At 40.8% G+C, this 72089-nt stretch overlaps 2 protein-coding genes across 5 annotated transcripts in view; both read right to left on the reverse strand.

Annotated features, from left to right (window-relative positions):
- Nucleotides 1-14379: 14379 nt before the first annotated feature.
- On the reverse strand, nt 14380-47885 carry tbx4 (T-box transcription factor 4). 2 transcript variants are annotated; one of them, XM_026193507.1, is made up of 9 exons: nt 47812-47885; nt 41639-41784; nt 41385-41479; nt 31499-31618; nt 29947-30094; nt 21973-22125; nt 17074-17162; nt 16701-16936; nt 14380-16612 (listed from the first exon to the last, which is right to left on the reverse strand). In XM_026193507.1, exons 2-9 carry the CDS (start codon nt 41780-41782, stop codon nt 15957-15959), a joined length of 1641 nt encoding a protein of 546 aa, XP_026049292.1. In that variant the 5' UTR covers nt 41783-41784; nt 47812-47885; the 3' UTR covers nt 14380-15956. The 2 variants fall into 2 exon arrangements, with proteins under 2 accessions (XP_026049292.1, XP_026049291.1); XM_026193506.1 differs by lacking the exon at nt 47812-47885 and adding an exon at nt 45389-45606.
- Nucleotides 47886-66563: 18678 nt separating this feature from the next.
- tbx2b (T-box transcription factor 2b) overlaps nt 66564-72089 on the reverse strand; it is a 15497-nt gene continuing 9971 nt past the window's right edge. For 2 of the 3 annotated variants that reach the window (XM_026193358.1, XM_026193359.1), the window contains exons 4-8: nt 71524-71676; nt 70233-70309; nt 69832-70001; nt 68345-68928; nt 66564-67923 (exon numbers count right to left, since the gene is read on the reverse strand). In XM_026193358.1, the coding sequence (XP_026049143.1) occupies nt 67474-67923; nt 68345-68928; nt 69832-70001; nt 70233-70309; nt 71524-71676 (1434 nt within the window). In that variant the 3' untranslated portion in view covers nt 66564-67473. The remainder of the gene's footprint in view (nt 67924-68344; nt 68929-69831; nt 70002-70232; nt 70310-71523; nt 71677-72089) is intronic. The other variant, XM_026193360.1, reaches the window with a different exon arrangement.

A 72089-nucleotide genomic window follows, 5' to 3' on the forward strand; every position in this document is an offset into this window, starting at 1 on the left:
TTTCCTACTTTTCCTGAGGAGACCCTCCTGATTAAGTTGTGGATAGAGCTGTAGCCGCCAAGGCTTCAGCGTTGGGCTTGTGTTGCTAGGTTTTACCCTGTTGTCTATTGTGTCAGCAGCAATAAAGAGACATCTGTTTCTTAAGCTAATTCTGCTCATTTGCTGTCCCAATAAAGCTCCCTAAAGTGAGTGGCTTACTGAAAGATAAGGCATCACCATTGTTCAGTTCATCTTGTCACTTTTGTTTTGCCAGTCTGTCCAAACAGTTTTAATGTTACTGAAATTAGGGGCGAGAAAAAATGATGAAAGAAAGTGATGAGGCGGTCAAGGGTCCCAGGCTGAGACGCCATCTATAATGAAACAAGCAGAGCATTTCTGGGCTTAAACAAACAGCGGCGTCCTCGGGGATGAGCCATTCAAAACACCACCTAGCAGGAAAAAGAACTGGTCACAGCCGATCTGTAGAATATGGCTCCGTGTGAGCCTGGGGTTGTTCTAAACCATTTACTGTTATGGCACTGCTTTAGCTTGCCACATAAACATGCGGAGATAGATTGCAGCCAGACTGGTGTGTTTTGCTTGGGGTGCCACTAGGTGAAGAGAAGCCACGAAGAGTTTATTTTGAAAAATGCCAACGCAGATGACATCAGCACAGCTCCTTACTAAGACTCATAACTTCTGACTGCTCTGCTTGGGTTTTTGCTTTCTAGCCACAGGGGATGCTTGCTCGGATGACCAAAGGGATTGCTGATGATTCGCAGTCATGCACAGTTTGACACTGTATGTGATTTATTTTATTCTCTTTACCTGCACCGAAGCACCGTCACAGGGAAATGCTGTACAATTTCAGCTGCTACAGACACTCAGTCACACTGTTTATTAGTATTAGTATTGATTCCAGTTCACAGAGGCTATAGTTTTTAGAGCTCCTGTATTGTAAAGTCTAGGAGTTTAACCTCACTGATGATTAAAATGTACATTTTGTGACCTATTTTTGTTGGTTTAACTTACTGTAGTTCAGTTTTATACTTTCACTTCACATTCATATTTAAGATTGTGTGTAGAGTTCTGATTTCTATTTTCTCTACAGTATTTAAGTGCAGCAGACACGGGCACACCAACTGAGCTTGAAAGTGTTAAATTATGTTAAATTCAGTCTGGATGGGTCTTAAAAGTCATGTTACAGCAGCAGTTTTATTTCAAAATACTGCATAATGAATTTTGAAAACTGTTTAGACTGACTTCGTATGGATCCAAAACCTTTACAAAGTTTCCCCAAACATTTTATTTGTCCTTCAAAATCGTGAAAGGTTTGGCCAACGATAGAGATTTTGACTATATCGCTCTATCGCGACAGACATGATGTCATCAAGCTGCGTCTGTTTTGGTCGAAAGCATCGCAGCGGCTACAACCATTATCATCTGCAAATTATGGCGGGCGACAGTCATAGCAAAGAGATGAAGCACTTTTGAAATATGGGGAAAGCCAAAAACTGCGCTTCCTCCACTTCCGTAACATTGATTCATTAATGTTGAATTCTCTCGCAGCTGCTCTGTTCCCATGTTGTTGCAGTATATTAATAACTAACCTCATATTGTGGATGAATAATGTCAGTTGTTCTCCTGACTGAAGTTTGGCCCGTGTACAGCATCCTGCTATGCGATTGCATTTGTCCCTGACCACCAGAATCCCTCACGTTAACTTTTATCGAGTGGAAAAAAAGTTGGCGTTCATCCTCCAGCTTCACTGTGCTAATGTTATGCTAACATAGCTGTGTCGCTAGCAATCACGTAGCACAACATTATACACCAGGTAGTCCAACTTCAGTAACCCTACAAACGTCACTGCTGTTTAGTTTCTGTCTTCATTTATGTTGGAAGTGGTAGCAGAGCTGTACGTTTGAATTAGTTTCAAAAATATCTCAGTCAGAACATGGTACTGCTGGATCTAAGTGCTGCGTTTGACACTGTGCATCACTGCATTTTATTGGATAGGCTTGAACATTTTATTGGAATTACAGGAAATGTTTTATCATGGCTGAGATCTTACCTGCTTGGGAGGTCTCAGACTGTTAGTTTTAAAAATGATCTCTCTGAGACCTGTGCAGTGAGGCATGGGGTTCCTCAGGGCTCCGTACTTGGACCATTGCTGTTTTCTATGTAGCTGCTGCCTCTTGGTGTTCTTTTACGTTCTTTTAATGTAACCTTTCATTGTTACGCTGATGACCTGCAGCTTTATGTTCCTTTAACCATTGGAAATTGTGCTGAAGTCTCTAAACTAGAATGTTGTCTATCTGCAATTAAGGGCTGGTTATCGGATAATTTCTTGCTCCTAAATACTGATAAGACAGAGTTGATGGTCATTGGGCCACACAAATTTCAGCACTTGTCCCAAAATTTCAGCTTGAAAATTGATGACAGTGTCATAAATTGCAGGAACAAGGTAAAAACCTTGGGCGTGTGGTTTGACATGGTGCTCTCCTTTGAATCTCATGTAAAAGAGATAACAAAGACCGCCTTTTATCATTTGAGGAACATAGCCAGACAAGTTTTGTCAAGCGACACTGCAGAGGTTCTTGGCCATGCATTTGTGTCTTCCTGCATTGATTATTGCAATGCTCTTCTTTCTGGCCTACCAAAGAAAAGTTTCAGAGGTCTACAGATGGTGCAAAATGCAGCTGCTCGCATTTTAACAAGAACTTGGAAATTTGAGCACATTACCCCTGTACTGAGATCTCTGCATTGGCTACCTTGTCAGCTTCGAGCAGATTTTAAGGTCCTGCTGCTCACCTACAAGGCTTTAAATGGACTGGCACCTTTATACCTCTCCGACCTTTTACATCTTTATGTTCCATCTCGTGCTCTACGATCTCAGGACTCTGGCCTTCTAAAAGTTCCTAGAGCCAGAAAAAAGACAATTGGAGAGCTTTTTCTTTTCATGCCCCGTTTCTGTGGAACAACCTCCCTCAAGATATTCGGCAGGCTGCTCTGTGGAGGTTTTTAAAACTAAGCTGAAGACACATTTGTTCACCTTATCCTATATGTCTTAATTCTATGGCTTTTAGTTTTTACATTTTTATTGTTTTTAACTTGTATTGTGTCTCTTACCTGTATTGCTATGTATCGCTTTTATTTTATTTATCCCTTTAGTTGTACAGCACTTTGTTTGAAAGCGCTTTATAAATAAAGTCATTACTATTATTATTATTAATTAAAAGATACAAACGTGAAAGCGACCTCTCTCCTTTGTCTCAGACAGTATTCGGTCATTAAGCTTCTCACCTGTTTGTGTCTCTTCTTAGATTACTGCCATCTTGTGGCCATAACTGGCTATTGTAGCTGGAAACGCGCTTGCCTTGGATCCCTTTGGAAACTGTAGTGTGACTCAATGTCACAGGCCTGCCCGTCTCCCATTAACAATCACTTGAGCTTGTCAAGCTGAGAGGCCAGCAGCTTTTTCTGGTTGTTTCCGCATGCACGTAGCGGATAACCCTCCTGTCTTTGACGGAAGACTGATGGGAGATTAGTGTGGTAGACAAGCTGCCGCTGGCTCTGCTTTCACTGCTCTGAGATCAGCTGTGGGCTTCGGGTAGAGTGGCTTTCTGTAAAAGTCACTGCACACCACTGAGTTATGTTATACTTTAACTTACAAGTTACAGGAAAAATGCTACCTAGGCTTTTTTTGTTCTTATATTTAACTCTCTGCTCTGATAGATTTGACAAAATGATCAAATGTTGTTTTTTTCTGGATTATTAGAAATATCACAAATCACAAATTTCCTTGAAATATTGTGACATAATTTTGAGGCTATATTGGGCATCCTTACTGGATACAAATCAAGTAGTTTGTATTTTTTTTCCACGTAGACACACACTGCGATCTACCCTGTGTTACTTTTTTTGCTGTCTTGACCAGGGTCAGTTTATTCCTGGCTCAGCTGCAGGGCTTGTATTATAATAATAATAAATAATAATCACATTAAGACAATGCTCTTGCAAATTTGAGTTGAACCAGTGTCTTTATGTTGAAGGAGTTAATTCAGTACACTGTGAAACATAAAGTGCTCCACAGGTAACAAAGAGTGTCCGAGCTTCTTAAGGTTTATTTATTCATGTTTTGTGCCAAGCCAGGGTCCATTCGAGAGCCATCGGTAGGTTTTGTAGGTTTGCAAAAAAAGAAATATTAAAACCAGTACATTTTTTAGGTTCTACTTCCTGCTCTGACTAAACAGATTTGTTTCGTTAAACTTGCTGCTTTGGACAGAAGACATTGATAATATGATGTCATAAAGGTGTCAGCTCCTCAGCATACAACCCAAACGTAAGAAACAAAGTAAACACGTGTCATCTGAAGAAAAACATGGCCCTTACACTCTCACCTAGCGAGGGCACACTTTGACACATACAACAGCAAGACAAACGCACGCAGGTGCAACGAGAGTAAGCTGCAGAGCAAACAAGGGAGTGGAGCCTAAACCTTAAAAACATTCTCAGGCTGAAGCGCCCATGGGTGTCGGAGAGAGCTGTACCTCTCACCTTTTCAATAGTGTTTGCGCACATGTTTGCCTGCCAGTCTGTGTGTGTGTATGTTTACCCATAAGCATGGATAAAAGTATAGTGTTTGCCTTCTTAGTCTGCTTGACAGCTGTCTCTTAGCTAAAGCTCTCTCCAGTCTTGGCCTTTCAGTGTTGCCGAGTGTGAATGGAAAAAAATAAGCTTTGAAAGGAGAGGCAACGTGAGAGAACTCATTAATTTGCAGTCAGCCTTTGTGTTGGACGACGTTGAGAAATGCGCCGTCATTGATCACTGTCCTAATAATTTTCCTGCAGTTGGTCAATAATTGCTTTACACAAATGTAACAACGGTTGTTGAATGCTCACACAACACGCTAATTTGGCTGCTTGATAATGTCAAGTCCTTATTAATATTAAAATAACACTGATGATATTTATCCATCTGACACACTGCAGTAGTTGCAGTTTGTAATGCAGTTGCTGCTGGGGCCTCTTTGGCCACATGAGCTTCGGTTTCTCCTTTTCAATCAGAGCTGCCATTATCAGAATTTTTATTGCTCACTTATCCCCCACTATTTTTTTTCTTTGTTAAAGAAGGGTCCACCCAGCTTCCTCTGGCTACAGGCTGGCCTTGTGGCCCAAACTGCACCTGCAATTGTGGAGAATTTGGAAGTCGGTTAAATGTCACGTTCCAATAAGTAACAAAACTGCCCGTTTCTCTTTGGAACATCAGTATATCAGAGTCTGTCACAATCTGCTGATTAGATGACGTGCTCACAGGGTGTCCAAAAATGAGCGATAAACCAGAAGAAAGAAACTACAGGACGGCTATTTAAAAAAACAAAATACTAAACATGGATATCAGTGTCTGCCTCGGGAGATCATTCTGACATTTTCCTCCATAGAAGTAAAAATGTCAGCCTGATTAGGAATTAAAGAAAATGTCATGGGGTCACCAGAATGGTTGGAAACATCCTCTGGGGACAAAGAGCATCCATGCAAGATTTCACAGCAGCACGGCAAATCGTTGTGGTTATCCCCGTTGTCATCTCTCAGCCCAGGCAGACAGTTATCTGTATGGATGCACAGAGTGGCCTGGGCCTCAGGGACTCTGCAATCAAAATGGTGTTTGACCCCTCCTTCTCTCTCCCACCCATTCTCTGCCTTCCGGTTTCTCTCTGGCATACAGCGCAGGGCCCATCCTTCTGCTGCAGCAGACACGCTGGCTTGTTAATTTCCTGATTGTGTAATTATATCAGGATGTTGTTTGTGCTATCAGAGATGTTGCTAGTCATTGTTTGGGCTGTGTGTGTTTGTGTGAGATGAGTGTCCATGATAGCAAAAGCATGGAGCCAAGGTTTGCTATCTGAGCCATCAGAGATAGCGGCCTCTACACTCTGTGACTTCTTCACGTAACAGCTCCTTGTTTTGGACAACTGAGACACACGGTGTCAGGAAAAGCTCAAGCAGTCGAAACGCTTCATCTTTGGCTCAAAGCTCATGAGACGGTGCGTTTGTGGCCTGAGCAGATGTCTTTTGAACCCAAGATGAGGACAGAGATCCTAAACTGTAATTGCGCATGTTTAGAGTTCATTCGACGAGGAGAGGCTGGCAGGAAGAAGGCGGCGGAAGGGGAGGTGTCGTCCTCTCACATCAGACATGATGCTCTGGGGCCAGCCGGAGAGGAGGTGCAAATGAGTTTAGGTCACAACGCAAAAAGGACTGCGAGATGGCTGTGATTAGTTCCAATGTTGCCGTCCACCCTTCCTGGCCTTGGTGATGATAATCACTCTACTTGTTTTGCCTACTTCGTGATAGAGGCCAAGGGCTACACGACAGGACTCTAAACAAACTCTTGAGCTGATAAAAGGCAGGCAGTCAGTTTACACAAGTGAGACTACTCACGCTCTAGCTAATACTGTTCTTTAATGGCCCCATGCTCTTCCACTGCACGTTCCTGTCCAGCTCCTCTTTCATTTTTTTCCTGTGGACACACAAAAAACATACAACATATTTCCCGGTTTCACTGGAAGTGACCAAACCACAAGTCATATTGTGACTTCGTACATTTTTGGGTGCACATCACAATCCTTCACTCCAGGTGATATAATCTTGATCTCACTTAAGTTGTTCATGCTGCCCAGTGGCAACAGTGGCAATTTTGAATGTGCACAAATATTGCATTTTGCAGTTTTGTCTAACCTTTTTGCAGCATCTGATCATTGCTCGCCCACACACCAAGAACTGCATATTCCTTCCGACACGATGACCTTGATGCATGTAAGCATGTGTCCTGTAAATGTTCCCTTCCAACAACCACTGTCAGAATCCTTCCTGGACCTGTTTTGGAACACATGCAGATTTCAATCCAGGATAATAGGATCACCCTTTAAATACCCTTTGAAACAGCTATACTAACAGGATGTGTGACCTACTCTTGAGCATTCTCCACCATCAACCTGGCTGGACTGCGTTAAGTAGACACCTGATTTGATGGTCGAGCTTTGTCAGATCGTCCCAGCATAAGCCCAGAGGGGATGAGCCACAAATCACCTGCTAAGACTCTTTGGAGTCAGAGCTGAGGACCTTAATCCCCAAGTTTACCTCTCTTACCTGTGCTTAGGCCTCTTACTATGCGCTCACTTTGCAGGACACAGGGCTCTGTCCTGGAAAGGCTGGCTGAAAATCCGACACCTGCTGTAAGGACACCTGGTGTCCAGATTTACTAAGACTGTGCTACAACAGGAAGGCCTGTACTTTACACCTTCAGTTGCCTAACCTAACAGCAATTTTTGTGTGCGTTGGTAAGTCATTAAGAAATCAAAATGTGACATACACAAGCACCTGCAAGCACATTAATTACAGGATTAAATACTTTCGAGTTATTTGACAACTTAGTGCTCTTTCATCTGATTAAGATTGGACAATGAAAACTGGTGTCTGCTGTTAATCTGCTGTTTTAAAAGGACTGGCTACAGTTCACAGTGTTTTAACTATACAAATGAGTATTCGACCAATGAGAGTAGGCTTTCCTTCTTTCTGTCACAGCATGTTTGGGAAATTGCATAACCCTTTGACACGATGAACACAAAATCTTATCAAAAATACGTGCAGTTGTGTGCCGGTGTGACTGTGTTATGGAGTTGCGTTCCAAAATGCTCGAACATTCCAAGTAAAGTAGAAATTTACACTTTGTAAAGGCATCGCACGCTTTTCCCATCAGCGGTTCCAGGAAAGTGGCGTGCCACCGCATTGTCGAGGTTCCACGTGTACATTATTATTACAGTGCACAACTAGCCAAAAAGTTATGCATTCATTTTTAATGTACGCACTCCTTCTCAGCCAGTTTGTGCAGTTGGTAAGAATTAAGCATAAAACATCTCAAGACCCTGATTAACAGCGATATGAGGTTAATGGGGGGCAGGGGGGCAAACTCAATTTCTTTTGTGGAGCAAACGATGTGTAATCTCCAGAGAAAAGTGTCCTCTGTATTCAGCTGGACAAGGAGATGTCTGTGGGAATGTTTCAGAATGAAATACTTTTGCAAAAATACTATATGTGCCATGTCAGGTCTGGATGGAGCAAGTCGGTGTCGAAAGTAAGTAAACCAAGAAGAAGAAGAATATCAAAGAGGCTGCTTCTCACAAATATAAGGCCGATAAAGCTACGAAACTTTATTTATAGGTCAATAGACTTACATAGACAAATCCTTTCAAACTACTAGATGTTCCATTGTTCAACTGAGGAAACAGGGTTCACCAATAGCTGCTGTGCTTTTTTGACCCAGTCGTGAGCTCCACCTATGTAAGAGCGTGCAAAATGACGAACTTAGTGCCTTATTCCTGTCAACCAGCCTTTCTTTAGGTACTTAATCACCTTCAGGAGGATTGCTCCTCCCTTGGCTAACCTGCCCATGAGACGCATGCTATCCCCGGTAAACCGTACTTATCAAAGTAAATACTTGATCCGGACCAGGCTGGCAGCTAAACATGAAGCAGTAAGGAGCTTCTGAGTATTGTGATTACAGACTAAATGGAGGACAATCATCTTAGTGGCATGGGCGTGACCTCTGTGCCCTATGAAAATGACGCATTGCACATAAGATATAAGTGCATGGAGGTGGTGACAGAGTTTTCAAAACTGCACAAAATTATAAAGACACAATGTTTTCTAAAGCAGTTGTGTTTATTAAGATGATCGCATAAAAGAGTCGTATTGTTCCCAAAATGTGACGTGACAGAAAAAAAGAAGCATATCCTTTGAACACTCAAACACGAACCTTGTTTGTGACCTGCTCGTCCATTCAGGAATGCAGTGTGTTGGTATGCATTTGGGGCAGTCGGCAAAGAATATAATACACTTTTTTTTTGTGAATACATCATTCAAAATGAATAAATCATGTTTAAAAATACCTTATGAAATGAATTCCACTTGCTTTCTAGCACTCGGTTAGTCTCTTAAAGAAAAATGTCACACTCCAATTCAGATGTTTGAGTGGCCTGAAATTCCTCCCTATTTGAGATAACACATTTCATCCAGTAGAGGGTATAGGTGCTCCAAGAGGAGCACTGCCACCAGGGGTTGCTGCCTTATTGGATACCACTGTCTTGCAATTCCACATGCCTTCGTAATCTGTTTGTACATTGTGTGTCTTCCCAAGAGACGAGCAGGGACAACTGGCACTTTGTGTGTCGTTTTTCTCTCCCTTGTTAACAGTTATACTGTTTTGTAAGAAAAAAAGCAGAAGTAAGAATAAGAAAGTTTCCTCTACCACCTTCATGCACTTTAAATTGACCTGGTAATCTGCAGTGCATCTGGTTGGGTTGGAAAGGTTTTTCCATTGTCAGGATGCCTTCCTAGAAAGTCAGGCATGAAATATGCTCCAACTTGAGGTGAAAGAGGGTTGACTTAATTAAAAGGCATTATTAGGGATCCAAAGGTTAAGTCTTAATGGAGATCTAGGCATGCTCATGGTTTAGCTGTCTTTATTACCAATCGAAAGATTTTCAAGAAGATTTTTATCAGGATTCAGCATTTTAGCACCGTGTTTCCAAATCAGATCAGAAATCAGATCGGGCAGAAGGAAGCGTGTTTACATTTTTTATTTGTTTTAAATTCTGCCTACTCGTTTTTTCAATTTTGGAAGCAGACTAACAGGATATTTGTAAAAACCACAAAAACCAGAGCTTAATAATAATAATAATAATTTATACCTGAATGTTGGAACAAATAACGGAGAAGATATTGTAGCCACTTTAGAATCTGTAAAAATCAAACAAAGTCATACTAAAAACTAAACCTAAGGTAGATACACATGCTGGAGAACAAAAACAAATAGTAAGAATAATGAGGAGCTGGGAAACATTGATGCTAAAGGAATATGCACTCGTATTATGACTGGGAAACCAATGGTAAGTTTAATGTTAAGACCTTTAAAATACTATGAACACACACAAAGGTGCGGTGGTACATGTTCCATTCCAAATATCAGAACTTCTTACCCGATCTCTAAGTGTGATCCAGGAACCAGGGAGAAACTCATTTTGGCCCTTCTGTTTACTACACAAAACTCAAAACTAAGTAAAATTTCATTACTGCTGATGGCACATCAAGTTACCTGTCAGTCTCTTGTTTGACCAATAATTAGAAATAATACTTTACAATTATTGGTCAAACGGAACCATGGTCTCAGTAGTTGCCGACTCATCGTAGCTGCCTTACAGCGAACTGTAGACCACCCCGAAGTTCATGGTCTAGACTATATAAAGTGTATAAAAGTGTAAAGCAATGTATAACATTTTCACTGCTATAAGTCCTTAGTTTGCATTAATCGCAGTCTGCGGGTCTCAGTTTCTTACTCCTCCCAACTGAACTGCACAAACCTAGCTAGGCTGTTAAAAGTTTTAGCCAGCTAAGAGATGAAACATGTTACATTTAGACTGCACCCTATAACGCCCGTGACTGGCTAGCATGTTTCTACAATTGTAAAAAGTACATTTTGCACTCACTGTATTTTAACATATTTGAATAATATCAACACTTTGCTGTTAATCAGGAAATGAAAAATGGATAAGACCTATTCACGGCTATTTAAATATTTTGCCAGTGTTAGTGTAATGAATCTAGCATTGGACTCTCCAGTTCTTAATGAATAAACTGTCATACAAAGTGAGAATGTAATAATATAATCGTGATTTTTAGGCCACTCAAACATAACGTCAGCTAGCATAATGTTAGCTTATAACGAGGTCTTGGTGTTGTTTAGCTGTCTTTTGTCAGTTGTCTGGAGATGGGAGGGTTGCATGTCTAGTCTGTTGACAAAAAGAACATTGGGAATAAATAAGCATATTTATGCATATTTTCATGTGCCAGAGCCCTGACTTCAGTTCAGGAGATGTACCTGACACAAGAAGGAAGAGGATTATATGGTGCTGGTGGCGTTGTCTCTTTCCTCTGCCTTTTTTGCTTCTTTGATGAAAGGGATCCGCTCTCAGAGGATGAAACATATATGTTCGTATCTTTAATCTGAAGGTGCAGGCATGAGTTTCAAATTCCCCAACCTCTGCATACGTGGCCAGTGTGCAGCCCGTGTCAGTTGGAAGGCAGATGTGCTTGTGTATTCAGATTGAGTTGGGGGAACATGGCGGCTTGTACAAACCACAAATCTGCTCTTATGTATTTTTAATGGATTAAATCTAAATTCATGAAACTGCATCATTTTGCAGGAAGATTTAATTACGTACAGTTGTGGGTACAGTTTCCTTTCTTTCTATTAAATAACATAAAGAATAATATTTTACTCTAAATTGAGCCAGTACAACTTTTTATTAATGTTAACCCTCAAAATTATTTATAAAAAATGTATAATGGCTGCTCCCATACAGGTCCACACTTGCCCTTCTTGCCAAAAAATCCGCTCATTTTCTGTCAGCAGCAAGTCCATCTGTGCTTTTTCTTTTAAAATTCTTTTGTTTGAGCATTTCTTTGAACGTGGTCAGTAAGTATTCTCAGTTTGCTTCATGTTGAGTCCTTAGACTTATTCACAAGAGGTCGACGAACATTTGGAGAGCACTGTTGCTCCAAACCTTTGCTAATTTATGACTGCACTTGGAGGATATGCAGCCTGGCTTTCATTGTGTTGCAATCTGCAGTGTTTCATTTGTATTACGCCACAAAAGTACACATTATTTGCATGCCTTAGCTTGGCATGGACTGTGATAGTAATTCTTGTTTTGTTTCACATTTCAGTTGCTTTAAAAGCACCGAAAGCTGAAACACAACATGACCTGGACTACTTTGTACGTCATTTCTAAAGAACGCGAGTTTCCGATTCGAAATGTTTTTGTCCCGTGTAAAAAGTAAATAATGCTGTCTACGTGTCTAATCCCAGAATTTATGTTAATGATAATTAGTTTTTACAGACGCTTTTATCCGAAGCCACTTTGAAATGCTGGAATCTTGTTTTATACAGGAGATTTAGCTTTGGTTTATATTGCTGCCAACCAGCTGAATGTTTGATCAAGGGACGCAAACAGTTTAATGTCCCCCTACCAGAGCTTTGAACCTAGCCTGTGTCCTTTTGGCCCAGTCCTCAAACCTCCCACTCTTCTAAGCATTGCCCACTGTGGGTAATCTGTGTGTAAGCGTTGTGCTCTTCTGGCCTCCTGTATGCGATTAATCATTTTTATGAAGGAGTAAAACAAAGACAACTTAAAACACCTTAGCATGTTCATTATCCTGCACTCAGCTAATGCACAGTGTCACCCTGTGCTTGTGACGCACGAATGGTAATCTGGTAGGAAGCTAAATGAGAACACCCCTGGACTGGCTCTATTCTTTGTATGGCAGATCTCTCTGCATGTGGATCGAATCAGAATTATCCACTAATTGACTATTTACAGGGCCCCAGAAAACCCCTAATGGACTTGATATTAAATCCCCCTTAGATATTTAAAGTGTCTTTTTGGAGGGGCTTGCCGAAAAACCAAGCCTTTCCTTTTTTACAAGAGGGCCAAGCTAAGCCCATCAGTGTGCTGAACGGGCCAGCCAAGCCCAGGCGGCTGTTAGATGGGATTATGGGACGACAGTAGAGAAGGGCAGTGCGACGTAGGGGAGAGGGGAGCGGATCTCCCCTCAATGACTTCCAGATGGACTGCAAGTCCCAGCTTCTCTGGCTGGAGATACATACTGGGCTTAGTTAACTTCTGCTCCATAAGGGGCTTAAACGTGGCTTCTTTATAATGAGATTGACTAAGGTTTTATGTGGAAACAGATAACATAAATTTCAATATGCCTGTCCTGCCTTGAAATGCACTATTAAAGCCTCTACTAAAAAACTATTAAGTGGAGTCACTGATCTTTGGTGTGACCTTCCATCGCTTTGTTGTTTTTGTTAAATGTAATTGACTTTAAGGGTTTGTAGGCCGAGATACAGTCATTAACTATTGCTTCTGCTCAATGTTATAGAAGCTCAAGTCGGTCAAGACTAGAATTGTTTTGTCTACTTACTTCAATGGGAAAAACTGTATAAGTGAAAATAATAGGGCCAGAAATTATATTTCACCAATACTTGTGAAAATAACAGATGAATAAGCATCAATTACAACTGAAAATCTGAAGCTGTGCTGCAAACAGATAAAGCAAAGTGCATACATAATCTATAGTAGTCACAATTAGTAAAAACACTGGTACGGCCCTCTGGGATCACCCTGGCTGAATGAAGTTTGCTCTGAGAGCTACAGGAATGTCGGATTACTATTATCAGACAACTTACAGCTCAACATTTCAAGATAGCTGGCTGATGATTTGTTGATTGGAGTGTGAGCGCTCTATGATGAGAACATCCTTCATGTGAACTACATCAGCAGCTGAGAAAGAGATCGAGAAAGAGGTGCTGACAAGAACCAGGACCTGGCCATCAGCATAACTCATGATCTAACGAGAGCTGCATGTGAGGCAAAGCAGTGCCCTCCACGCTGATACACGCATCCTGCTGTCTCTACATTCCTTTCAACAGATTGACTTTTGATTGCAGGACACTTTGACATTTACTGATTATTACCCAAGTGGACACTTGTACTATAAGTACATATTTTGGTTTCGGTTAGACAATGCCGCAAGTGTCAAGTAGTGGTCTTTATGTTTTATAAATCAGTGGCGTTCAGTGTCAAACCAGTGAGAATTTTCTGGCCCAAAAGGTATAAAAACACTTTTGAGGTTCTTAAAATGAAATCAAGCTGAAGCTGCTCAAAAGCCTTTTAGCAACAAGCTTGTGTACAGAGGAGGGTTTCACTTAAACACCAAGCTTGACATGTTATACCGCAGCCATAGAGTATAGTGCATATTGTGAAAGGGTTTTTTGCAACATCAAAATCTCTAAACTGCAACCAAGATTATCAAACTACTTTGATTTAATGTCTCTTTAAAAATCTCAATGATGTTGAGCAGAATGAGTATTTAAAAGTTTTCAAATCTTTGCTATTTTTCTTTGAGCTCTGCATGTTTGCATGTGAGGAGTGAAAAAGGCCAATAACAGTAAAACTTGGACACTCTGCATCAGTCAAACCACAACCAACACAATGAATTATGCCCAACGCCAACATTTTTCAAATGTCAAATATTTGCTCAGTGAAATTTTGATTGACTCATCGTCATAGACCATAAACTGTCGTTAGGCAGCAAAATCATCTGGAATGCTATTTATGGGACTTGGCATTATTTATCATCAGCTTTTAATAGCTTTAAATATAAATTCTGAACATTTTTCCTCATAATAATAAGGAAATTGTAATGAAATGTCATTTAGTGTCTTTAAGTAATTATGTCAGACAGTTAGATTCATGAAAATGTTTATTTATCACATGTGCAAAAATGTCCAAATATTCAAAAATGTTATATTGAATTTACATGAAATAAAAGGACAATGTACAAACCTATATCATTTCGTACAAAGAAGCTTTCGTTGGCAATACAAGTTCCGATTTTTACTGAATGCAGTTCTACTGAGGACGTCCTGTTCCTTGTCCGCTCAGGCTGTTTTATGTTGTGCAGGGATTTTTTTCCTAGTAAGTAATCTGGGAGTCGGACTGGCGAGGCGCTGTCTTTTCTAGTACTCGTGCTGGCTTAACAACAGCTCTTTAAGCTCCCATCTGGTTCCTCCTGAGCACTCTTTGCTGTTCAGTGTGATTTCGAGTCTTCACTTTGGAGCCAAACGTTGACGACCCACCACAGTGCCGTGGCTGAATCTTATACTCGCAACATTTTTTCTTAAGTGCCAGTATCACACGACAAACAAGCTGTAGAAACGTACATATTAACAATTGCCATCATGGTGGATTGTGGTACAGCTTTCACTTCATTTATGTATGTACAACAACATGGGGAAAGATTGTCTTGCTAGCTTTCTAATGCCAGTGCACATGAGTTTATGACGTGAACTTGGATTTATCTTCCTTGTATTTTGATCAGTCTTATTTTACACTGGGTTTAATGCATTCTTGCTCTGCAGATAAAAGTGTAACAACTCTATTTTTGGCACATGTGCATAATTAAAACTCAAAACTAAAGAATAAAATTGCCCATTGTCATTTCTTTTGGTGAGCCAATCCCATGTACACCAATCTGCTGCTATAAGAAATACCGATCGACTCATCGTCACCCAACATGGAATGGACTGTTTGTCAAAATGAGAACAAAGTGCATGTTGGTGTAGTTCAAGTGTTCAACACACTGAAATCTCCACGATGAAGCAAAAAGCCAGAGGTGTACTCGAGATGACAGCACAGCTTTGACTCGATCGAGGTCACACACTTGAAGTTGTGCTACAATATGTACTTCTGTCTATCTAGCATTTGATTGGCTCGTGGTATACACAAAGACATACCACAGAAGTCATTAAAAAGACAGATTTGGGACATGACCAGATTGTTTTTGGGGTCTTTTTATGCATTTTATTGACATTAATTTTAAAAAAGCAATTACCAGCGACCGTTCTTTATTTTGGGACTGAAAAGCACTCGTGTCTCTCAGACTAAACAGGGCAGCTGTTAACTTCTGTTTATTTAATTTTCTTTGTCCTCCTGCTAAGTGTTTTTCTGCTAATGCTACCTTGATAGGACAAGACACTGACAACCGTAACACTTTTTGTACCCGTAGCGATGCCTCTGACATACCTCAAGTGTCATTGAAACCAATGATTTGCATTTGAGTGTGACCGAACCGCCCCACTCCACCTGATCACTGGCTTATAGCACATCTGACTAAGTAAAGAGCAGGTCTGTCACTGTTTGCCACCTACAGCATTGGATGGAATATTGATTCAGTATGAACACGTGGGTGTAAAGCAACATGACTGTAGTTCATTAGCATTGCTTGGCACTGACACCCCACAGTGGGATTCTGGAAACCTTCATATGAGAAAACTGATGTCTCCAGTGACTGACATTAGCTGTCAGTCCAGTTACTCCCTGTGCTACTCAGCCCAACTTGGTACTGATAAGCCTGCTCCCGGATGGATATTGTACCCTGTGTTGAATAGCTGGAGAAATCTCGGTGAGGTAGGAGTGGCGATCCTGGTTTCCTGTGGTACAGAGGTGGATGACCTGAACTATCTCTGGATCCCGGGAAAGATGGAGAGCTTGATGAAGAAGAGGTTGAAGGTGGTATCACAGGCAGACCTCGCTGGACTGCGGCCGAGTTGTAGACGCCCAAGTCAGCTTGTGGTCGTGACACCACCGATGATGCCGGGTGTGGCACCACAGGCGCGACCGTGGCTGAGTTGGTGAAGTGAGCAGTAAAAGGCTGGTAGGGTACGCCTTCCATGCCGTAGCGAGGGTACGGCTGCACTGTAGCCCACATATTACAATTAATTGAAGGAGAGTTGGTTAGGTCATCTGCGTCTGCCGCCCCGGATCCAGACTCTGTTTCCATACCGCCATACATACACGCCTCTCTAGAAGTGATTGCCTCAGTGCGATATGGATGAGAGAGTAAGGGTGATTCATAAGAAGGAGGCGACCGAAAGTAATGCTCATCTGAGACTGCAGTTGATGTCTCCAGGTATGACCGTTTACATCCGAGCTCCAAGTGTCGCCCGTTATCTGCAACGTTGTTACAAAGAAAACTGCAGTTAATGGCAATTGCAGCCAATGGCGTCTGTGATGTTGCACACTTATCAGCAGAACATACCTCTGTGTTTGAAGCAGTGATAAAGAAGATTGGGATCTCTGCTTTGTGGGAAGTGAGTAGAAATGGGATCTTGGGAGTCTGGGTTAGACAAAGGAACCCCAGTATCATACTGGTAAGAGGACAGTACTTGAGGATGCCCCGCGAGAACTCCTGCTCCAAGTTTCCCCGCTAGGTGACTGTGCGTTGAAATGAGCCTTTGGCGAACCATGTTCTTTGAAATCACGGGATACTCTTTCCTGTAGGTGAGTAGAAGTGATAGAGTAGAAGTATATTTAGTTTGCCGTGTATACATACCCTCACTGACAGTTATAGTGTCCTAAATGGATTTATGAGATCAGCTTTACTTTCCTGGTTCCTTTTTCTGTAAACATACCCTTGAAGTCTTGAGACACGCAGATCTCCTTCTTCACTGCCTCGGAATCCTTTAGCAAATGGATTGTTTTCTATTTTCAGCTGAGTGATCTAGGAAAATGAGACCTTAATAAAGCTGTTATTCTGAAAAAGTCCCTGCTGATACTGGGCAAGAGCTTTTATAGTTACATTTCCATTTCATCAGTCTATAACTGTGAGCTCTGACCAAAACGGTCTGACTCTACCCTTTAAAAGCAAAAAGACTTCACATTATGTTTTCATACTTTAATTAGAATTAATTAATTGATAAAATGATTAATAATTCTAATCAATTTGTCTTAAAAACTCCCTGGAAAGCAAAATGCTGAAGCAAGAGTAGTGACAGGCAGGGCTGGACTGGCCATCGGGCATTTGCCCGGTGGGCCGCTCGTGATTTTTCATTTTTATGGGCCGATGGGGTTTTATTTCTTTTCTTTTTTTAACAGTATAAATGAATGGTGGTGGATTGGCCAGTTGGTCATGATCGACTCTGGGCTGGACAATTACAGCCGAGGAGGTCAAAGGAAAACAAAGGAACGCGATTTGTCCCGTACTACTTCAGCTAGAAAGTTGATCGGCTGATCGGCTTTTTTCTCTGCGCCGGAAAGAGGAAACCAGCACAGGTCACGCTAAACAACAGCAGCACGTTTAAGCTTGATCAGCTGTTGTTAGAATTTATTTAATATTAATTTCTAGTATCAGCTGATGTTTGCTGGAGCCACAGCTGTAAAAGCTGCTGGTCATGATGTCGGTTTGTATATCTGGTGAGAGGGAAACATGAAGATGAAACCAGGAGATGTTCTTACTGAATCATCAGAGCTGTGATGGAGAAACAGGTTTACCTTTTAGGTGACATGAATGAGTTGAAGGGAAGTTATGAACTGTTTCTGATTGACAAATAACACCAGGATCCTTTTTTATGTAGCTGACAGCTGGTAACTGTGCAGGGGCGGGTCTAGCAAAGTGTTGCCAGGGGGGCATGTAGGGCATTAACAGGGAGAGGGGGGCACAAAGAAATACTTTTCTTTCTTATTCTCATTTAAAATATCTCGCTTTTATTAAATAATCATCTGAATCTTACAACCAAAGTTTTCATCTGATGTAAAATGTATAGAAATCAATTATTGTGTTCAGTAAATATTAAGTCTAATATACCCTAGTAAGTTATAGTATTCTTCCCTTTGGGAAGGTACCATCTGTGCAGTTTGCAATTCTGTTGAAGAAAGATGTTGAATCTATTTAATTACTGTAGAAAAATAATAGATTTCTGTGCATTTGTTTGATACGTGCATTAAGGCAAGGCAAGGCAAATTTATTTGTATAGCACAATTCAACAACAAGGTGATTCAAAGTGCTTTACAGAGACATTAGAAACAAGAACAAATAAAAAGCATGATTTAAAATTGATTAAAACAAGCAAACAAACAAACAAACAAACTAACTAACTAAACACACACATTTCACACCTGTTCGCGCGATCTGAACCCTTATCGTAAGGGGAGCTACCAGTCCTTCTGTGGACGAGCTACTTTCTATTTTAAATTCCCTGAATTTAAAATACTCTCTAGACCCAGTCTAGACCCAGCTGGGGAGCTACCCAGAGCTCTAATCCCACTTAACAAACAAACAAACAAACAAACAAAACAGTATATAAAATCAAAACAGATAAAATCAGAACAGTAGATAAAATCAGTAGTTAGTTAAAATGTAAGTTTTGAAATTTAAGCTTAAAGTGTGGATTTGGTGCTTTATTCAAATGCAGCTGAGAACAGGTGAGTCTTCAACCTGGATTTAAATAAACTGAGTGTTTCAGCTGATCTGAGGCTTTCTGGGAGTTTGTTCCAGATATAAGGAGCATAAAAGCTGAATGCAGCTTCTCCGTGTCTGGTTCTGACTCTGGGAACTGATAAAAGACCGGATCCAGATGACCTGAGGGATCTGGAAGGTTCATACTGGGTCAGGAGGTCACTGATGTATTTCGGTCCTAAACCATTCAGAGCTTTATAGGCCAGCATCAGAACTTTAAAGTCTATCCTCTGACGGACAGGCAGCCAGTGTAAAGACCTCAGAGCTGGACTGATGTGGTCCACTGTTTTGGTCTTAGTGAGGACTCGAGCAGCAGAGTTCTGAATGAGCTGTAGTTGTCTGACTGATTTTTTAGGTAGACCTGTAAAGATGCTGTTACAGTAATCAAGCCTACTAAAGATGAATGCATGGACTAGTTTTTCCAGGTCCTGTTGAGACATCAGATCTTTTATCCTTGAAATATTCTTGAGGTGATAGTAAGCTGACTTTGTTATTGTCTTAATGTGTTTTTCTAAGTTTAGGTCTGCATCCATCACTACACCCAAATTTCTCGCCTGGTTTGTGGTTTTTAGATGTATAGATTGAAGTTCTCTGGTGACCTGTAATCGTTTTTCTTTGGCGCCAAAGACTATTACCTCAGTTTGTTTTTGTTTAGTTGGAGAAAATTGTGGCACAACCAGTCATTGATTTCCTCAATGCATTTACCAAGAGCCTGTACAGGGCCTTGGTCTCCTGGTGACATTGTGATATATATTTGTGTGTCATCTGCATAGCTGTGGTAGTTTATTTTGTTGTTCTTTATAATTAAAATCGGTTTTGTCAATTAAGCATCTTGAGGCAGAGGGTGGGGGAGTGGTTCCCTACTTTTCTTTCTTTTCTTTTTTTGCTGGGAGTATTAGTGAGGTATATGTAATTATAAATTAGGTTGTTTTTTATTTTTGCTAAGTACTGTTTAGAATACCAGAATAGGGAGGATGGTGTAGGTTTAAGTTTATTATAAAGGCTTTATGGCTTTTCCTATAATACCTGGTGGGCCGGTCACTAGTCAAAATGCCCGGGCTGATTTTTTGTCCCAGGTGACAGGGACTAGACAGAGATAACATATTTCTCCCATATTGGCTTCTCTTCACTGGCTAAATTCTTCTCATCACGTATAAGGTCTTGAATGATCAGGTCTCATCTTATCTAAAAACCTCATAGTATCTTATAACTATAATAGTCAGAGCACTCTCAGACTGCTGATTTACTCGTGGTTGCTGGTGCATTTAGAATGTAGAATAGGAGGCAGGTAGGTGTGTTCACACCTTGCTCCATACTCTACACCCCTCTGGTACTGTAGCTGTAAACAAACATTGCTTAGCACAGCAACTATCTGGCATTTTGGCTAAATTAAACTCAAAGAAGTTCAGGGGAAAGCTGGATGGCAGTGCTGTTTTGCCCTCCAGGTGGGTGTGTCCCCACAGATTGGTCTAGGCCGTTGGGAGTCCCCCCCCCCCCCCCCCCCCCCAGTCTGATTTTACAGACGACTCCTTCCTTCGTCCTGTTCTTCTCACTGTCACCAAAAGAGTTTTAAAAATATGATCTTCTCAAACTATAAAGAAAAGGAAAATATTTAAATTAAGTGTCTCTATTTAAAAAAAAAATCATGATGTGATATTATAGTATATAGTATACAAGAAATTTGTTCACTATTTTTATTACAAATTATATCAGTAAGGAAGCTGACTAAATATTAACTGATAATTTGTGGCAAAGGGGTGGGATTAAATAAGTGTGTACAGAACGGCAGCTACATTGAAATGTATTGATTTTTTTGTATAGTATTTTATTTCTCTCTTATTTCCTTTCTAAATGTATATTGTTTACATGTCTGAACTAAAAATGACCAAAAATGACCAAAGTGCTTAAAGGAGGTTGATAATTGTCGGGGTTATCTCTGTAGTGTTGTTGTTCTTTGCCTTCCAACATAAAGTGCCTTGAGGCAATGTCTGTGGTGATTTGGTGTTATCTAAATACAGCTGATAAATGGAAAATTCAGTCACTATTCCTGTCAAGGTTATTCCTAGTGCTTCTGCAGTACTTCCATACTTCCTTCCTCTTGAAAATCACTTCCCGGGAATCCTGTTCTGACCACTTGCACCAATGTACAGTGAACATGTGCTACAGTTAAGGCTGGTGGTCCTGCTGATGTACTGCATTGAGACTCTTGATGTTTGCTCTTAGGGTTTTAGAAAGAGAACAGCAGTGAAGACCTTCGACATGAAAGTCAGCTCAGTTTGTCACAGAAGTCGTTTGGTGTGTTAACCAATTTTATCTCTTTAGTCCCTGCCCTTTGTACACACCGCCCGTCGCTACTACCGATTGGATGGTTTAGTGAGGTCCTCGGATCGGCCCCGCCGGGGTCGGTCACGGCCCTGGCGGAGCGCCGAGAAGACGATCAAACTTGACTATCTAGAGGAAGTAAAAGTCGTAACTTGAATCATATCTGTTATTAACCTCGGTCTCTCTTCCACAGCATGTCTTTTATCCTGTCTTCCTTCTCTCACCCCAACCGGTCGCAGCAGATGGCCCCGCCCCTCCCTGAGCCTGGTTCTGCCGGAGGTTTCTTCCTGTTAAAAGGGAGTTTTTCCTTCCCACTGTCGCCAAAGTGCTTGCTCATAGGGGGTCATATGATTGTTGGGTTTTTCTCTGTATCTATGAAGCGCCTTGAGGCGACTTTTGTTGTGATTTGGCGCTATATAAATAAAATTGAATTGAATTGAATCTCCACAGAGAAACTGGAAGTTGCCTGAACAAGATTTGGGGAGTGATCAAAAATAGGAGGAAGCATGAATACAGCTTTAATTATTTATTATTGGTATTACCTTTATTTAACCAGGAAGTCCCACTGAGATAGACATAGAAACTAAAAACATGAAGTTGCGTGGTTATGGTTGTTTTTTGTTTGATTTTTGCTTTATGTGGTCAGGGTTATGGTGCTTTTCTTCACATTTAGATAAAACACTTAATACCCTTTGAGCACTTAAGACTATTCTAAACCACATGCTAATTATTATAGCATACATCCGAGACATACCTTGTGGTTTTGATAAGAGGTTACGGAGATGAAGGCTGTCTCGTGAAAGACATGGGTGCAGTAAGCAGTGTTCTTTGATCCAAAGGCATTGTTCTCATCAGCTTTGACTATGTGTAGCCTGGGCTGGTACTTGTGCATGGAGTTCAAGATGATCTAGCAAGAAAAAGAAGGCATTTATTTTCAAAATTACTGAGCATACCTGATGTGAATGGTGACTAGAGGACACACACATCAATCAGCTACAGTACAGCATTAAAACCACAGACTCCACATCATACCACAGAAACGTCTCAAAACAGTTCAACACAACTAAGCCAGTGACCCAGCTTTCAAACTTCCTAGATGATCCAGTCGAGCATTTGTGAAGTATGGACAACAAACTGGATTCATGGAGATCCCACTCTGCAACTCACAAGACAAAACGATGCAATATCCCTGTGCACAGTGCTTTTGGAGGGCTAAAGGATGAATCCATGTAGATCAACTCAGCTTGTTTGGAAAGGCTGAACTTAAAGAATGAATCAACATAAAAATGTTTTTAGTCTGTGATAACCAGGCTTTAAAATCGGCCATGTAGAATCTTCAGTTAATGAGCAATTAAAGGTGATAAATGCAAATTAATGCATATTACTCTTGAACAATTAATAATTTCCAGTGACAGCATGACAGCTTCCACTGCCCACCCTCAACACATCAACTTGTCCTTATCCCTGTGTGCGTAAAATAAAGTGGTGTTTGCTGTATTTCATCATCTTGCTAGCGCTGCATAAGAGAAAGAAGCAGAAGTTATTTCATTTTAAAAGCAGAAACTTATAAAAGAGGGCAGTAATTTCAAATAATTATCAGCAAATATACAAAGCGTTCCTCTGCAGTTTGTCACAAATATGGCTGTTAGCTAATGTGTGGTTGCTATATTTCCCAGAAAGATAAAAAATGTTACTGTCATAATAAGAGATGGAGAAAGAAATACCAAAGAGAGGACAGGAGGAAGCTTAGAGAGTAACGTTTAAATCTTAAATATAATTTCCTTATTAATTTTAGAGTTTATAAATCAGATGTTTTGCTTAATTATGTTTTGGTGAAACAAAATGAAAAACAAACACACTGATTTGTGTTGCTGAAAATAAGAAAACATAACACTGTACCCGGGGTTTAGTTAAAGTTTAGTGGAGGCTAAAACGGTGGGTTTGCAGTACTGTGGGGAAAATCTGCAGTAATGCAGTATGTTGAAGTGATACAGAGCAGGTTGTGGTATTCATGGTCGATGATTAGATTCTGAATTCTTCCTTTTATATTAGCTTCATAGTGTCAGAGGTTGAAAATCTGAGGTAATCCAGAGCAGCAGCACATGTCAACTGATTTTGGAGCTCAGAAAAAGTTATTATGTGACTTGTTTTTGAGCAATGGAAAATAATAAAATTGATAATAGATATCATTTATGATTAACCACATTTTTTAAGTTCAGTGAAGTTTAGTTTCACTGGCCACAATCAGGCTCGATTACTGCCAGACCTGTTAAACCAGTAGATAGACGAGTCTGACAAAGCGAAGGAGGCTTGTGCCTCAATCTAAGGGAACAGCTGAGAAGACAAGGTCACTGACATCTGTCAGCCTGAACAGAGTCACAGAGTCATTTCCAAGGCTTTGGGATTCCAGCAAATCACAGTGAGAATCATTTCTCCACACATGGAGAAAACTGGAAGTGCTGGTGAACCTTCCCATGAGTGGCTGGCCTGCCATGGGCACATCTAAAGAACTGCAAGCCTCACTCGCCTCAGTTATGGTCAGAGTTTATGATTCAACAGTAAGAAAGAGACTGGACAGAAAGGGTGTCCATGGTAGAGTTCAAAGGAGAAAACCACTGCTGACCAAAAAGAACATCAAAGCTCATCTCACATCTGCCAAAAAACATCTTGATGATCCCCGAAAATATTCTGTGGACTTAAATCCATTTGAGATACTTTGGTATAATCTTAAACATACTGTTCATGCTTGAAACGCTACAAGTGTAGTTGAATTAAAACAATTCTGCAAAGCAGAACCACACATTCATCTGAAAGACTCATTGCAGTTCTTGCTGCCAAGGGTGGCACAACCAGTTATTAGGTTTTTCAAAATGGGCCAGGAAGGTTTGACTAACTCGTTTCCCTTTATACATTAAATCATCACAACTGCATTTTGTATTTGCTCAGCTCCCCCTATTAAAAAACGTTTGATGATTTGAAACATTTAAATGTGACAAATATGCAAAAAAGTAAGAAATCGAGCAGGGGAAAATACTTTATCACTGCACTGGAAGATTACCAATAATCTTAGTGTTATGGTAAATGAACTGGAATGTATGCAGCGCCTTTCTAATCAAGTTAATCTAGTTTTAACAACAGGTAGAACTTATCTCACAGCATGAACACTGACACCAAATAATCATAATTACTGTTTTTGCTGCAGATGGTCTCCGTGCCACTGACACTGTGTGTCTGTGTGTGTGTGGGGGGGTGCTGTGTTCACTAAAAAATATGAAATCATTTTGAATTAGACGGCTGGAAAAGTAAGTGCTGTAGGGACATTTTGCAAATAAACAGTTTACCTGTGACACGACTGGCTATAAAAATGGGAAGCAGTTCGTCGCCATCTCCAAAAAACGTCAAATTGTGGAACAATTTTGTAACAATTTCTGTTTTTAGCGTAAGATATAGTTCCATTCAGACACTGTCCTTTTCAGAAGAGGCTTTGCATATTTCAGCAAGACAATTCTAAACTGCATACTGCATCTATTACAACAGAAATAGATGAAAACAATTGGATCAACCCAAAATGAAAAATATCACAGAGGAAATCAGAGACTGTTGAGCAGTCACAATCCTCTCTCCTCTTTTCCCAGATGATTTTTTGGACTCTTGTTCAGAGGTTATGCTACACAGTTGTAAATATTGCCCTGTTACTTGCATTAAAATGACCTTATTTCTTTCTTAAAATGGTAATTTTTTTCATTTTGGACATTTATTATGTTTTTGTGCAAATCAATGCAACTCTCACTTATGTCTTCCTGTAAATATGAAACAATGAATTCCAGACTGTGTGATGTCAGTGTGTAGCAGTTTTAAAACAGACCTTTTTAAAATGTTAACAACCTTTCTGGCTGAATGCCCTGCAGGCCAACGTCTCCCATGTGCACACTATGCTCGTTAAAGTACCAAACATTTCCCTCTGAATCTCATCTTAAACTGAACCCTTTAGTTGTAACATGATTAACGCGTTGAGTGAGATCTTGATGTTTCATTTCCATCACAGGTGAGTGTTGCTATGTGCCAGTATATAGCAGGTGGCATGTGTGTAGTGTTTACATTGTTAGGTATCTGCAGGTCAGCTCAATAGCATCACTCTTCTCCCAGTGCTGTGCCCAGTGAAGCGTTAGCAACAGTAGGGCAGGGTCAGCGCTAGTCCAGCTCTGTCAGGGCTGATAATCGTCAAGCTATGCACCTCGACTCCCTCCTTCTTTTGCCAGACACTCTCCTGAGGAGTCTTCACCTCCAGGGAACTCCCAAAGAGAATCAAAGGTTGAAGAGGGCATGGGGAGCTAGGCACAGGTTCAACAGTGACCAGCCCCTCGCTCACTTGCTTCTGTTGCTGAGGCAGGGTGGAGACAGAGATAAAGCTATTGGCTGGTTCAATGGAGGCTCTCTGTTGACCTTTGTCTGCTCTGCTGTCTGGCTGCTATTTGGGGGTGATACTGGAGACTCTTGGGTGACTGAAAGCACCGATCAGGGAAGCCCTCTTAGATCAGTGAAGAGTTAAAGAAATTGCTTTCATCTCAGCTGATTAAAAATGGGGATTACTGACTTTGATTGAGATGAGTCCTGAAAAGGCAGTGAGTTATTTTCTGTAGTAAAGTAAATGATTTCATTGGCCATATTACAGCCAGTGAAATCATTTTAAAATGTTTCTTTCCATTATTACAACAATGGGTCGGATGGTGTTTGGTGAGATCTGGATTCCTACGAAACTCAGAGTTAACCCTTAAATATATCATTTACTATTATTGTTAACACATCTATATATTTTTAAATGAACTGTTGAAAAGCACTTGGGCTAGTTATAGATGCACCACAGTTTTGTTGTTGTTGAGGTTTTAAAGGTGCATAAGTGACAGATTAATGTCTGTACACATAACACAATGATAAACGGACTTGTCCTTTTATAATACTTTCCTACACATATACATATTTTTCTTCATGAGTGTTTTCTATCCAACATTTACACACGTTCATACTCTGATGGATACACTGAAGAGCAACTTATTCATTTCTTAAAAGCATCTTTTGGCTAACAGCAGCTAATCCTGAGTAGCTAGCGTCTGTTTGCTGGCAAGAACGAGCAGATAGTTTCTTCTGGTGATGTAGAACAGGTTGCATTGCCAAAAGCGAATAGCAGTTGAATTAACGTCTGTAACTGACTGTGATGTCACCAAGTATTTAGTTTTTTAGGCATGAATTACAAAAAGAGAAGCTGTGACCTGTGTTGACACCTGACTCGTGATGAATTATAACTGGTTAAAGCACTTTGACTGAATCAGAAGCAAAGTGGGGCCAGAGCCACTGAGTTAGCAGCTTTTTCCTTTGTGCTATTTTTATTTTAAGTTAAGGAATATTTCCGTTTTACCTTAAATGCTTCTCTGTGCACACATGCTCCTGCAAAAGGTGGAAGATGTACAAAATCAAGCCCATCCCTGTTTTAAAAACATTCTAGGACCTCTTTAGCCTTTTCCACAGGTCACTGGAGCACAGGTGCTACATCTTCAGTGTGATACCTTATTTCTAAACTCTGGTTCCAGCCCTGGATAAAACACAACATAAAATATTGAGAATATCAAACATTTAGATGCTGTTTTTGACCACTAAATAGACTCTAATTACATTATTATATTATCTCATGAATTTCCAATGTGAGAATTTTTCTATCACAATTCATTTACTACTACTAAACTTATTGATGCCACACTAAACAGCCTATGAACAGTGAGAGCTATGGTCAAAAGTATTATTTTCACATTATACAAAGAGCATAATCAGGAGTTCTGTCGCTCTACTTCAAGAGGCACTGTTTCACTGCACACCTCCTGGTCTGCGCGTCATTTGGGCCCTGCCTGGCCTCTAACTTGCTCTGTCCTCATTACTCGCCCTTATCACTAGCAAGGCACTCAACTCAATCTGACAGCAGGCCCCGCCACTGATCTGAGAGGTTATGAACCTAATGAGCCCGCCCATTGATGGGATGGCTTCAGACAAGCTATCCCAGGATCCCCCTGGGGAGTGCTGCCACAGTCGCACTCTTCACCTCCCTCTGCAGTTCTCTCTCTTACACACTTCATCTCTTCATTCCATCTTTCCATCATGAATCAGCCTGTGAAAAACAGCACGATGATATTGCTGCTCACATATCTATCAGTCCGATATTCAGTTCAATTCAGCTTTATTTACACAGCGCCAAATCACAACAACAGTCGCCTCAAGGTGCTTTATACTGTAAGGCAGACCCTACAATAATACATACAGAGAAAACCCCAACAATTATATGGCCCCTATGAGCAAGGACTTTGGCGACAGTGGGAAGGAAGAACTCCCTTTTAACAGGAAGAAACCTCAGCATAAACACAAACATTTTCTAAACATAACCAGGTTTTGGTGCATAAATCTCACCGAGATCTGGGCTTGACATCAGCCCACGTTTGTTAAAATCCAGCTTTCAGCTGCTTATCCAGGTCCAGGTTGCCATTGTTGGAATTTAAGCAATGATGCTCAGGCCTCCCTCTCCCCTACACCTCCCCAACAGCTCTTCTGGCAGGGCACCAAGGTGCTCATTGGCTCAGTGATATTATCTCTCCAGAGTGCCCTGGGCCTAACCCTGGACTTCCTCCCATATCAACAATCCTGAAACACCCAGGAGCCATACAGGATGTTGACCCCGTTTGACATGGAGGAATATTAGCAACAGAACCACATCATCAGCAAAATACAGAGAGGGGATTCTGAGACCACTTAAACTGACACGCCATAGTTGCACCTATAGTTTATAATAGCTATCCAAATAATGTTTACAGATACATTAAATAGAGGTAGAATGAATAATGAGAGGCAGAGCCTTCAGTTTTCAGGCCCCTCTTCTGTGGAACCAGCTTCCAGCTTGGATTCGGGAAACAGACACTATCTCTACTTTTAAGATTAGGCTTCAAACTTTCCTTTTTGCTGAAGCATATAGTTAGGGCTGGACCAGGTGACCCTGACTCCTCCCTTAGTTATGCTCCAATAGGTGTAGGCTGCCGGAGGCTTCACATGGCGCACTGCGCGTTTGTCCTTCTCGCACCTCTTTTCACTCACCATATATTTATACACGAGTACTTCCACAGTGTGTCTTTTGTCGCGGCAGATGGCCCTGCCCCGCCCTTCCCTGAGCCTGGTTCTGCCGGAGGTTTCTTCCTGTTAAAAGGGAGTTTTTCCTTCCCACTTTCACCAAAGTGCTTGCCCATCGGGGGTTGTTTGACTGTTGGGGATTTACTTTGAATTATAAAGCCTCTTGAGGCAGCTGTTGTTGTGGTTTAGCACTAGGGATGCACCGATACTGATACTGGTATCGGGTATCGGTGCATCCCTATTTAGCACTATATAAATATAGCTGAATTTAATTAATAGAATAGAATAGAATAGAATTCAACTTTATTGTCATTGCACATGCACAGGTACAGGGCAACGAAATGCAGTTTGCATCCATCCAGAAGTGCTTTAGTGATATAGATATATTACAATATATATTAGCAATAATATAGATATGTGAGTATATTACAGAAATGGGTCTATTATGGTATGTTATAATGTACACGGTATGAAGTATGTTGTGAATATTCTATAACTATAAGTATGTACAGGCTGTAGTGATTAAATTAAATAGTACTCATTAATAATTTTTTAGTATAATCAGTTACAACTTTACAATAAAGTTCATAAATTTGTTTGGAAACAATTGTTTATTATCTTTTATCATTAGCATGTTTCATTATAACTTCATGTTTAGTTAACAGTAAAGCACTGTTGACTAAATTGTAACTGACAGTCAGTGATTTAAGCACAGTGGTCATTTTAAAGTATGAATCTTTCTCTCGTGTAGTGTGTTTCACCCTGTTGGCACCGACACTTTGGATTACTGAGCTGGCTCTGTGACTGGCTGTGAAATTGACACATCTGAAGCTGTGGCAGAGACGAGGCCATTGAACAAACAGGTAATGGAGCACCTGCTTTTACAGGATGATGATCTTTCGTACCACATGCAGTAACGCTCAGCAGTCGAACACATCTGTCTAGGAGAGAATCATCTCTTATGTTAACAGTTTAGTTCAACTCTGCACCGTCACAGACTTTATTGCACTGCACTGCTGGTTTCACTTCCTTTAATAAATCCTGTTGTTTTCTGGAGTTTTAAATATTTTATGTTCGTATTAATTTTGTTTTTATTACTTAAAAATTTGTTCAAATTCATACGTGTTTTAATGTATTGTATTTATTTGATCATTTTTAAAGATATGAAGATATATGCCTTTCTACTTATTTGACCTATTTTATAAATGCTGTAATGAAGGAGTTTCTCAACTTTGGGATAAATAAGTATATCTTAGCTTTTAGCTTAGCTTATAGTCGGTTCTAGGGTTGCTATGTTAGCAAGCCTGTTTTTTATTTTTTGTAACTTATATTGGAAGTATTGAGCCATCCATCAATGTTATCTTATTCTTTTATCCATTTTTAACCTATTGTGAATATTAGTCACCAAGTGTTTTCTAAAGATGGATGGACACAGCATCTCATTCCAAACATGAGATTAACATTTAATTCACATCGCAGTGTTAGACAGCAAGCATCACAAAGCGCTACAGCCTCTAAAATCACTAAATGCTTATTTAAATAACTAACATCCTCCATAGCTACTCACATGCCCAAAAGGGTCCAGGTGGTTGTTTGTTAGCTTCAGCTTCTGAAATGACACCAGCTGCCGCATCCAGTGAGCTCCAGTGGCAGGGGAATCAGGGTGCACATAGAGCCTGCCTGGCATCGCCGGCTCAGCCTTCCCAGCCACCATCCTAAAAACAGATTACAAATGGAACAAAGTGCATAGTTGCTTTCAAGAGCCAGGGCTGTTTTTCAGGGACTATGCCAGGTTCTTTAAGTTTAACATTGGACATACAAGGCTCTCCACCCTCACAGCATTACATCCTTTATACTGAAAAGCAGTGATCCCTGCTAAAACTTCATTCCTAATTATACTGCTGCAAGGTGTTACTGAGAAACACCAGAACCCACCAACTGCATGCCATGCCACAAGATCAGAAACAAATGGCTGTAAAACAACTCTGCTTGAAGGTCTGCTTGAATTCTTTTTTTAAGCTTTTCCTGGCAAAACTATTTTGTCTGTCCTCAGTATGAAGGCAGGGCAGCTATTTTGTTGTGCTAACGCATGGAGGACTATAATGTCATCAACTCCAGATACAAAATCAGCTGGAGCAACAGTCAAACTTGGGTAGTTTTTCTCTTTCTTTTTAAATGTTTTGTAATTGCCCCGCAGTAAGGAGGTGCTGCTGGCGAGGAGCCACAGTAACAGTTACCTGCTTAGGTCACTCTAAAGGTTCTGCTCTTTTAGAATATTTGAAACAAACCAGCAGCAGTTCCTCTTTACGTTTCTTCTTATCTGGGTTAAATAAGGAATTAGAAGAATTGTAGTGGATGCATTTTTGTGAATGGACAGACTCCTGAGGAGTGCTTCTTCTGGAGGGGTACTATTTACGGGGGCGACCGTGGCTCAGGGGGTTGGGAATCGCATCTGTAACCGGAAGGTCGCCGGTTCGATCCCTGGGCTCTCTGTCCTGGTCGTTGTGTCCCTGGACAAGACACTTTACCCTACTTGCCTACTGGTGTTGGCCAGAGGGGCCGATGGCGCGATATGGCAGCCTCGCTTCTGTCAGTCTGCCCCAGGGCAGCTGTGGCTACAACTGTAGCTGCTTCCACCAGTGTATGAATGTGAGAGTGACTGAATAGTGGTATTGTAAAGCGCTTTGGGTGCCTTGAAAAGCACTATATAAATGCAATCCATTATTATTATTATTTATATACAGATTATTACTCTGGTACTCCTCTGTTTAATGAAGAAAGCCAAGCTCAGATAATAGAATATATTCCACATTATTTGTAATTTTTTAAAAGGAAATGTAGTAGTATAATGATGACAGTAACAAAGTAGGGATATTAATCCCAAACACACACACGCACACACACACACACACACACACACGCACACACACACACACACACACACACACACACACACACACACACACACACACACACACAGTGAGATGAACTGAGGCCGATCAAACGCTGCTCGTGAAGCGACATGGTTGTTTGCTAAGTAACTGTAATGTGATTACTTAACACACACATGCATATACACACTCACACACACACCTCTTCTTGTGTCCTTTGAAACTCACCACTTGTTGTCACAGAATTTGTAGCGGTGGTCGTCAGCTGGGACAACGTCAATAAGTAGGATGTATTTGGTTTTGGGATTCATCCCAGTCATTTTGACCTTGTAGCTAGGAAACATCCTCCTGTTGAAAAACACAAAGCAAAACTGTTGGACACACACTCTATGTTTCTGCAACAACATGAAATATTCCCAGAAAAGCTGATCTCAGCTACTGCCACACAAATTAGTTCTTAATTGGCCTCAATATGGACAGAGATGTCCACCCTCAGCTTTAAAATGAATGAGCTTAAGCCCTGTCTGCACAGTGCGGTAAACATATCACGTCTGTGATTAGGAGTTCTTTCAAAGGACACAAGTTTGGACGATTATGTTATCTGTACATGATGTCACACTCCAGAGAAGGCAACAAATTTCAGTGGTAGCGCTCTGCACTGGTTTTCTTCATAAGAAAGGATCTTGTAGGCCATTAAAAAAAATTTCAGCTTGTAGGAAGAGACCAGTATTGGCGCTGGTGCAGTTGAAGATCTGATTTGCTCCATGGCAGCAGGAGCTGGCAGAGCCAGGACCCACAGAGATCACAGGATTCGACAGACAGACAGAAAGTTGCCATCTTGGACATTTGAAATAAACCCTACCTGAATGTTACGTTAATGAAACCTTCCTGTCAGCAGAAAACTACATCAAACGCATTACAAATCCAGCATTTATTTAACAAACCTCTGCTTAAGATAGTCCTGTCTGTGAAAGAAAAAGAAAAATCTCACATTTCTTGGCCTGGTAACAATTTGTGAGATGTCACTGAAAGCATGGGAACATGCTTGATCTTTTAAATGTCTCAAATATGTTAATATAGCAGCCAAGGCTATAAAGCACATGAGGGGAGCTACCTTTTGTGACCTCTTCTGGGAAACCAAAAACTTTTTCATCCCATCTGTGCCAAAGGAAATTTTGCAAAAGCCTCTGCAGTCTCTTATAAAGCCTTAAGTGGTTTTTAATGGCACCCCGGATTGGACAGAAGATTAGACAGCTGGCTTGTCACTGGCAATGGTCAAAAAGGCCTGGAGTTTATCTGCTGGTGTTGCCCATGGTGACATAGTCAAACACTGTAATGGACAACCTCACGTGTTGTTCTGGGAGGACTGCAAGGCATCAAAACCCCTGTCTGCGTACTGGCTGCTCCAAATGGTGCAAATGCCCATCTTCAAAAGTTCATAGTGCTGATCGTGTTACTGTAAATACTCCATCAAGTAAGATGAAGGGGGCGGCGGGGGATTGAGAGCAGGTAATTTAAATCTCTTTCCCAGGCTTCAAATCCAATCAGTAGGAGGGATCAGTCCTGCTATCATCTTCACTGAAAGACGGGTTAATCTTAGAAGAACATTCAAAACAGACCTCTGCTCATCTCTGACTCCGCTCGCAACACACAGTCGGAGCAGTTGGAGGCCTGTGTCAACACATGTGGCCCTCGGATTTGTATAATATGACCATAACTATCTCACGGCTCACTCTGCTGGGGGATCTTTATCCAATCTTGAGCAAGTAAATGTAATGAATAGCTGAGTGACATCACACTCTGTGTTTACATTGGTTCCCTACAAGCATCGCTTTCACTATGCAATTGTGTCCTGTGAGCAGGTACTAAATTATCCAGGAAAATTAGGCTCAACTGAATAACCAAATAATAATCCCCCACATAAGAAGCGAGCTACCGGCAGCTTTCCCCCAGGGAGCTGACATGACATCTAGTGGGAGAACCAGATTCACTGGAAGGAAAAGAGAGAACAATGAATATAAAACCATTGTTTGGCAAGGTATGTATATGTTCACCTCTTTAATGAGTTTCCTCATTGTTCAGATTGTTCAGAGTTGAGCTTTAGGGTTGTATATATACATAAATATATTACCTGGGGGCACTGGGACTTGAATATTTAATAACCTACTTCACTTAAAGGACATATGGATTTGTAGTTGAGAAATTAAAAAAAAAAAAAATTTTTAATAAGAATTAAAATGTGAATAATTACAGAATAAATTAACAGCAGTATGTGGTTAAAAACATATAGCAGTAAAAAGTGGCAGACTTAAATGAACTGGGAAGTTTGTATATATGTGAAATCAGCAAAATCACAATCAACGAGTGAAAGATCGCAAATTCAATTTACTAGCTAGGGTGGGAACCCAACAGCAACACTAATGCTAATCGCACTAATATAAATATTAAACAGAAATAGGTGGTTACCCAACGGCTGTTTTCATGGAAAGGAGACACAAATGACACTGTAAATATTTTTAATTAATAAATGCCTGTTTTGGTGGAAAGAAAGTAGATAATATTTTTTTAACAAGTCACTTCAAAGTATTTTAGGGGATGTTGTAATTATTTGATATTATTAAGGGAGCAGTCTGTATTATAAAATATCTTTACCTCCTAAATAGTACAAGTTGTTTGTCCTTTCCTTTAAAATTGTTTACTCCCTTGTTCTACTGTAGCAACATCATTAAGTACCATTAGGGAACTACTTTAGATAATTAAGTCCTATTTTCATTAAAGTGTGGACAGTACATATTGTGATATAGGTTATTGACTTATTATAAAGTGCGACCAAAATATCTGTGTTTGCTGCTGGTGTACAAGTAACGTATGGCAAGATGAGGTGATTCATTATACCGTACTTACTGCAGTATCAGTATTTTGTCCCGCCCCTATTTTAAGTCTAATGTATTAAAACGCTGAATTAAATCGACCCAGGATAACTGCTTTTCAAAGACAACATGAAGGGATACGTATACATTCAGCAGCGTGACTAAGTGAGTGAACTTAAGGGGGGGCATGAGAAATGGAAGTCAGTGAGTGTGTGTATGATATCAGTGTCAGGGTGTGTGTGTTTCTATGTCCAGCCAGCTGTTTCTCTTAACAATCCCACATGTTTAGGCCCTCCAATGATCCATTCCTTCTCTGGGAATCTGCAGTACTACAGCGAGATCAAAAGAAGTGTTGAGGGTAAGGGGGGGTGGGATGAGGATGATGAAGCGCTACAGCCTAGTAGACTAAGGCCTGTTGTGGGCGCCGGGTTCCTCTTATCAAACTGCTCCTACTCACTTGACGGGCTGTGTACAAAGAGGCAGAGTGAGGCAAGAGCTGTGGTGGGTGCTTTGAAGAAGGAGGATTACACCTGGACAATGACACTCATCATAACAAGTCTTCTAGATTCAGCTAGGACTGAGCTAGTTTCATCTCGGAGTGTTTGGGAAATATGGGATCCTTATGGTTCATCTGCATCTGTCCTGACTCCCCTCTCATCTCTGCACTGCAATATATATATATATATATATATACACACACACACACACACACACACATATATATATATATATATATATATATATATATGACAAAACTGGAGAAATTAAAAGTGTCCATAGTTTAAATACACATAACACTCACATTTTATTATGAATGTTTTTTTTCTTCATAATTCTGCATATTTATGGAGCCATATGATCTTTATTGGTTCTATTCCCATTTTAAAGGCTTTATTTGTGATTTAGGTCAGTTTAATTAAAACTGTCAGTTGTTATTGATTCCTGATTTTCACCAGTTCTTAGTAAAGTCTAAAAATGATCTTAAGAAAACAAACAAATACAATAACAACAACAAAAACGTCTAATTTGAAGTCACAAGCAGACTCTCCTGGTTAGAGGGAGTACACAGGTAGAAGCTAAAAGGTTCCAAAGTCTGTCTTTTGCTCTGTTGTTCCAACTCAATCACAACTGAACCGATGATGTAATCTGAATGATGCCATAGCCTGTATAAAGTGCACCCTTAACTGTATTTACTGGCAGTTCTTTTGAAGTGACCATTCAAACATAAAAAAGGAGAACTATTTTATTTTATGCATGACAAATGATAGCAGAATACCAGAAAACAGACCTGCCAGAATACTTGAAATCACCTCTGTGCTGGTCCAAATGTCTCTTTGACCACATTTTTAAACATGTTAAAAACAGTACTATATGACTGTGGTCGTTAATAAAGTTTTATGCCTGAAAAACCTGTGCATATGTTTACATTCATTCAACTTGATTCACGATTGGCTTTCCTTAAACTTGACATTTAGTTGGGTTAGGATATTAGCCAACGACAACTAGAAGTTGAGTAACGCCAATTTATACTGAGGAATGCCAACGTTATGTTATTTGGCGACTACAACACCTCCAACAGATATATGGATATTACTTTTATTTTTATTCTACAAAAGAACAAGAGTTCAAACTGCATCCAGGGCAAAAATCACATTATGCTGCTAACAGAAGTTCTGCTCTTTGCTAGCACCTGCACAGATAGCACAGGTAGCATGCTAACACTAAGCTAGCCGAGAACCCAGAGCTGAGTGTATGCAGACCACGGCTCAGCAGCCAGAGCCTGAACTTCAACCAGTAACAAAAGTGGTAATGAGTAGTTCAGCTTAAAGCCTCCCTTTGTACTGGTTCATGTGTCTGAAGTAATAACAGTGGCGATCACTTTGAATTCTCTGTGGGCTGCTTTTCATTTTAGCTGTGTGTCGTCTCTTCATACGGATCAACTAAAAGAAAGATTGGACGTTGCCTTCATTAGGACAGGGACTTGTGTTGGTGTGTGCAACTGTCAGAGGTGGGTAGTAACTAATTAGCAGAGTTGGGCAAGTTTCATTTTGAAAAGTAATTAATTATAGTTACTAATTACTTCTTCAGAAAAGTAACTGAGTTAGTAACTGAGTTACAAGATACTAAAAGTAATTAATTACTTGAAAAGTAACTATTGCGTTACTTAAAAAAAAGTGTTTAACCCTCTGGGGTCCAGGTCATAATTGGCCATTTTTAACTACTTCTGATGTTTCCTCCACATTTCACCTTTACAAACTATTTACTTTGTCTTGTTTGGTATCATTATTTTCAGCACAGCCTCACGTGTCTGAATCTACAGTTATGTTTTCATTTTGACAAACTGTATTAACACAACTGATCTAAAATCAGACAAAAAACATAAAATCCGAGTAGAAAAAGTTATATTTTTACTGTAACAACCACAGACTTGTTTATTGAACCATATTTCATAACTTTAAAAGCAAATATAAATTGTCAATTTGAAAATCATATGGACAAGTTTTGCAAACAAAGTTATTTGCAGCCATTTACCTTTGACCGTTTTTTTTTAAAATAACCATTTCAAACTGTTTGCGGAACAATCAGCTGTTCTTCAATAAGATGTCACAAATTATTTGTGCCACTCCAAAAAATAATTTCTGTCCACTATAAAGGAAACGTCACAGCCTGATACCTGCAGGTCTGACAGCAGCAGGTGTATCACTCCTGTTTCTACCTGGAGACAGCAGTCGCCTCATTGTTCTGACACACAACACAAAACTATCCACAACACTACACACTAACTACACAAGACAACACATTAATTACACCAAACACGCTAAATGTTACAAATTTCTCACATCTCAAAACTCGCTCTCTCTCTCTCTCTCTTTTTCTGCTCTCTCTCTCTCTCTCTCTCTCTCTCTCCGTCACCCCTAAAACTTCCCCCTCTTCCTAAACAACCAAATGTCATGTTGTCATATCATTTTTTGATTGGTCGACATGGTGCATTTTTCCACTAACACGAAAGGGCTGTTTTTTGTTTGTTTTGGGGGTTATAAGCAGTAGCGGTTTTTGATACGGGCGACATGGGCGGTTGCCCGGGGCGGCATCGTGGTGGGGGGCGGATTCACGGGCATCGGCAAAAATAAATAAATTGCTCGTACTCATGCTGCCAGCCAGCGCATATTGGGAGCGCATAGGCACCGATCGGTTTTCTATCGCCCATTTGCTGGGAGTAAGGGCGCCCTCCGTTCGCGAGGTGCGCCTGCTGCTTGCGGCACAGGGAGGAGAGGGCGGGGCGGCGGGGGATTCTCTGGCTGGCTGGAGCAGCGTCTAATAACCAACCCGCAAAATAAAACAATTTAAAAAAACCCCAACAAACACAAAAACACCAGACATCATGATACAGACTTATAATTTGCACCGATGTTTTTTCGAAATTCTGTACGTGAAAAGTGAGCGCGAGAGCCCTCGGTGCGCCTGCGCGCTGCTGAAGTCAAAGTAAACTTTATTGTCATCTCCGCTACTTACAGCCCAGCATATAGAGAGACGAGACGACGAGGCTCCAGCTACAGCAGTGCAAGTAAACAAAAAACAAATATAAGAAGAGTAAGAAAATAAATATACACTTTAGGACCAGGGGTAAAGGATCAATAACAATTTAAAATTTATAATTTGATGATTTAAAGTCTCACACACAACCCGTCGAAAGGGGAGGGGCCAGCTGCTTCCAGATAGAGCACATTTCATTCATAATGTTGTAAATCCAAGCCCATTATGGATTCATGATTTGAATCCTGGGTTGTGTGAAATCCCAGAAATGCACCTTAGACAAAGTGAATCTTGAACTAAGGTGCAGGTGTGTTAGATCATGTTGTGGCGATCCTCGGGTTGGGGGATGATTGTTCATACTGGAGTGCAAAATTCAAACCAGTGGAAGATGGACAAGAAAAGTTCAAAGCCATCAGGTGCTCAGTTTAGAAAAAAAGAGAAAAAACAAGCAGAAACGAGCAAAAGATGCAGGTAAGCAGATGTGTGATTGGATAATGGCAGCTCATCCTGAAACTATCAGAATCAGAAAACTTTATTAATCTCTAAGGAAATTATGTGCGTTACAGTTGCTCCAAGAAGAAATGGTAAAAATAGCAACAGTAACAGACTAAACTCCAAACAATACATTATGTTACAGATTTTAATATTAATTAGTCATTGTCAGTTGTTGATCTGTCCTGTTCTCATTGTATGAGGAATAATGATGGCTGTTTGGTAGCTGTTTGCATACAGTGCACACTCTCTCTCTCTTCATGTGTGTGTGTGTTTCTCTGGTGAAATTCAGTATAGTGTTCGCCCGGGGCGCCAAACAGGCTAGGACCGCCACTGGTCATAAGCAGAGAGTGCTTGCTAGCGCTGTCCTTAGACAGTAAAAACGCCGAGTATATCTTGTTTATCATGACTCTGGTTTTACGTGGCCTATCAACACAATTTAAAAACTGGCACCTTGTTGCTTTGTCTTTAAGTGGTCATGTGATTGGCTTACCACGACTACTTTACTCTTCCTCAGTCGAACAGCAGCACTCATGCCATTGTTTTGCCCCTGAGCTCCAGGTGTTGTGCTAGAAAGTGATTACCGTCCGCGGGAGCGCGCAGCTGCTTAAAGCTGTAGTCCAGATTACTTACAGCTACTTCCTGCAACTGATATAAGATGCGTTAAGCTGACCACGGCTTCAACTGTCTGTTTGTTGAAAAATAGTAACGCGACCACATCGTATTTTCTTGTTAGTAACTGTAACGGCGTTGTAACGATAGAAATAGTAATTAGTTAGATTACTCGTTACTGAAAAAAGTAATGCCGTTAGTAACGCCGTTACTTGTAGCACCGTTATTCCCATCACTGATAATTACATTTACTCAGTTACATTTACTTGAATAATATTATGTATGTATGTATGTATGTAAGTATCTCTACTCGAGAAAAAATTCTGGCTACAGTACTCAGTGTGAGTAACTTCAGTGAATGAGTAATAAACACGTTTCATTCAAAAATCCATGAGACAGACACTGCAAGTACTTTGCCCTATTCTGACATATATTTATATTACCTTCTCTAAATATTAGTTTAATAATGATTTGGAAAAATGTTTCTTCTGCTTAGATTCATTATTTTGTAATCATGTTTTTTTATATGTCATTTATTTTCAAATACCAAAATTTGCGACTGCAGTCTAAGAGTCATGTGATTAACCAGTGAGACAGTATTTCAGGTCATTTTTTGTGCAGTGCACTAAATATGAACAAAATACACAAGAACAAACCTGCAGTTGGTATATAACTGCTGTCCAACCAATCAATCTGCACAGCTTTTGGATGGATTTCCGTTCAGTTTAGCTCTACAGAAATGCACGTCCCCGTGTGGCAGCCATCACATCACTCAGACTTTAATGACCTTAGTTTATCCAGTAGTTTGGTTTGCGACTAATTGCCTCCATAGCTCTTTCAGACTTGGATGAACTATTTATTTAGTGCAAATGAATATTAGAATTGTAACATTGCTTTCTAAGATGGTTGACTTTACTTGCTATGAATCATTTTTTTAGCGTCATCATTAGGAGCTTACAGCCATGCTAGCTTCTTTTTGAAGCTGCACTCACCCTGAAGAATAAGACAGACTGGTGTGTGAACCTCAGACGCATTCACGATGATGCATTCTTTCCTTACAACATAATTCCAAGAATTAATCTCTGTATATTTGTTGTGTGTTGTGTTGGGGACAATAAAGTTACCATTGACCTGTAACCTGCCTCTTTTCGTCTTTCATTTCTTTTCTTTTTATTTATCTACATGTATTTATGACCTCAATGAATGTAATAAATACGTCTGTTGAGAAATTTCTCCAAATTAGTGGGCAAATGCTCACTGCTGTGACTCTCTGTGATACACTTTGAGATAATAAAAAATTAGAAAGATAAAGCAGGGATTGTGTCTGCAGTAATGCCTGGTTCCCACTCTTGGGTGCTTTTTATTGTCTGTTCAAACGACACATTAAATACAATGTTCTACTGCCAAATGCTTTTTGCTGCAGTATGATTAAAATACCTTCTACCGTGATGAGACAGTGAGCACTACATGCACTGCTCATGACGTGCTTAAATAATTCAGTCTGGTGTCGATATCATTTTCATTTTCAGATCTGTTGCTTGTCAGCGATGAAGCCAATTTTCAGCGCGCCCGCTGCAGACTGACTGCAGGTAAACTCCGATAGGTCTTCCAGCACAGCTGCACAGCTACACGACTGTACAACTCTTCAGAGGGCTTTAAGGATTCAGAGCCTACTTTATCAGCTGGACAAGGAAAAGCCCATCTCCTACGGTTATACAGCATTAAGGAAAAAATGTGGTGACCTTTTACATTTTTCGCTGAGGAAAAAAACATCCCGTGAGGAATGAGAGGCGGAGGTCAGTTTGAGAGTGTATTCATTCTCTGGTTAATGTCCAACAGCCTCACTATCTAATCCTCAGGTCGCATTAAATCCAACCAGCCGAGCAGTCATTTGTGTTTTCAATTATGCAGTCGCCGCGGCAGGAACTTTCTGTCTCTTCCTGAAAGACAAAATCATAACTGCCGTACGTTACTACGAGCTGTCTAAACAGATGATCCCAGAAAGATATGATACTCATCTTGCATAATGAATCCATCACTAGAAAATCACTTTGCCTGCAATTTTCCAGAAAGCTATGCATGTTTTCACTCTGAAGACTATCGCTACGTTTCAATGTTCTATGAATAACAAGGAGCTCGACCGTTTCCAGGTTACTGTTGACGGGGAGATTCAAATCAGGTGAAAAACTTTTTCAGGTAATCTTTGTGTTTCATAAACTCCACCACAAATCCTGCAATGCAGTAATGCAGTACGTTAATGTAACAACAGCAGAAAATACATTTACTGTAGAGATTTAGGCAGATGTTTAATATGTCTTCTTTGACTCCACGTCTGAACAAACTGTTTATTCCAGTGCTTATACCTGACAGCAGACACTGGCTGGTTCACGTGTTCCAATATCCAAACAAAAATGCAGTAATACAAGGGACTGAAAAAACCATGAGAAATTGTACATTTTCTTAGATTACATTTTGAATGTAGCTCTTTTGAAGTATTTTTACACTAGAGTATTTACTCTTCTGTAAAATGGAAAAAATACTGCAAACATGAACTCAAACATTTCTTTTAATTTTTTTATGGTTCATCAGAAACATGCCTCACTCACCTCCCCGCTTTAGTAATGATCATCTCTGTACCGGCCTCGTGGAACTTCTTCCACAGCTCCCTCTCGTGAAGGACGACCTTAATGTTCTCAATGTTCTGAAGGAAGAGTCACAGTTACAATCAAAACTACTCAGACCATCCAAGAAAATGCAAAATAGTTGCATATAAACACCAAAGGGAGCAATTTATAAATCAGCCTAAAGCGTACTATTTCACAGTCCATCCAGAAGATGCAAGATTGCCCTCCGTGCGTACCTGGTCGGGCTCGGTGGAGCTGGGAACGGTGGGAGCTGTGGACAGGCCCAGTCGCGACTGGTCTGGAAGCAGATCCGTCTCCCCGCCGGTCTGGAGCCGGCTCACATGTTCGTCCGTCACAGTTGAAGCTTTCTCCTGAAGCATCGCTGCAGGATTAGAAGAATACCCAGCTGTCAGATTTATCAGTGAGCAGCAGTGAAAGCAGAGGGGAACTGCCACTGTGGGTCAGACCTGGCACAGGACATTTTCCAGATGTAATGTAGCCTCATGTCATATACAGTTATAAAGTATACTCCTATATATATTCTATTACTGTGAGACAGCATTGGCCTTAAATCAGTGGTGCCAAGAACTTTATTAAGCTATGGTCATTTTTTGCTATGTAATGATTAATGTGGAAGCAAAACTTTATTTCAAAGTTTTTGTTTTTCATTAAATGTTTTAAACACTAGTTTTTATTAACTTAAAAAATGATCTGAAATAAAACAACTCTCCCTTTTATTCAACAACAATTCTATCTTTTTGCCACACCTTTGTGTGTTTTTTACACAAATGTAACAGATTGCACGTCAGTGTGAGTGCAGATCACATGTTGTGCGACTGTGAGCCTGCACAGCTGCGGGCCATCATCTTACATATTTAGGTTTTTGAATTTAAATATGAATTTCTAAGATTTAATTGGAGTGTGTAAAACTTCCCCCTTCTCCAAAATAAAAACGTCCAGCTAAGCTTTTGTAGTATGAAGTCAGGTTTCCATTACTTTTTGCCAATGAAAGATTTTCTATTTGAATGACATTTTTAGACCCAATTGAAGCATTTTTGAAAAAGTGAATGCTATATATATGCAGCCTTTATTTTTGTAGTTGAAATCTTTGGTTTGGGCTGGGTGTGCAGGTACCACTGGCTGCTGTTGTTGATAAATTCTATGGAGGAAACCTGAGCCAAGTACTGGTTTAATACTGGGCATACAAACAGAGAGACAAAAATGTTGAAAATACAGTGATAATATTCAAGTGGCACAACAGAGGAATGAGGTTTCAATATTTCTCTTCTCTCCTCACACGCTGTTTGCTTTTAAGTCGATATCAACAATGCATCAGCACAATTTTCTGTTTGAAGTTCACGCCAGTAATGAGGCAAACATTTTTCTGTTAACTGAGGGTCACAAAACTCTCTGTGCTACTGAGCTACTCTGTACTGCTCCATTTCATCCATTAATCTAGAGAATGCCAGCACCTGAGGACCATCTCATGTGAACCTCGGCCCGTAGAGACTTAAACATGTTTAGCTCCGTGACAGCCAAGCTCAGACTTTATTAAAGATTTGTGCACGAGACTCCACAAAAGGGTCAAAGTCTCAGCAGTAAATTAGGCTGACACACTGTACAGTGAACATCGCTGCAGCTGAGAGTGCAGCTCTGAAAGGCTGAAATCTTCATTTCGATTTGAAACACAGAACTGTTAACAGAAAAAAAATCAAGTCAAAGTAATACATCGTTAACATGGGAGACTCGTCCTTGTCATTATTATTTTGTCCTCACATGTACAGAGTCACTGCGGCTGTTTCTGCTTCTGTTCCTGCCTCAAACCTCGATGCAGCTCTCTGTGTGCTTCGTACTGCAAGTTTACAACTATTACTTCTGCTCCAAATGCTTTTGTTTAACTCCACAAAGTTAGACAAAGTCTAACTACAGTTTAGTTTTCAGGTCATTTCTAATGGTTGGAAATGCTTCTGTACTTCTGTAAGGCAAAAGCTGCTCGGAGTATGCTAGTGTGAAACCTGTTGCTGCGGTCTCCTAGCCTCAGGGCTGCACGCTGTGGACGTGAGCCTGTAAACATAGAGAAACCACTCTCTTAGCCATGAAACTGGAGAGGTGGCATCCAGTGTAAACGGACGGAGACCTTTGTGAAAGCTAATAAAGATAAGATCTGATGAAGAAACAGCTACAAGCTTTTTTTCTTTTCTCTTTTTTGTACAGTGTGAATCTAGGCCTTTCACTAGTTCTGTTTAACTGATGAGCACAAGCCAACAGCGCATGCATGAGCCTGTTTCTGCCTCACACACGACATCCAATCTGAGGACTATTCCGGACATATTTCTGTCCGTTATAACATTTCGATAGACTGTAAATAAATACATGAAAATAAATCCATGGCACCAAATATGTTTTCAGCATCTAAAGGTTTTATTTAAACATGTAAATCCTGAAGGGAGTCTGGTTTGTTCCTGCTGCTTACAGGGAGAAATGATCATCTAAATGAATCTGCTTGGAAAATATTATAGTGCACTGAAAGACAAAGAAGTAATGGCTATGCAGCAAAGCAAGCAAGAAACAGGGGAAACAAACTGCACACGAATACAGATGAGCTGCTCATTTAACTGCAAAGCTTCACTTTTACTTGTCTTGCAAGCAGGAAAACTGTTCGGCCGAAGGCCTCACAGAAGAAAGTCGTGAAACTTGGCAGCCATCTTAAAGCACCAATCATTTTGAACCTTTGCATTTTGAAATGAAAATATCATGCAGAAAATCACAGGTCAAATCTCATTTTTAATAAAACAATTAAAGGTTCTGCCACAAAATAAGGTTTTCAATGTTCCCCTGTGGGAAACACTGCAACAACCGTCTATGCTGGTGTGGCGTTCTCTGACACATTTAACTTAGATGTCTCCTGTTTATGATGCCACGCTACAGCCAGCATCCGTGGGCCTGTTGTTCACATATTTTCCAGAGGTCTGCAGAAAGACTGCAGAGTTTGAAGTAGCAAATACCAAAAGCCTAAGACGCTAAAAACAGTGCGTGTGTGTGGAGATGTGCTAACTGTGTGAGGCAGATGTAACACATTTCAATCTGCCGCCATTTTGTGTCAACAGCTCTGAACCATGAAGGCCCGGCATCAGTGCTCAACACGTCCTTCTCAACAACAAACAACGTTAGCTGATGAGGACATAAAGAAAACACCTTCCACTGCTTCTAATCCGCTGACAGCATTTAAACCTCAATGCAAACAAACAAAAACTCCTCAAAATAAAATGAGCAAATACTGATGCATGGAAACAATAAAGCAATTGTCTGGCTTTTAATCTACGTCATTTTTTAGTGTAAAATGCAATGATCACAGCAGCTTGCATATTTACATACATACATAAAGCTGGGCTTCCAGCCCTGTTCCCAATAATATTTTAAAACAATCAAAAAACTGAACACGAAAAGCTTTCAAACCATCCTCCATTCAACACAAATATTATAAAATATATGAAGTGAACCATGCATTTTGAAATATTTTAAATAGCAGTATCATTAACTAATTACTTTTAAGCTGGTGTGTGAAAACTTCCAAGCACAGGCCAGTGTTTGTAAAGAAAATGTGAAAGTCAGCTTTCTTAATAATGTTAAAGTAATAATAATAATAATAATAATAATAACAGCCAGTCAAAAAAGTCAGCATGCACATGTTCTGAAATAAATAAATATCAATAAAAACAAGTAAATAAAGATAGAAATAAAAAGCTAGACTTGCTCATCCCAGCTCTCATTCAGTCTGGCTGTCTCTCTGTCTCTCTCTCTCTGACTGTCAGTTTCAGCGCTTCCTTGTCAGATTTCTCTGTGGACTGAGTACAGTGGGTTAATTACAGTGGGTTGATTCCCCCACAGAGTATCACACTCTGGATGACACAGCATTGCTCTCCCCTCTTGAAACAAACAGCACTATTTACAAGTCGGTCGGCAGCGCGGACGCTTCTCTACTGTACCTCACGCAGTCAGCTATCATCTGCTTAAATCCATCTCCGCGCACAGCAGCTCGGTCCTCGGCCTGCAAACAGCAGGGTTCCTCCCCTTCCCACCGCGGCTGCACGTGCTTTTAGAAGATAACTGCTCGTCTCGAGCGCTGTGCTGACGGCTGCAGCAGCGGCGGCTGTCCGCTGGGAAGTGCCGGTCGGTTCGGCTGCCTTAGTGCCTTTCAGCTTCTCTATCGACAAGCCGCGTTCTGCGCCTGTGCAGTGCGCACTTGGAGCTCTGAGGGGGGATCTCAGTGGGTTATTTTCTTGGAATCACACACACACACACACACACACACACACACACACACACACACACACACACACACACACACACACACACACACTGCAACAAGAGCTTTGCTACATTGCTACACGCAGTAGCTCAGTCCCCCTCGGTGTGTGAAAGCAGCAGGGAGAAAGTGATTCGTTGCCCACTGCTCCTCTCACCGGGTCAGCCTTACAGCTGTGGTGTAGAAACGGTGCCCTCCTCTGAGCCTTGGTATCTTGGTAGCATTCCCAACACCACCAGACTATAATGTGCATTATTATTATTATTGCGTTTTCATTTGAATGCACGTCTGGTAATTATCTGGTAATTGCTGTATCAACCCTCGTCATTGCCTCGGGTCACCAGGCCGGACTGAACCTATGCTGACTAAAGTGAGGCTTTAATGTAAAACCAAGTACAACCAGTGAACAAGACAATATTCATAAAATATTGTAGAAGATAACCCCAGCCTTCACTCGCCTCCACGGGGCTTGGTGGTGACCCTGACTCCCCGTCCACGATAACCCACCTCATGAACCAGGGTAGCCCCCAAAACACTGTTCCCCACCCGACATGAAGCCACGAAATTATTCAAAATACATCCTAACAACTTGTGCGTGTAACCACCAGTATAGAGCTTTGTAACATACAATGGAATCTCACACTGAAAACAGCGAGCTGTGTGCTACAGTAGCACATAGGCCGCGGTGGATTTCTATTAACAGCCTCACAGCGGTTTAATAGAGCGCTCGCATTACTTGTGCCACTGCAGACATTGTGATTAATATGTCACTTGCAAATATGCACTGGCCCAAACCAGCGATTACCTATTAGGAATCCTGGATTATTCATAACATTTAATTATTTATTTTTGATCAGCATGTATATAATAAACGCTGAATGAATCGAGACCACAAGCAGATCATGCCTACTCAAATAACTGAGAAGACATTTTGAAAGAAAATAAAACCCTCGTAAATTCTACGTTTAACAAGGTTAAATACATGGATTAAATTAAATTAAAAAATAAAAACTTTACGCATTAAATGGGTTTAAATGACTCTTCCATCTCCATAAAGACCCGAATGTAAAACCACTTGAGAATAATGTTTAGGAAAATGAGGTAGTGTTGAAAGTGTGTGTGTGTGTGCGGTAATAACCCAGCAGCAGCAGCAGCAGCAGGCATCCTTCTGCACACTGCCACATGCAGCAGGGCTGACGCGGAGGCCGCGCTGGGTCTGCAGGTGAAATATACGCTGTGGCTTCGCGTTAAATGAAGCGTGAATCTGCAGCGCGTCTATAAATCAGATGCCAGCGTGACTTATATGTCTGCTTGGTGACACGAGCGCATGAACGGCCCCGGTTGTCACTCAGCTGTGTGTGTGTTTGCAGCTCTGCTCCGCTGCCTTTCCAAGCAGTCTGATAGCGCTGCTGACAGACTTTCTCCAACTCCTGAAGAGCGGAGAGTGAGCTGCTTTATTCTCCAACCTCAAACTATTAACTCGACACACATTCTCGCCTTGCCTCACTCACTATAAACACCACCGTTTATGCTCAATTTAACCCAAATAAATACATTTATCTGTCTTTTATTTTTTACCTTGTACCTTGAGTTTGCTGGCTCATTAAACTATCAGAAGTAAAAGAAACGCGCAAGAAGTGTTTGTCTGTCTCCACCACAGAAACTGCAAAAGCCTTCATTACGATGTAGCCGCGTTTATCTCCGCATACGCCCTTATTGTGTCACAGCCAATTAGCCAATCAGTTCAATTAACCAGAAAGCAATTAGACTAAAGCCTGAACCCTTTCAAACCACATAAATGTGCGTGTTGTACTCTCAGGAGAAGTGTGAACCTCGTGTAGCGCGGCTCGATCAATATCAGAGAGTTTGGAAATTCACAAGACTTTAAATATTTAAGTGCGTGAAAAACTTGCGTGAAAGTGTTTAAGTGTTTTCACAAGTAACTTAAAAAATGTGTTCGAATACTAAAATAACTGCATTTGTACTTTTTGACGGGCTTTAGTTTGACACAGACGCAGCACACTGAACTGTAAAAAGTAATTCCAATAACAGATCATAATACACAAAAAAACTGCTTATTTTGTTATTTGGCGAGCTTCTTACCTCCCGTCCTCCTCTCTGCGCTGCCTGACCTTTGTACTCCTTCAGCCTGCTCTCCAGTCTTCAGTCCTCCCTGTGCCACACGTGCAGCACCTCTGCATCTGCTGCAATCAAAGAACTTCAGTTTTTTCTTCTTTAATAGATGTATATAGCGGCAGATTAGAGCTGGCCTTCTTGGAAGGGAATTAAACCTCCACGGACTCCCACTGTCACGTGATTGGAGCAGAAGGAGGTTTCGGCTGTAGCCAGTCTGACACCAGCGTTGGACTGGGAAATATGACTTCCAATTGGTGATCAGTGATGGGAGGCAAACGCCACCATTCGATTCATGTTCTGTGAATTATTTTACAACATTATTTCGCTCCTTTTGCGCTACTTGTTACTAAGCAACACAACTAACATCCATTCTACAGACCCCCAGCCAAACGAACTGCATGCAGGTATATTTATGTGCTAATTATCGTCCACAAACCATTAATCTTTAAATCAGGTGACTGTGAATGTGTCAAATTTATTTCCTTTGTTGATAACAAAAATTCAAATACATTTGCTGAAGTTTAAAAACCGATTTAATAACGCTACATTTTCTTGAAAGTGTCACATCACTAAAAGCAAAGGAAATGTTCTTGATGTAGAGCTAAAAAATTTAACATAATAATAATAATAATAATAATAATAATAATAATAATAATAATAATAATAATAATAATAATAATAATAATAATAACAACAATAATAATAATAATAATAATGTGTATGCATAAATATGTGAAATCTGTAATTTTTGGAACAAGGTGTGAGAGTGTATCAGTATAATATTATTAAGCTTATTATCAGATCTGAACTGTTAGACACAAATGAAATGTTTTTTTCAACACAAAATCTTCTGAACTGTCTGTGGCCCTTCTTATAATTCTGTGTTAAATATTTCATGTCTCCATTCAGTCTTATGTCATCCATAGTTAAAAACCAGTCATGCTGCTGCTTTGGGGATCTGGGATGAGACTATTTTCAGACCAAGTCCACCACATCATACAGAAACTCCAAAAATATCAGTTAAGCTGTTTACCTTGTCTACTTGATAATGTTCATTCTCAAAATGATGCAGTGCTTCAGTTAATCTGAGGCATAGCTACTGATGAAGTGTGTGTGTGTGTGTGTGTGTGTGTGTGTGTGTGTGTGTGTGTGTGTGTGTGTGTGTGTGTGTGTGTGTGTGTGTGTGTGGGTTGTGTAGTTAGTGCACATCACCAAATTCTGTTTCCTTCTTTTTTTTCTAGTCAAAATGGCGGAAGCCGAGTCTGCTGTAGATGGATACAGTGTGTCAGCCCCCTCCCCATTCTCTGCCATAGCTTCATTTCTAATCACTCATTGGTCACTTTTACTTCTCCCGGCCAATGTTGAGGCTTAAGTGGCTGCAGTGCGTCACAGACGAGGTGGAGATTTCTGTTTCAGTTCCCCTCCTCAGGCCTCCGCTGTATTATTGTTCGTGGCTGACCTCCAGTATGTTGCACAAGAAAACTTTAGCACATATTTGGATGGAGGTATTGTGAACATTATCTTGTTGAGTATTCCGATGGAATATTTTCACTGCCTAAGGATGTTAAAGGTGGTGTTGCTCTAATGTGATACACAATAATGAATTCTACTGTCCTCTGTGTTTTGTCTGTAAGAAACCATGAACAATGATTATTTAGAATAAGTTACTGATAGATAATTACTGGCCCTTTTTTTTATCCCAGAGCTTGAATCTTCAGTCTTACAATCTCATTAGCATCATTCCCAGTCTGCTGATGCTTTCAGCTGCTTTGCTCTGGAAAATAACACCAGACGACAAAGTTAGGGATAGGCACAAGATAATGGAGCACTGACCCACCGAAGAGTAATATACTTGTTGTCAAGATTTGGCAGAGATTAAAGCCCAGTAGGCTGTTGTAGCCTCACTTAGTGGTCAAGCTGCAAACAAAAATAATTGGCAGTGTTTAGTGTCACCACTCAGAAGATGTGGTGCTGATGGAAAAAGTTAGACCAGGTAACCCAGGATATTTGGGTTCAATACGAGTGTTTTACTGAAGTCTAGTTTAGATCTAAGCACTGCATCAAAAAAAGAAAAAAGAAAAGTAAAGCTTTGCACTGATTTGAACTTTGTTTTTTAAAGATTGAGTTTTTGATTTCACTTTGTAGCAGCTAAACAGTTTGGCTGCTTTACAGTGATTACTCAGGAGGACGGGATCATTGTCAGCACTCAATTTTCAACTTTCCAGTTGGTTAGTACAAATGCCAGATATGCTACAGAATACTCGGTCATGTAAAAAACAGGCGTGTTTATTCCAAATTATTTTATTTAAAAATTCTGTAACATGATGTTTAAGTGGTTTCATAGCAATCTAAATTTACACACTCTGTAATGTTTAATCAACATTTCTAAGTCAGCCTGAAGCCTTTTCATTTTGGACACTTAACAAACTTTGGCAGGAACAAACTTCCTGCTGTCAAATTATTGCAATGAAAATGTACATTTTCTCTTATGTGATAGTGAAACAATATAAAGCATATATACTGTATTTACTGCAGATATTTATGAGCGTTGCCGCTGTATTTTAGATGAGGACTGCCCGAGCAGCAGGCAACAGTTTCATTGTAAATAAAATAGTTTCAAAGGTTTATGCCTGAAGCTACACCTGGTTGGTTGGTTTCAGTGGAAAACAGCAGAGACACATCACTGTGTTCCTGTTGCACTATAGTTCTTTTATAGCAGCACAGATCTCACTATTTCTAGCACTTTTTATATGAATCAGTGAGATTATGGTTAGTCGCACTAATAATAAAGCAGTTTTTTCCACCAACATGTTTATTAGACTTTTTGGCTTGGGTAGATCAGTGACTGTACTATCAGTTAGAATACATTCTAGAAAACCTCCAAAATTAAACTCTACTTAGAATTTTTTCCCTCATCTTATGGACTTTAGTCCAGACACCAAATAACTCTCATATGTTTAATGTATGTTGAAAAATACCTGAAATACTGGCAAAGCTTTCCTGCAGTCCTATTCTGAGTCTAAAACATGATTCAGCTTCACCGGTGAAACTGAATAAATATAATAATAGAATACCAGATACATGTTTTAAATGTGGAGAAGCCCGTGGAACATTTTTTCATTGTATATGGGAATGTAGAATTGTTTGTGCCTTTTGGCAGGAGGTGATGAACAAAATAAACCAAATTTTAAATAAAAAGATCACTTTAGACGTAGAAATGATGCTACTACAAGTGTATCCTAAAAATATTAAATTAACAACCTATCAAATTAAGTTTATGGATTACTGTACATTACAGGCAAAACGTATGATTGCAATAAATTGGAAAACATCAGTTCCTCCTGCTATTGGCGCTTGGATAAACTCCTTGACACAGTGTATGGAAATGGAAAGGATTACGTACTTTCTGAAAAATAAGTTAATATATTTTGATGAAATTTGGAAGCCATTTAAACATTTTTTAAAAGTAGTAAATATAGAACAACTTATGTAGGAGAGTGGAGTAGGAGGAAATTGTTAGCATTGTGCATGCTATTTTTGTTTGTTCCTATTGAATATATTTTCTTCTTTCCCTTTTTTTTTCTTTTTCTCTTGAATTATGTATAAATGCCACATATGGTACAATTGTATATATATTTCATTTGAGCTTGTTTTTTTTTTTTTTTTTTTCCTTTGGTCGGAAGAGAGCAGAGCGGGAGGTGAGGGTGGGGGAAAAGGGTTTCTATTACAACAGCATATTATGGGAAACTACCTTTGAATGTTGTTGAAAAAGTAATAAAAATATTTAAAACAAAACATGATTCAGCAGGAAAAAGCTTCAAGTTCTAGGAAACATTTCCTTCTATAAAGATATGGTTGCTTTTAAAATCTTAGCTTCACACGATATACTGTAGTGTTGTTTTGAATGTCACGGAGTACATCTTCATTATACGCAGGGATTAAGCTCTGTGGTTGGATAACATCAAACTCTAAATCCTCTGTGGCCAATTAATAGAAGTGCAGTGGTTTGGGTTTCTGCAAAGGCATTTAAATGTAGTCTCTAACTCTGGTTTGACACTTTGGGAAGTTAGCCGGGTGTTTCCTGTGGCAAATTTTCTACATGTGGGCATCTATGCCTCAAGTGGCAGAAATGTGACTGTTCCCTTATAGTGCAGAGAATAACTGATTTCCCTGAAGTCTCTTTAATTTTTTGACAGTTGACAGAGACTTAAAGATGGTGTTTTCTTTTATTTAGACCCCCACAGTGCCCAAATTCCCGAGCACTAAATCCACTGACACAGACTCAAAGAATGTTTGAAGCTATCCATCCTCAGTGTTGGCTCTGCTTACACAGACTGCGGCCTCAGAGCAGTTACTCCACAACTACAACTCAGAGCAAACAGTAAGGCGTGGAGCCACCTAGCTCCATCACACATAAGGGAAAACTAAGTAACAACCTAAACCCGTATCCTCCTGCTTGCTATCATTAGCAAGTGTGAACTGATGGAGGTGCAACACAGGTCACAACACAGCACTTGAATAATACAAACTGGTGCCCTGTCTAGCAGGGTTACAGGTTCTTTAAAACTGTTCCTGTTTATTTGGCCTCTTTCTTTCTGCTCCATCTCACAAGCTCTGGCGTCTCACTAGTTCCCCAGTGCTTGTATTTAAACAGTGTCATGCCTTTTGTTTTTCTGAAGTAAGCCCCTGGACTCTTTGAAGTGTGCGCCATGTTTGCACTGAGTGCGTTTAATTTGGAGCCCAGCTTGATGATATTAGTGTCAGGGTCAATTGCTGATTTCAGTTGGACTTTAGAGACTGCCTGGCTGGCGGTATGTAGGCATCATGTGCTGCTCAGTTCAAGATCTGGTCAAAGCCATAGTCTTAGTAACATTCACGTACACACTGCAGCTCCTTCAGCTTCTCTGATCCCCGAACATGTGACAGGCCAGACATGGGACCTGGTTATCCTGCTGACTTCACAGACCTAAACCCAGCACAGTGGAAGCAGTCGGTCAGACCTCCCATGACGGAACCTCCGAAATCCTTCGCCGACTTCTTCCTCCTCATCGATTCATCAACGCACCAGGCCCCAGAGTCCGTGTTCTAGTTGTGCCTCGGTGAAATGGCTTTGCCATGTGCACAGAACGTGGAAGTGATACATTTGGACTTTCCCTTCTGCCTTTTATGTGGCTCGCGAAAAGCAGATGTGGGTCAGAGATGGCTGGCTCTTATTTGACTCTTGCTTATTAAACCAATGATTTTGTTCAGGAGGAAATGGAACTTCAAGTGAATGAATTCATAAACCTGGGACTTTAAAGGGCTGCAACTTCTGACCAACAGGTGTTGGGAGAAGAGCCAAAAATGCAAGAGTACAGTAATCTTTATCCAACACAACTCATGCTTTTATGTCTTTTTCTACAAGTTTTTTCTTTTGTTTGTTTTTTTCTCTTTGAGATACTCAAGTTCTGATGTTCCTCAAACTCCCCCTGTTGCTGCACAGTTGTCACTGTAACAGTTGGAGCTAAAAGCAGAACAGCAGTGTTTGCCTGTGACAAACTAATAACATGCAGACATCTGTGACAAGGACATTCTTTTACATTGTTTGCTTAAAGGGTGATTAAAGTTAAGTGGGACTGAAGGATTTTAAGGACTACTTTTTGTCCCCATCCTCACTGCTGCAGTCTGCCAGCTTTACTTTGTTACAGGCGGTAATAACTGGGCAGCCAATTTGTGACGCTGCATTTCACTATATCTCTGTTTTTATTGGGTGTGACTGACTTGTTAGCAGTCATCTCAAAGGGTTTCAAAAGACTTGTGCTTAGTTCATTTTCTAATAAAAAAGAGAAAACTGTGTGAGTATTGGATTTGAAACAGAAGCACTGATGTCATGTGTTTACATGACTGCGCGTGATCATATCTAAGATTGTTATGTGCATTCACCGATGCGACTCAGTCCAAAATACGATTACAACACCTCACATTTATTTATCAGTACGGAGATCATAGAGGCCATTAATATGGACGCAGGACTTTTTAAAACAGTTCAGGCAGCTCTCTTCTATTAACATGACGGTCACTCCATGTGTTTGAGCTGGCAGATCTTTACAAATGATGCTTCCTCCAAAGGTTTTGTTTCTCATCTTGAGATCAGCCAAATGTGTAAAGCACTACAGTTTGGAGCCCTGTGCAATATTACTGTACTATATTCTAAAAAGTCAAGATAGGCGCCCTGCATTTTCAGGTCCGCCTTAGATTCAACACTGAATGGAGCTTTTGCACTTGAGACAGCCACTCGGGGAATGGGAATATTCACAGATGTGAATAAGTAATTCAGTAAAGAATTGCAAGACTGGTTCATATCAGATACATTCATGCAATGTGTTATAAGCACTCACTGGAGCCTTTCATTCACAAATATAGCAAACATGAACTCTTTCAAGACAGTAAACAGTGACTGGTTCTTTACTAATCCAAAGAGTTTTCTCTATTTATAGCCATCACATTAACTAATGCCATGTCATAGTTTTCTTGTCCTAAAAACCTTCAGTCACAATTAACTTTTATCACCCTTAAGCATTCTAGGTTGTATTTATATAACTGTGCTGAACAAATTATTTTCTAGGTGTATATCTTTAACTCTACACTGTTTCTAAAAACAATTCATCAGATTCAGTACCATCAGAAATCAGTTTTGTCAGTTTTTGTAGTGAAGCCAAAGGAAATTGGATTATATTTTAGATGGGAATCACCAAGTAAGTCATAACATGATGACAGATTCAGGGGGCCTATGGTTGGGACAAATGTGACCCCCAGCAGCTCCTCGTTGTATCTGTGTTCACTAAACAGTAAATCAATTACAGATTTTTGTTTTATTTTATTGTTTTATTTATTTACTTTGTTCTTTAGACCAGATAAGTGATTTCCTTCTCATGGTTTCCCATATGGTTTGTTGTTGATGTAACTGATCTCAGTGTTGACCAAAGTGAATGATTTTCATTGGTGAACCATAGACTGATTACTAAAATAAGTGTTATAATCATTTTGATTAAATATCTGGTCATTATTACATTTTAACAGTAGGCTGTACCAACTGAACTGATTATTAGATGACCCGCTCTTCTGGTGGTTCGATCTCTGGGTCTTTCAATCTGCACGTTGAAGGACAAGATACTCAACCCTGTGTTGTCCCAGATTTATCCATCGGCGTCTAAGCCTATGGTTGTTTAGGTGTTAAAGAAGCACTTGTATGAATGCCTGTGTAGGTTGTCAGTCATAAGGGGCTTGGAAAGAAAGCGAATGGAGTTCTTTCACTACTAGTTCTAAAACCAAATGTTGGAGAGTCCCAGGTATTCAAACCCTAGAGGGAGTTGTTCCTTAAGAAGGTTGTTGACCCACTATTGGTCATGTGCCTCATCACATGAGCCAAAGTGTGCATGGGTCAATATCAGCAGAAATTTTGGTTGGGGCGATCGTGGCTCAAGAGTTGGGAGTTCGTCTTGTAATCGGAAGGTTGCAGGTTCGAGCCCCGGCAACCTTCTCGGTCGTTGTGTCCTTGGGCAAGACACTTCACCCGTTGCCTACTGGTGGTGGTCAGAGGGCCCGGTGGCGCCAGTGTCCGGCAGCCTCGCCTCTGTCAGTGCGCCCCAGGGTGGCTGTGGCTACAATGTAGCTGCCATCACCAGTGTGTGGATGTGTGTGTGGATGACTGAATGTGTAAAGCGCTTTGGGGTCCTTAGGGACTAGAAAAGCGCTATACAAATACAGGCCATTTACCATTGTCATCCGGTCATGTGACCTATTGAGATCTCCTGACACAAGATGTTAGCGGGTTTTGAGGTTCCTGGAAGGGATCTCAAAATTGAATTGTAGGTGGCAGAAAGTCAGTGTTGTAAGCCACCATGTTGTTCAACTTGTTGGGTTTGAAGTGCACTGGGATGTTTCTCTGATAAAGCTGCTACATAGGGATTGACGGTGTTGTTCCGTTTGTCACTCTGCTCCTCCCTAGTTGGTGTTTGACCTTCTTTCCTGTGCATCTTTGCTGATTTGATGAAGGCCCATTTGGGATAACCACATGTTTTAAGAGCTTTGTTTACATGTGTGTGATCCTTTTGTTTCCCCTCTTGCTTAGAAGAAACCATTTTTACTGGGTGTTGCGGGGTCTTGATTACTTCCAGAGGGCGGTGGGAGTCGGTACTGGTCTGTTGTGGACGTCCGGTAAACTTTAGTTTTGAAGTTTCCATTCTCCTCTGTGTGTACAGCACAATGCAGAAGTGGCATTGGCAAATTGTACCTTTATGTTTTGGTCCACTGGGTTGATGTGAACAGTGAAGTCTCATAATTCTTTTGACCAAGGTGTAATGGGGTGTGTTCCTCACAAGGGGAGCTAGGCTGGTGGTGAGGTGCCTCGAAGTGTTGTAGGTGGAGAGATGAGTTTATACTGCTAATAATGGGTCTGAGTGGAATAGATCCATATATACAGGGTATAACATCCCCTCTGTACACATGTCAATGGCTTTTTCATGTTGTTGTAGGGAAGTGATGACTTTCTTTTTGTAGTTGCTTGTGGGGTCTCATCTTAAGGCTTTGTAGGTATTGTTGCCACTGAGGAGTGTAGTAATCTTGGTGTGGTAATCAGTTGAGTATAGAACAACAGTGCACCTTCCCTTATTGCCTGGTAATATGGTGATGTTTTGGTCTTTGCTTAGGGATGTGACAGTGTTCTTTTTTTCTTGTACTGTGCAGTTAGACAGAGGAAGCTATGCTTCAGGTTGTGTTCCTTATCCCTGTTTCTGTGGTTGTGATAAGATTCACTATAGTCAGCTATTGTGGATAAATCACAAAATCAAGTCCTTTGGCGAGCACATTCTTTTCTGGTTCGGTGAGGCTCCTTTGTAATAAGTTTTTCACCCGCTTATCCTGGCTATCTTCGTATTGTGTCACCTGTGCCTTGTCCACAAACTCAGAAACTTCTTCTAAAATGGGGACGGTAGGACAGTTGCTCACTGGTCAGTTGATTGAAAGGTTGGTGGTTCGATCCCTGGCTTCTCCCGTCTGTATGTCAAATATCTTTGAGTAAGACACTAACCCCACGTTGCTCTCCAAATGCACTGGAGTATGAATGTGTGTGAATGGCAGATAGAAAATAGTTAAGCATATGCATAAAAAAGTGCTTGGGTGAATGAGGCACGTTACGTAAAGTGCTCTGGGTGTAAGATTCAGTCCATTTACCATCACTTTGGCTGAAGCCTTTTATGTTGCACATAATCATTTCATCTATTGTTAAAGGTGTGTAGCAAGTGTCATGGTAAACTGGTTCTATATAGTACTTTGTTACTTTGTCAGAGCACTTTATACAATATAGCCTCATTTAACTGGGGTGGCTGTAGCTCAGGAGGTAGAGCAGGTCAACTACTGATCGGAAGGTTGGTGGTTCGATCCCTGGCTCCTCCAGTCATGCATGTCAAGTATCCTTGGGCAAACTACTACCCCAAGTTACTCTCCGATGCATCCATCGGAGTGTGAATGTCATTAGAAAAGCACTCAGTTTAGAGAAAGTTCTTGTGAGATTGGGTGAATGTGTTGTATAGAGTGCTTTGAGTACACTGGGGGAGTAGAAAAGCGCTATATAAGAACCAGTCCATTTAACCATTCACACATGCACTTTTTTATGCCTTAGTGCCTTTTTATCCAACATTTACACTCTGATGAACACATCCTGTATCTTACCCTTTTGGCATGCAGACTGGAGCACCCAGGAATCAAACCACAAGACTTCCAGTGAGTAAATGACCTACATACTGAGCTACAAAAGAAATCATTCAAAACAAGTGTTGAATCACAAATGCAGGTAAATAGAGAACACAGACCCCTCCCTGCCACATATCCCCATCACCCAACTTAGACTGGCCTAGTCTACTCTCACTTAGGGGTATGGAGGAGGTGTTCCCCACAGAGAGCCCTCTTCACCTGCGCCCCCAGGTGCTGTACCTCCATATTTTCCAAGTAGGCAGCAGCATATGCAGCGTGTATATGCTACCACATCAGGTTACACTCTCTGACCTGACCTGACCTGACCTGACCTGACCTGACCTGACTTGGAAACAACCAGACAACCCAACACTGAACAGAGGATGACAGAGGACTTAAATACACAAGGGTAATGAGGGAAGTGGAAACACCTGGGGAAACACAGCTGACACAAATGAACATGACACAACAGGGGATGCAAAACTAAACACACTGAACATGGAAACAAGACTTACAAAATAAAACAGGAAGCATAGTGGAACGTAGACATGACAACACAAACTTGACAGTTACAACAGAACACAGGGAGAGACTATCGCACTGGCATAAGTGAAAGTAAAAACACTGAAGACAAGACAGACTCTGAATCTCCGTCTCTCTTCCACAGCATGTCTTTATCCTGTCTTCTTTCTCTCATCCCAACCAATCACAGCAGATGGCCCTGCCCCTCCCTGAGCCTGGTTCTGCCGGAGGTTTCTTCCTGTTAAAAGGGAGTTTTTCCTTCCCACTGTCACCAAAGTGCTTGCTCATAGGGGGTCTTATGATTGTTGGGTTTTTCTCTGTATGTACTATTGTAGGGTCTACCTTACAATATAAAGCACCTCGAGGTGACTGTTGCTGTGATTTGGTGCTATATAAAAAATTTTTGAATTGAATTCAAGACTCATAATGAAAAAAAAACTAGAATAAAACTAGAATAAAACTCAACTACTGCCTAACTAAATAATGACACAAGAACTTAATATTATCACCATCTAACATAAGGAAATCAAAAACACAAAATAAACTCAAAACGCTGGGTCACAGACCCAACCCCTGAAAAAGGTGGTATCCTGTCACGGTGCAATGCTGGAATTCACCAAGTTTCTGTGAGTGACCCATTCTTTCACAAATGTTTGTGAAAGCAGTCTGCGTGCCTACATGTACATAGAAGTGACTGAAACTCCTGAAATCAATGATTTGGATAGGCGAGTGAACGCTTTTGGAAAAATAGTAAAATAAAACACCGGGAAGTGGAGAAATGTTCAGTGCATCATGGGAAGTCGCTCAGCAGCCAGAGCCTATAATAGAATAAATGGAGGATATATCAAGGGCTCCTGATCCAGTCCCAGCTATAGGTTTTTTTTAAAAGGGAAAAGTTTGAAAGAGCAGCAAGGTGGCACAGTGGTTAGCACTGCTGCCTCACAGCAAGAAGGTCTTGAGTTTGACTCCACCGTGTGGCCAGTGCCTTTCTGTGTGGAGTTTGCATGGGTTCACTGTGGGTACTCCAGCTTCCTCCCGCAGCACAAAGTCCATACCTATCATCGGTGCAACTTTGTGCTCAACATTGGGGGGGATTACCCTCTTTAATCCCATTTATACATACAAGTCTTATGTAGAACAACAAATGTTTCTGTAAAAAATGTATAACTAAATAAATCTGGGTAAATTCCCAGATGATTAAACATGCAACTATTTTGCAGGTAATACCTGAAATGAGTAAAGAAAATCAACAGCCTATTTATGCAAGATATAATATTATTGGGGGGAGGGGGGTGTTATATTGGTTGGGTCTGTGGGGGGTCATAACCCCCCTAACCCCCCTGAAAATTACACCCCTGATACCTATTGTCCATAGGCATGACTGTGAGTGGCTGTCTGTCTGCCCTGCAATTAATCTTTCAGGGAACCTTTAGAGCAACCTTAAATTAATAACTTACCATAGTCCACCCTAGAAGTAATAAATGCATGAGCTAATTCTTCAGCATTACTCTGAGTTAAGATGTTTCTAATTCTAGCATACTGTACAGATGAAAGAAAGCAGCTTACATATTTGTTTATGCACATGTTGAAGGACATATCCTGGTCAAAAATGACTCCGGGATCCATCACAGTTCTGCTGGAGGCCAAAAGTATGAGATTGGACACCACTCATGAAATGTGATTTTTATTGCCAAAATACAACAACCTCAGGTCTTTAACATGCCTGTAGTTTAACGAATTGTTGAACTAACTGAACCCTGTGAAACACGTGAAGAAGATTCCAAATTTAAATGCACAAGTTATGCTTCACTACTTTAGAGTACATAGTTACTGTTCTGGAGTGATAATATAAATCAGTTCTTGTCCAGAAATTTGTCTTGCTAATACCTCCAGGAAGGATGACCTGATAAAATTTTAACTATTACTGCCCATGGCAGGACCATCTGTGTCCTTTGTGAAAATGTACACCGCTGTCAAGACCTACCACCCTCCCAACGTGAGGAACTTCGGGCTGCATTAAAGAAGCATTGCACCCACACAGGCTGATCCATTGGTATGCATTTACCAGCTAGCAAAGGTGTAAAACAAGCTTTGTATTGTAGTATTCAGCAGATAACCAGCGCAGCTTTAAGTTTAAGCAAGTAAGCCAGATTAGGAGCTCAAGCTGGTGACTCTATTGAAAGCGTTCAGTAACATTAAACCAACTGCATTCTTCATGAGTCTAACTCCATTAATGCAGCTTTAATTGAACAAGAGTTTTACACTGAAATAACAGGTTTTTTCTTCTGTACCAGAAAACGATTCTCTGCCTTAGTTAACACTAAAATAACCCAGAATGAGGCCAGTGTTTTACCTATAAAAGCTATTATAAGTTGACATTCTTAACTAAGCAATTTTCTTCCAACATACTGATTTAAACCTGGTCAGTCTTTAACTAGACTGGTAAAAGTAACATAATTCACTAAAATCTCTTAATTCCTAAATCAGCCTGTTTATAGCTGGGTAGCAGTTAGTAATAAACAACACTTAGAAGTAATGTACACGGTCCTTGTTTCTAAAGAAGAAGCTGCATCAGTCAAACTCCAGTTTGAGTACACTGTGTGTCTGTGGAGCAACTCAAAGTTTATCCAGTCTGGCGTGGGTGTATTTTACATATGTCTGTGCTTGGACAAGCGCTGAGGGGATTGTATGTTTTTAGAAGAACTGGCGGGTTTAGTCTCAGCATTGTGACTTGGCCCAGGCGTCCGTTCATCATGACATAGACGGTTAGTCTTTGCTAATCTCTTGCGTTCATCTCTGTGTCAGCCCAGTGTGTGGAGGCCAGGCCTTTTAGTGCCATCAGAGCAAATGATTTCTCCTGGGTCAGATGTACAGATTCTGCACAGTTCCTCTTGCTGTCCTCTTTAAACATATCCTCGAGAACTTGGCCATGATCAAAAGCCTGTTTTTGCAACGACCTGGTTGTCCGACACGCTCATACCGTGTTCGTAATTGAGGCTTGAAGTGCAGACGGTGCAGATTTTGGCTGCTGTTTGATCTAGGACAGTAAAAGGTGCCTGTTTCATTGCAAACCTCCACTGTTTCCCTCAGCTGTAATGAGTGACAAAGATGGGGGTTGCCCGGTCTGGCCTTTCCAGCCACTTCATTAGCTACACCACAGTATTTGGCTTGCTCTGATTTATCTCTTTTCCATCCGACATCTTACAGTCTGTAATTTGTCTCCAGAGCAGCAGGTCGTAAGAGCATGAACTACGATGCATAGTGTGTGCGCAGACTTTGTGCATCTTATAATTTTCCTAAATCAGGCTGTGATGTATACTTGGAAACCACCAAGGATGTGTAAATTATGCAGCTCTCTTGTAGGTGTCATGTAGTACTCTTAATAAAAGCAAACACATTTGCGGTTAAATTTAAATATATAAATCTGTCCATTTGCCTCTGCTTAGCATCAATTTCTCAGATTTCTTTAAAAGAAATCTGAGAAATTGTTTCCCTTTTCAACCTTTTGTAAACATTTTGCTGCTCAGTACTAAAAAGTCTTTCCTGGAATTCGACAGACCTGGCAGAGCTTTGATGTACACTACGCCTAAGATCAAACAAATCTGCTTTCACACAACCCTTAACTGTGTGAGCGGTGCTGCACTTCACTGCTGAACAGGCCCGCCATGCTCTTTATTTAGGCTCTTATTTGTTCTGTGAAAATGACACATACAAATAACTTACGTACAGTTTTTTGAACTGATTATCTTGGAATCTGCAGTTGTTTAAAAACAGGACACAGTCCCAGGTATTATTATTCTGAGTATTGGTCAATGCTCACAACACACACACACACACACACACACACACACACACACACACACACACACACACACACACACACACACACACACACACAGTATTCACAGACATTTGGCCAAATGATACTATTTCTCTTTTTAAAAACTGCATGTCCTTATTTAATATTGCTCCTTTGTAGAAGACATTTATAACCCAAATCCTCTGATGTATTATTAGTTTTTGAAATGTCCTTCCCGATTTCTTTTAATAAAGCAGTGATACTTCTAAAGTAAGTAAGTGTGCCACCTAGTGGTTGTTGCGTTTGGAAGCAGCGCTTTTAGAGGAGTGGCAGTCTCCTGCTGGTTTTCAATGCAAAATCATATGACTTCATAAATATATTTGTACTGACTTTTAGTAGCACGTTAAAAAATGCTAAGACTGATGTAGAATGGCTGAAAATGACATTAAGAGAAAAGTATGAACTATAATAGAATGACTGTAAACTTAACTAGGAGAGTTATTACGGTGGATAATATGAAAGAATTCAATCTAATTCAGTTTCAGCTCAGTTTTATTCATATCAAATCACCACAGCAGTTGCCTCAAAACACTCTGTAGTGTAAGGTAAAGATAGTGTAACGTGTGAGTCTAATCAATGTAGGCCCAGAGCAAATACACTGATTAAATACATCATTTTTAAATAAAGCAGCAAAAAACAAACAAAAAGAAGCATTTAGATCATTTGTAGAGGAAAGTGATTGTGATAAAATCCAAACTTGTCTGTTTTATAGATTCCATGCATGTTACTCTGTTTTAAATACTTTGCTTCACTGTAAATTTGTATTATCATTATTTGTATTATTTATTATTGTATTAATACTGTCACAGTCTAAATAAAGTCCAAATAGACGTCCTTCCCCTTCCTCAGTGTCCAGGAGGGGGCGATGGGCTAACACACTTCAGCTCCAAACTCCCCAAAAAGTAGGGTTCTCTCTCTCTCACTCACACACACACACACACACACACACTTGATGACTTGCTGCATGTACTCCTTTCCTTATTTGAAAGCACTCATGTAACCTGAATATTGATGACTTTTATTAGTTTGCTGTTCCTCTTTCATTCTATAGATCTATGCTCGTTTAGTTTCCAGCTTTGGTGGCCCATCTGATCTGCCTGTACTCTATTAGAGCTGCATTTTATAGGTGTGTTTATTAGGTGTTTTTAATGGATCTTTTGCTCTCATGAAGTTAACTCAAAGCATTCTGCACTTTCTCCCTTCAGCACATGCCACTGGATTTAAACAAAATGAGAACCTTTTCATTTGTATGTTCTGCTTTTGTGCAGGTCTCTATTTTTGTGTGAGGAGTTGGCTCCCTGAAGCCATTCACTGAGGTTGTGGGCTGTGCATTTTTCCCTCTCCCTGCATTGTCCTGAAGGAGAACAGAGGTCTGTGATTGGACTCTTCCTGCTCCACTGTGAACCAGTGCAAAGGCTGCACCTGAGCTAAGCAACCAATAGGCCGCCTGCTCTCTCAGTAGCAGCCTGCAGAGCCACAGGATGACAATACACACTCTGTAGACACCCAGCATACTGTACCAATACCTCCCTCTTTTTCACACATACAAAACATTTAGCCAGCTTGTCAAAACTTAGCTACAGAACATAATGCAAACCTTTTTTCACTTTTTTGCTGTTTAAATGTTTATGCACAGGCCTAAAATTTTCACTTTGTAATATAAAATGCAATTTCATGTGCTTAGTATCGGATCTAATTGGTTTCTAGCGGTTTCACTTGTAAAATAGATCAGCACATTGTTATCCAAGTCAGCTTCTTCAGAGATGAGAAGGTTTCTTGAGGTCATGAGTTCATTTCTTCCCCATTATATTAATGTCATATTTTAATCTCATGAAGCAAGCATAAGATCAGCAGACTTATTTGAGTAGTACCCTTAAAAAGTGGAAAATTGATGTCAGAGTTTGATTTCCAGTGCTGCAGTTCTTTATACACTTAAATTAATTCTAATTTAGCGACAGACAAAGAACACGAGGAAAGATGATAATATGAATTTTCACGTGTTATAAATCAGAAGAACTATTCATGGTGATAATACTACAATTAAAAGTATCACATTCCGGATTGAACCACGTCAAAAGCGATTAAGTATCAGATATGAATAAGTGCCCACATATATGTTTCGTAAACAAGCTTAACCTCTGTGCCGTCATTCAGCTGCATGTAACATGATCATTTTTACAGTTTGTTTTTATTTTGTTTCGTGTCGGGTCGGTGCTACTTTAAAAAAATACACTTTTTTTGTTTATTTCAATCAAATCTAATGAAAAGCATTTTTTCCTTTTCAGTGTCACCATTACTGTCGGATAAAATGTAAGTGAATAACAAAGTGTGCCAGTCGCCTCTGACACGAGCAGAAGCAGTCTGTAATGTTTCACGAAACTGAAAAATCCAATAATCATAAGTTTGGTCTAAACATTTGCTGAACGAGGGTATTTAGCTGCTTTTCGATTGCAGGGCTTGACTGCGAGTGTAGCTGTAAGAAAAGCAAATGTAAAACTGTTAATAAACTACCAGTTTCTCCATGCAGTTACATAAGTAACCTTACACCCGGAGGCAGTAGAATATTTGTGTAATCTGGGGCATGCTGACTGATGTGAGACTAGATCCCAGCAGGCTCTGAAATCTCTCCTACAGGCCTGCAGATAAGCAGAGCCTCTGCGCTGCTGTTTAGCTTTCACACAGTCCAAACAGGATAAGTTGCAGTTTGTCTCAAACGAACTGCGCATTTTCTCCTGTTTTCCTCCAAAAGCATAAATAACATCATAGAGCAGCACTGATCATTTAACAAAGTTGTGAATAATCTTGGCCTTTTTACCCCACGCCGTCACCAGTCATTAGTTATGATCCACGGGGCCTCCACAGGAGCCTATTGATCACTCGCTGACTGATTGATTTAGACAAATACTTTTTTCTCCCAGTGTGCGAGGTCGACTCGCTCTCCCTGTTAATTGAAGATAACAGAGTGGCAACAATGGCCCCCGTAACAGAATGAGAGTCCTGTGATTGTCGCTGCAGAAAGAAAAGAAAAATGAAGAAGAAGGGGAGGAGGACGAAGAGGAGGAAGAGGGGAGACTCTCTAATTAGGAAGCGGGGCGGTGTGGAGGCTGTGGCCGGCAGGCAGGCGACAGACGCCGGGTCCCGGACAAAAGGCTGTCTGCTGCCCTAAACTCCCCCTGCTTAACCCTTTAAACCGAGACACACACATGCAGTGACACACATAAACACACACACTGCTGAGGCCTCGGCGCAAGTCACATTTCTACTGAGGATGAGTTCATGAATGTACAGGAACACACACACAAATACGCAGCACTAACGAAATATTGCATTCATTCTAAATACTTTAGGCTCAAACTCCAAACACCATGCATGTTTGGTTTCATAATACAACATTTATTTCCGCAGGTAAAAACACGTTCTGTTTCACACTCGTCGGTCGGACTCTGAGCTGCTCTTTGCTTTAAACAGTTAAAGCTGCTCTCCGGCTGCAGCGGATGTGTGCGAGCGCAGCAGAGAAAGCTCTTCCTATAAATACTTCCATCACTTCAGTGTTTCTAAAAATACACACAATGCTAAAGGAAATGCTGATTGACGGCGACCGAGGACCTGCTCGAAATAGAGCTGTGTGTACAGAAGACAGGTCCAGGAACTAAAACGATGTGACAGACTGCTGCAACAAAACACGAGAAAATAGAACATAAAAATGCAAATATAGAGGGGCAAAGCCTGCTCTTTAATTCGTTTGCTCATGTAAAGTCTGAAACAATAAAGCACGCTGTAATAGTCATAGCTGTAGTCTCAATGCAAAAATTCTGCCAGCAATTTTGACCCACAAATTTCACCATGCAATTTAAATCTGCTTTTAATGACATGCAAACTCGACCCAGACACATTTTCTTATCAAATTTAGTAAACCACACTTTTTCCTCCTGTTCGATATGTGGCCGACAGGGGGCGCTCCTGCCCCGCGCGTACGCGTGTGTGTCTACAAGCAGGCCCTTATTTGTGTGAAACCTTAGCTTAGATGACTTCATTAAAAAGGCTCCAAAAGTGGTGACAGTTGGTAGAGTGAGGTGATAATAATACTAATACTAATAACAATAATAATAATACAACCTTTCGCACAACATTTTTTTATTGAAATTGTGAGACAAACAAAAAAAAAAAAGAAAAAAGAAAGAAAGAAAGAAAAAAACAAAAAGAAAAAAATACCCGGACAACCAGCATAAACAAGATATTTCCAACTTTAAATATATTTATGAATAGATATGAACGATGCGCCCATAGGAGGAATTACTTTGAATGTCTCCTGGCTGAAGTGAAATAACCTGAGGTGTTTTAGAATCCATGTGGAGCTCTCTCTATCTCTGTTCCTCTGTGTTTGTCGGTGGATGCAGACTAAAACATGGCACACGTCTCCTAAAAAAAGTCATCGATGCTTCATACACAGTTTTTTTTTTCTTTTTCTTTTTTCAAACCAACAAGCGCTAAATAGCTTTCATGTACAGTATATGTAAAACGGGGCGGAAGGAGGAAGAGGAGGGGGCAGGATCCATTCGAAATATATACACGCTAATATACAGCCTTGAATAAATTAATACCAATTGCATATTCTTGGATCTTAGCTTTATTTACAGATTTTTTTTATTACATAAATAGTTCAGAAAGATTTTTTTTTCTGGCATTAAATGATAAACGGTTCTTTCTTCCTCTCGCAGGCGGGACGTTCACCTTCCATCCCTTTTGAAATAATCAGACTTGCCTGTCGGCGTCGTAAGCCTCGTGTTCAGGCGTGGAGTTTAGAAACCAGGCTCGGATGCTCAAGTGCTTCAGGTTACCCAAACTTTACAGCACACACTTTCCACAGTGCCCCACGCACAGTGCGGAGCTGCAGGCTCTCGGACAGGTTAGACCGCTATAAGAGGCCGATGGTGGCCTTGCGTGGTCCACCTGTGATATGACATGATGACGTTTAATTCACTACTTGTTTGCTTGTTGTCACTGTGACTCTCTGATAGACGTCCTTGGCCTTAGGTTAAAGGGGTTTTTTGTGATTATTTAATTCTTTATTTTCCTCACATTTGAGTTATTTCCTTATTATTCTTTTCTAAATCGTTTTTATTTAATGAGTGTAGAATTGCAGCAGGGATTTTTTTTTTCTGTTTTGTGTTTTTCTTTGTTCTGGTGGGTCTGGCCGTCTTCAAAAGCTAACCCTAAAAACACTGGGATTTCAGGGAGGACTTTGGTGTCTGATGGTGCTGAAGCTTTTCACGCTTTCCAACAGGTCAGCTCTGAAGGAAACTTTCAATACTTGTGAATTGAAAAAGATTAAATATAATTACATAGACTATATTTCTGTCTACCTGCAGCTTTGTTCCAAAAAATAGTCATAATTGGCCTTCATCAACGCCCATCAGTCATGCCTTCATCCCAGTCTCTGTAATGTGCTGTACAGGACATATGCACTTATAGTCCTCTAGTATTCAAGCCAAGTCTTCATCCCAGACAGAGAGTCTTAATCACTTGGGACAGTCTGTATTTGGGGAGGGTTCCCTTTGGCCCTCCAGGCCGCTAACCAGTCTCTGGATGCTCTGCAGCTCGTTCACTGAGTCCTTCACGGAGGTTTTGGGAGACGCGACCCTCCCACTTGAGCCTCCTGTCTTGTGATTGCTGTGGTGCTCCGGTGCTGGGCTGGTTTCCCTACTGCCCGGTTTGGAGGACTCTGAGCCTGGGTTGATGCTTCCCTGCAGGCCGGTGGTGAGCAGGCTCGAGCTTTGAGGCAGAGACACCGGGAGCTGGTAGGGGTTGAAGCGGAGCCGTGGCCTGGATGAGCCGAGGAAGGGGTTCCTGGAGAGCGGACTGGATGTGCTGGTGGCTGGGAGGGCTGAGGCTGAAGCTGCTGCTGCAGCTGCTGCCATGTAGGTGTAAGGATACGGGAAGAGACCCCCAAATGGAGGCATGGGGATGCCCTGAAAGTCGAACAAGGAAAGACACATAGTCAGTGCAAAGATCACTGATGTGGGACGATCATCAAAGAATCTCTTCCATTCACCTACTCACAAAAACATCAGATTCTTCCGTTTTCTCAGACTGTTTAAAACTGATTTAAAAAGCACTGAAGCAGTAATATATTATTCCTGGGTTTTGTTTATTTATGTATTTTTACAAATAGATGATTCTACATTTCAAAAGGTGAATTTGATGAGTGTACTGTTGTTTTAATCATCAACAAACCTAAATTCCGAGCTTGCTGAGTGTAGAGTTTATTTCAACAATCACAGTGTGAAGAAGGCAAAGTAAATCATGTCTATGTCCCTGTCCTGCTGACGTCACATGACTGCTACAGGTGTGGAGAGGGACTAAATCATTTAAGTGGGCGGCTTTCCTTACCTGAGAGGCAAGCATGTGCTGGGACAGATGGAAGGGGAAGGGGTTTGGGGTTCCTCCTGTGCCCTGGGTGGAGAGGCTGCCATTTTCCAAACCACTTGTTCCAGATACAGAGGCCAATAGATGCCCCATGCCCATAGCGGAAAAGGCTCCAGGGGCCATGGCAAACTGCCCAGGGTGAAACAACAGTGGCGATCCGGTGTTCAGAGGGTTAAAGAACTGCTGACTGTGCAGGCCAGACAGAGCCAAGCTTTGTAAATGGCCTGGGCTGAAGTGTGAGGGGCTCTCGGTCTGGACTACAAGAGGGGAGAAGGCATCCTTAGTGGCACTGATGCCTCCAGCCTCCGAGTCCTTTGTTAACACGTCTGTGGTGTCCTTCCTGTGCCTGCTTTCCACTTTGTCCTTCTCGAGGCTCCTTATACTGAATAAAGAGTCATCCTTCTTCTCAGCAACGGCTCTTTCCCTCATGCGCTCCTCACACCTGGAGCTGTAGGGGGACACAGGTTCGGGTCCCGGGCTGTTGGACCCGGTGCAGCGCTCATCTTGATGCTCCAGCTCTTGCTCGCTGTCAGTGCATGTTTTATCATCTAAGATGCAGAAATCAGAAAGCAGGACACATAAGCACCAGTCCTACACTCTAACCCACACACAGCAAATCATGTGGTCACGAGGCTGGTTGGGACGCTCTCTCCAAATCCACCTTGTATGTTCCAGTCTTTGAGAAAATAACATTTAACCAGCATTTTAAATATTGTATTAATTTTGAAAAATATTCCTTGTCAGCCTGTGTGTAATGTTTTAGTGAGCAAAGATTGGAAAAATGAACATGTTTAAATTTTTATCAGAGCCCTTTAAAACTAAATGCTGAGACCTAATGAGACTCATATATAATGGACTATTTCTGAACTTTTATAATCGAGTTATAACATTCAGATGAAAATTTGAATTTCAAATCCCACGGCAGTCCAAAATTAGGCTGATTTTACTGTCTTTATACACAGTTCTTACCAACAAAATTAACAAATTAAATAAAGGCGGGTCAGTGCGTTATCCGAGGCAACCTTTGGTTAACAGGTGAGGAATGCAAACCAAAAACCAACGCAAATCCAACAGTAATATGAGTAACAACCAAACAGTTTGGAGGTCAGAGTCCTGTGGCACCGTTTAAAGACATGTCGCTGTTTTATCTGAACGCACCACAGTCCAAAAACCAAACAAAAACTGAATCGCAAAAATCAAATGCCACAATAATAATCTAGAACTAATAGTGTAATAATAATAAAATAAATAATGCATGTATGACAATAATGCATCTACTTTGTGTCACTGTTTACTTTGCACTCATTTAATACTTTATCACTTTAAAATATGAAATTATTTCATAACCTAAACGATCATTGCAGCAGCTCGTGATTATTAACGCACCCCGCTGTCATGAAATCCAACAAAGCCCCTGCACCAAAGAAAAAATAAGCGGTAGTATCACTAACCTCGACTTGGCCTGCTGAACCTCAGCGGGCTGGTACCCGCTCCCAGCGGGGAGTGGACCGTGTCCCTGCCGGCAGGAGCTTCACTGGACGAGGCGTCCGAGTCCGCGCCCTCCCTGTCCGCCTTGCACTGGTCCTCGTACATCCGCAGCGAAGGCATGGACAGCTGCTTCCTGCAATAATAATAATAATAATAATAATATTAATAATAATAATAATAATAATAATAATAATAATAATAATAATAATAATAACAACAAATGAGTTGTCCTTGCTGAATTTAAAAAAAAGGCCGATACTCAAAGCGCGCAGGCACACACACACACACACACACACACACACACACACACACACACACACACACACACACACACACAGAGCAGGTGTTATACAGCAGTTTGTACCTTTTCTCTCTCCTTCCGTTTCCCGTGTCTCTGAAACCTTTGGCGAACGGGTTGTTGTCGATCTTCAGCTGTGTTATCTATCCAAAATAGAAGGACAGGAGCCGTTTTATACACAGAGAACCACAGGAAAACACACACACACACATTGTTAGGCCCCAGTGTCTCCACCTGGTCCACATGTATTAAAACAATGCCTTTGGATTAACACACATACAGCGTAGACCTCGGATTTGCATTATTAATTAAAACGTAATGATGGTGCGTTATTCACATAGGCCCCCAGAGAGAAATTCTGCCACGAAACATTCCTCTGTGGGGCCACAGAGGCCTTCGACCCCCAGAAAAATGGCGGAGGATGCTATACTTGAACAGATAACGCTCATATCAATAATTAATACGGCGGTTTGGAACACTGCTGCCTCACAATATGTGGAGGAGGCCTGTGTGGCTCCGTGTATTTGAAGGAGCCACACAGGCCTCGGGGGAGCTTCCGTGCTCCTGGAGGCCCTCCGTGGCCCCAGAATTTAACGCTTCAGGCGCTTCCAGTTTGAGTAGCGAGTCTGAGCATCTGCCCAGTCTAGCTGCAGTGTGACCAACCCTTTAAATGCCTCCTCAATTGTGTCTTTTTGCCATAAACGTTTAGAACATGACCCCCGCCCCTGGACACGAGTCCCAATTAGCTTCAAGAAGGAGGCGAACGAACAGCCAAGGGCTTCAAAATAATGCCATCAATTTTTTTTTTTATAAATTCAGGTGGAATGATTAGCTTTGATATGAAAATAAATAAATACATAAATAAATGACTCTAGTGTCACTTTGACAAGACAAAACTTTCAAATATGACGCCAGTCATTTTTAACGCAGCGTCACAACATTCATAACCTCCTTTCTCCAGCATTTATACGCCTAATTTATTCACTTCTGGACAAGGTAATAGCCCATTTATAGCCCGTGAATAGCCGATAACACACACACACACACACACACACACACACACACACACACACACACACACACACACACACACACACACACACACACACACTCCATTTGAATTCATAGATATGTCGGCTGCAGCCACAAATCCAAGCACAACAGCAATTAAAAAAATCCAGAGGGACATGGGAGTCCTCTGCAGGGAAATTAGGCGACCTACAAAATCAGATTAAGTCTTCGGGGGTTGGTGGCGGGGGGGGAGGACGCTGATGTAGGACGTTTATTTAGGATGTTTATTATGCAAAGTATAGCAGCCATATTAGAGGCCGTCGGTGGAGTGTGAACGCTGACTCACCTTGTCGTTCTGATATGCTGTCACAGCCACGAACTCGGTCTCGGGGAACACGTACGTCCTGAAGGTGCTGTAGGGAAGCTTCAGGATGTCGTTGGCCCGCACTATGTGGAACCTGGGCTGGTACTTGTGCATGGAGTTCAGGATCGTCTGGACCAACACACACAGAAAGCGAAGCTTTCGAGTGAATATCACGGCATGTTTATGTCTCTCTCTCTCAGATGCTCAACCTCGACACCAGGCAGAATCTGTTGCAGGCGGATCATCCAGCGCATTGTTATTGATGCTGTTATAATTACTGTGTAAGCAGCCTGGTCTGTAATTAGTGCGGGGCAAAGGGAAAAACCTTACCAGGCCACACATGCTGCCATGAGGAATCAGAACCACAGAAAAAACGATTTGATCCAATTCCTAACAGCACAAAGAGCTACAAATTTCACAAGTACACACGCACAGAGCGGCGTGGAGTTACTGCCCGGTGGTCTGTTTTGACGCATCAAAGACATCACACGCAAAACTTAAAATTCCCCCAAAATGGACCGGACACAAAGTGACAGTAAAGATACAGA

Source organism: Astatotilapia calliptera, chromosome 14, assembly GCF_900246225.1.
Source record: "Astatotilapia calliptera chromosome 14, fAstCal1.2, whole genome shotgun sequence".
In the NCBI taxonomy this organism is placed as follows: domain Eukaryota; kingdom Metazoa; phylum Chordata; class Actinopteri; order Cichliformes; family Cichlidae; genus Astatotilapia; species Astatotilapia calliptera.

What these genes read in the sequence shown, in the direction of transcription:
- tbx4 (XM_026193507.1), bottom strand. Translation starts at nt 41,782, where the DNA reads ATGCTTCAGGAGAAAGCTTCAACTGTGACGGACGAACATGTGAGCCGG. An exon ending in ACCTGGACCCTTTTGGGCAT is followed by an intron (nt 22,126 to 29,946) that starts GTGAGTAGCTAT and finishes TTTTCTTGCTAG; the next exon opens with ATCATCTTGAACTCCATGCA. An exon ending in CGTGTCTCAAGACTTCAAGG is followed by an intron (nt 16,937 to 17,073) that starts GTATGTTTACAG and finishes ACTCACCTACAG; the next exon opens with GAAAGAGTATCCCGTGATTT.